A 72,089-nucleotide genomic window follows, 5' to 3' on the forward strand; every position below is an offset into this window, starting at 1 on the left:
GTCACCATATCTAAACCTTGTGAGCGCGATATCTTGAAAAGTAAATGTCTGAACCTTGTGAGCGAAATATCTTGAGAAATAAACGAACTACTAACTTCTAATCTGGTGTGTATATGTATCTACGCATAAGGAAGAAAGCTATTGAAAATTGGGTCGCCACGTCAAAATCTAAGATGGCCGCCGCCATGTATTTCTGAACCTTGTGAGTGGAATATCTTGAAAAATAAGCGAAGTACCAACTTCTAATCAGGTGTGTGGGTGTATCTAGGCATACGGAAGAAGGCTATTGAAAATTGGTTCGCCACGTCAAAATCCAAGATGGCCGCCACCATATATATGTCTGAACCTTGTGAGAGAAATATCTTGAAAAATAGACGAACTACTAACTTCTAATCTGGTGTGTGGGTGTATCTACGCATAAGGGAGAACGCTATTGCAAATTGGGTCGCCACCTGAAACTCCAAGATGGCCGCCTTGCGTCTTCCACTTTGTCAACTCACATCACTTCACCGACGGGGGACCTAGGCGTAACGCTTGTCTTAATTGGTGAGTAGGAAAATCCCGTTGGCTGCGACAGAAGAAACCTTATTCGTTTGGTCAGTGCCACAAGTTACAGACTCGCTCAGCCTAATTGGTTGCAAGACAGTGGTGCTAATTGGCGTAATGCTCGACCGATTCCGTGACCCCAGTCTGCACGGTAGCATGGCATTTGGGCGTGAGATTCAGCAAGGGGGAGTGTGGTATTCGAAGCGGTTGACCATTAATCGTATAGTGATGACTCACCAGATTCAAACTGGAGGAACCGGATGATCACAACGTATTTTATCGAGTGGAAGAGTTTTAATAATCCAAGCTTGCTTGTGTGATCATTCCATTAACTGTACATTGATGTCGATTTTTGTAAATAAGTATAGCAAGGAAGTAAGTAAGTATATTAAGGAGGCAGCAGTAAAAGAAGGAAGTTAATTTTTGTAAATATGCTGTTTTGTTTTATTTCTTTGATACACATCCATGGTAAAGAACCTGGTGTTGGTTTAGCAGTTAGGGTGTTGGCTTGGGATCCTAGGATCTTGAGGTCGAATCCCAGTTGATTGTTGAATTAACGCCAGGGGGATTGACTCAGCCTGTCATCCTTCCGAGGTTGGCATATTGAGTACCAGCTTGTTGGGCTGAACGTGCCGGTGTGTGCCCCGGTTTAGAATAGGTACACCGTATCCCTGCATGTCGTTAGAGGTGACTAAAGGGTTGGTGTCAGGAAAGGCATCCGGCCATAAAAACATTGCCTCAAAAAGCGAACCATGATGATTGTCATGGGGCCCGCAAGGCTAACCCTGCTCTAGCAGGGAAAATGGCCTTAAAAAGGGGGAATTTCATGGTGTGTTTTATACACATCCATGGTAAAAGGATTGAGCTTTTGTAAAATTGAGTAAACTAGGGCGTGCCCGTACGTGGGTGCAAAAAAACATGCGTGCAAACAACAACAACAAAAAAAAACTTTGAAACCACGTGGCAGTAACGACCACAGAACCCCCCCTCTATTTACATGAAATGGTTTGGTCCATTCGCAAAGCCAAAGCGAACGGCTTGCGAGTACGGTAGAACCCCCCCCCCCTCTATTTACATGAAATGGTTTGGTCCATTCGCAAAGCCAAAGCGAACGGCGAACGGCTAAATCGCCATAGCTCGGTAACTACTTCTCCGATTAATATGAAACCTTGAAAAGGCACATCCTCAGGTCCCCAGCAATATACCTGGCAAGTTTCAAGTATATCGGACCGGTAGTTTTTTTTTTTTTTTTTTTTTTTTTTTTGTATACAAGATCGAGGCTCATGTAAGAGCTAACATTAATCACAAAAAAAAAAACACACACAAAACATACAATAAAGGGAGTGGGAGACAAGATGGGGAGAGAGAGGGAAGCATACAAGTACAACAGTAGAGAACAGAGACATCGGGAGATCTGTGGGAGGGAGAGGGCTAGGGGAGAGGAGGCATGGGAAGGTGGGGGGGGGGGGGGGGGGGATGGAAAGTGTAAAACATATGGACACTGCTAGAACTTCCAGGAAAAAATTCTGAATTTCAAAAAAGTGGATCTGGGGTGAATTAACGGGGGTAGAAAAGATCAAGGTTTTGGATGGGGAAAGAGTAGAGATGGTGGTGAACAGCTGTTTTAAAGACGTAGAGGGAGGAGAGGGATTGAAGAGAATGAGGGAGTTTGTTCCAGAGGTGGGGAAAAGAGGAGTGAAGGTGAGCAGAGAGTCTTGATTTTGGCAGTTTCACCAGAAGAGGGTTGCTGGCAGATCTTGTGCGACCTGCAGGAATATTTGGGGGACAGCACAGATAGAGTTGGGGGAGCAAGGCCGGAGAGGAGTCGGTAGAACACAGCCGTCATAACTAAAACCGTCATAAAAAATATGACTGAAATGTGAAACAACGATATGATTTGATGCACATGAAAGAACATTTCTCGAAGTTATATTGTCAAGATTACATAGCATTTATCATCACTAGGTGAACCAGGCTTGTGCTTTTTCTTGTGGGGATGCCATTTGCAGGAAGTGTGATGCCACATGTCACAGGCAACACTGGATGGAGTGCTGGAGACAGCCATCGACCGGATGCGGAAGTTTGCATCAAACAGTTTGTCGAACAGAAGTTTGTCGAGAAACAGCGGTCACAGACAAACACACACACACACACACACACACACACACACACACACACACACACACACACACACACACACACACAGACACACAGAGATTACTGGAATTATAGATAGATGACATTTTCAGTCGTAATATGGGATTTCTGAAATGATGTATGAATGCCAACGAGGCCTTTTTGAGCATGCGCCGTGTGTGTGTTTTCATTGACTCAATTTTGCTTGATGGGCACTTTTAACCCTTCTTTATTAGCACCACATCTCTAATTCAGTTAGTCTTTCAACATCATTTTAGTATTTAGATGAAAGAGTTGCAATATCAAGATGGTTAACCATAATTATTCAGTTCCGAATGCAAATCGGACTCACGGAAATCGCAATCTGAAGAAGGACATCACTTCCATAGAGAAGGATTAACTTCGAGTTACTCGCATCTTCGTAGAAGCATTGGGGATAGAGGGGTCCATGGTCATTGGCAGGACTGGTCGGTAGTTTTATGTTTTATTTTCTACATGGGCAAAGCTCATGGAGGAGCAAGGTTGAACTGACAGTGGGGGGTGTGGGGGAGCACTTTGGCACAACCAGCAAGGGAATTAATGAAGATGAAAAGTAGAGAGAGGAGGGGATGAAACACTGAAACCAGCAAGTAAGAGGTTGGGTTAGGAAGGGTTAATGCAGTTAATGCTTGCTTGAATTCCTGGAAGGAAGAGTGAGACAGAGCAGCTTCTGGAAGATGGTTCCATACATGGAAGAAGTGAGAGATAAAAGAGTTGATGTGCGCAGTCAGCCTGTATGTTGGAAATTTAACCAGGAAGGAGTTACCAGTACTGAAAGAACGTGTGCATCTTAGAATACCCAACTCTGCAGAACGCTTCCATAATGATTTTTTCGGAGATTTGAGAATGGATGTTTAACTGTTTTGAATTCCCAAATCATGAATTTTGTCGTCCGTTGTGCTTGCTGTCGATTATACTTCCAGTCTGAAATTACTTTATTTTCCCCAAAGATTAAGATATAATTTTGACGGTGCTGGGTTTCCAAAACGCTCCTCGAAGTCGTTTTCTTCTTGTTTTTTTTTGTATACTGAATCGAGGCTCGTGAAAGAGCTAACATTTATTTCACAAACAAATCAACCAGACAAACAAAATATATAAAAAGAGGGAGCGGAAGACAAGATGGGGAGAGAAGGGGAAGCACACAAACACAACATTTGAGAGCAGGGAGAAGTGTAGGAGGGAGAGGGCTTGGGGGGAGGAGGCGTGGGAAGGGGGGGGGGGGTGGAAGAAGTATAAATACCAGTACCAAAATACCAAATACCAATACCAAATACCAGTTGCACCTGTTTCATCATCTTGTTTGTGTTTCTCCTCTCTTGGTACCACCCCACTACTACCAGCCTCTCTTCCACTGTAAGTAGACTGGTATCTGCCATCTTGGCTTAATGCATTATTTGTATTTTCTGGAAAAAAAAGAAAACAGTATAAATACATGGTAAAAACAAACCTTGTATAAGCAGCTAAAACCTGGCTCTGGGTAACCTGTAGGGCTCTGGGCTCTGGGTAACCCTGTAGGTAACTATTTAATTTCAGTTTAAACTTAACTACTGTTTCTACTGCCACTACATTTCCAGGGAGACTATTCTCTGAGTGAAAGCCCCTTGCCTTACTCCCGTTTTAACTCGCCTCGTATTTACTCTGAGGCTGTGGCTCCTGTATTCATGCATGGACAAACAGAATACAGATCATCATTATAGCAAATGAGAAATCTATTGGCAGGAATGTTTGTGGAGCATCATAAACTCGATGGCAGCTGTAAAGTCATTGGCAGAAAAATAAAATTCCAATTGCTTTATTTTTTAACCCTATATAGGCGTACCCCTGGACATACCACCATATGTACATGGGGATACCCAGGAGTACACCTATCTAGGGTTAAGAAGCCTTTGACTATAAGTTCATAAACAATGTTTAATTTTTTTGGATGCAGTAGCCTTCAATTTCCTCCTGAAGATAGATAAGATAATGGGTATGAACTGTATGATGTCATAGTGGTTTTTGCACTGGATCATAATGCATTTAGGTTATATGGTTGGTTATACTACTGTATAACACAACTCAAATAAGTCTTTGCTTTTAAGTCATTCCTGATGAAACAAGTTTGGAAATTGAAAATTAACTAAATAAATGTAACAAAAGTCGAATTTTCTTTCATCTTCTATGTTCCTTCAATATTTATCCCAAGGAGCCATCTATAAATTACGTGCACATGGTGTTGGGGAGGAGTGGGGGGCCAGTACTGGCCAGTTTGTACATGTGGCCAACAGGGAAAAACTTCTGCCACATTTGCATACATAATAAATAGATAGTACCTGCAAATGATTCTCATTTACGTATTTCCCCAGTTGTTGTTTTTTTACCCACTTGTTTACTTCAATATTAGTTTGGCCTCTCGGGCACACCGACGGTGTCGTTGCGCTTTACTATGAATGCTCTTGTTTTGTGGACGTCCATGAATCACTGAATCAGGTGTATTTTCAGTTTTCCATATTGAGCTGTATTCATTCGACAGTTGTCATAATAAAACGTTTCATTCTTTAGACACAGTCACAATAAAAAGTTGCAATTGTTAGGTACTCTGCCCGTACGGAGAGGGGCAGAGCTTTGTTTTGGTTTTGCCACTTACTCGTGGTAACTTACGCACCACGTTTGGAAATGTCATTTCCGAAATGAATGAAAGAATGAGGGAAAAGAATGATGAACGGCATCGTAGAATTGCACGGGATGCAGCAATAAATAGAATGAGAGAAGAAAAAAAATATTCCCACGCTCTTCCCACCCGCGGGGAAAGGAGGTGGTGGGGGTAGGGGGGAGAGGAGGGAGAGAGGGGTTGAATGAGTGGGATGGGGGTGGGAGGAGGGAAAGGAGAGAGGGGGAAGAGGAGATAGGGAGTGAGAGGAGGTAGGGGAGAGTTACATTCTAACTACATTGAAAGCTGTTGAAATACTATATAGGTCCCCTTTGAAAGTTCTTCCCTGCAGGAGATGGAGAGGAGGGGGAGGGACAAGGGAAGGGGAGGTGAGAGAGAGGGGGGGGGGGCAGGAAAGAGTGTGGTGAGGGTTGGGGGAAGAGTTATTTTAGAATACGTGGAATTTCCTAATATTCTCCAGTATAATTTTTAATATTCCAGTGAGGTTCTGTTTTCTTTCTCCCATTGCTCCATGTAGGAGGAGAGGCAGTGCAATTAGTGTACATGATGTGTACAGAAATTAGTCCATTGCAGATGTGCATTTATCACTCCAATTAGCGTAATTTAAAAAATTGCCTTTTTAGTCACAAAAAAAAAACATCTATTAATTTTTCACAAAGAAGAATTTAAGCATTTTTTTTTCTCCCCATCAGATCTGTAATTACCTCGTTTTAAGTAGAAGTTTAACAAATATTCTATTTAATTTCAGCTCCAGTCGTTGCATCATTCATCAGAGCGAACGATAAGTTTCGGTACAATGATGACCAATGATCGATAACGATTTATTTACCATGACTTGGATTCACAAGAAAGTAGGATTCCCTGGAAGTGTTTTGTCTGATACGACACTAACTGGAAAAGCAAAAGGCCACAGACTTTGTACAGTTGACGTCATAAGAGCACATGACTTTGTAGTAATGTCGCCACGTTGGTGATCAAGCTGCCTTGTCTTTCGTTGTGTATCTGGGTGAAACTATTAAATATTGTCAGTTGTTGAGGCCTGCTGTTTGGCAGCATCATGCTCAAATATATCTGGAAACTCAGGCATATCATCGGAAAGGCCTCCCCCAAATTCGGAAAGGACAGTCAAGTGGATCACCAGGTGAGAAAAAGGTGAGAAAACTGGACTCTGAATGAGCACTCGTAAATGTGCGGCCAGTACTTTTTTTTTGTATACAAAGTCGAGGCTCGTGTAAGAGCTGACACATTAAACACAAAAAACATAAACGGACATAAAACATATAATAAAGGGAGCGGGAGACAAGATGGGGAGAGAGAGAGAAGCACACAAGCACAACAACAGTGGAGAACAGGGACATCGGGAGATCTGTGGAAGGGAGATGGCCGGGGTAGGGGAGGGAGGGTGTGGGTGGGAGGGGAAGGGGTGCACGGTATAAAACAAGTGGACACCACGAGGAATGTTATGACTGAAGTCAGAGATTGCAAAAGGTGGATTTTGGGTTACTTCAATTCAGGTAGGCCTAAGCATGTAAATAATACATAACAACTAGTCTTGTGTATCTTCACCTGTACACTCATTACTTCAATTTGGTATCCATGTGGATGAGGAAATTCCTCCTGAGGAAATGCCCTGCTAAACGTGGTGAGAAAGGTGGTATCATTGTTGTGACGTCACTGGTACCCAGAGTATTCCAGGAAGTGACGGCACTTCCTCCAAGCTCAGTGGCTGTTAAGTGTTTGTCTCGTCAGTATGTCCACATGTGTGTGAGTGTGTATAAGTCCATGTATGTGTGAGAGTGACAGCTCCATTACAAGCTTTAGACCTTGAATAAGAATAAATAAATAAAGGAATTAAATATATGTTTACCAAATATTTATTCCTTTACCTCATGCCAAATGATTATTTATTTACCGAAATAACCAGCAGCGTCTCATCCCGTTCATCACAAGATGATAAGCTGCTGGTTCGTGGACTTTATCTCCATCATTTAGTATGAAAAGCAAGGCTCTTAATTGTCCATCAGCATGAAAGTATAAAATATTAAATGGCTTACAAAATGAGGATGAGACTTGCCCTAAAGGCCTAATGCCATTTGGGGCAGCGGGCTTCACACGGTGACTGTTGTCGGAGAGAATTGCCGAAAGTGGTCAAATTTGCCCCAAGTGCTGCTTTATTCCGTGTGCTACTGGACAAAATCAAATGTTTTCCCTTTCATTGTTGAAGTCATGGTAACAAATCATGCGTTTCGACAAAAAAACAAACGAGTATCGACTCTCCGCAAAAACTGAAAAAAGTGGATCTACTCTTTCCAAAAACTGAAAATAATTATGAGGATGTATTCTCCCTAAACTGGTTGAGAAGAGTGATGGAAATGAATGTAGAAGGAAGTAGAGCACGGGGAAGACCGAGAAAGACTTGGCTAAAGATGGTGAAAAAAGAAATGCGGGCAAAGGGGGTTAACAAGGAGAGATGCAGAAAATAGGGCAAAATGGAGAAGATTGTCATGGGGACCGCAAGGCTAACCCCCGCTCTAGCAGGGAAAATGGCCTTAAAATGCATGTTGTTTGTTGTTGTTGTATTCTTCCTAAAACCTGAAAAAGTGAGGATGTACTCGCCCCCAAAACTCAAAATAATGAGTATCTACTCTCCCCAAAACTTGAAAAATTGAGGATGTACTCTCTCCAAAACTCAAAATAATGAGGCTGTACTCTCCCCAAAAACTGAAAAATTGAGGATGTACTCTCTCCAAAACTCAAAATAATGAGTATCTACTCTCCCCAAAAACGGAAAAAATGAGGATCTACTCTCCCCAAAACCTGAAAAATTGAGGATGTACTCTCCCCAAAAACTCAAAATAATGAGTATCTACTCTCCCCAAAAACGGAAAAAATGAGGATGTACTCTCCCCAAAAACTGAAAAATTGAGGATGTACTCTCCCCAAAAACTCAAAATAATGAGTATCTACTCTCCCCAAAAACGGAAAAAATGAGGATGTACTCTCCCCAAAAACTGAAAAATTGAGGATGTACTCTCCCCAAAAACTCAAAATAATGAGTATCTACTCTCCCCAAAAACGGAAAAAATGAGGATCTACTCTCCCCAAAACCTGAAAAATTGAGGATGTACTCTCCCCAAAAACTCAAAATAATGAGTATCTACTCTCCCCAAAAACGGAAAAAATGAGGATCTACTCTCCCCAAAACCTGAAAAATTGAGGATGTACTCTCCCCAAAAACTGAAAAATTGAGGATGTACTCTCCCCAAAAACTCAAAATAATGAGTATCTACTCTCCCCAAAAACGGAAAAAATGAGGATCTACTCTCCCCAAAACCTGAAAAATTGAGGATGTACTCTCCCCAAAAACTGAAAAATTGAGGATGTACTCTCCCCAAAAACTCAAAATAATGAGTATCTACTCTCCCCAAAAACGGAAAAAATGAGGATCTACTCTCCCCAAAACCTGAAAAATTGAGGATGTACTCTCCCCAAAACTCAAAATAATGAGGATGTACTCTCCCCAAAAACTGAAAAAATGAGGATCTACTCCCCAAAACCTGAAAAATTGAGGATGTACTCTCCCCAAAACTCAAAATAATGAGGATGTACTCTCCCAAAAACTGAAAAAATGAGGATCCACTCTCCCCAAAACCTGAAAAATTTAGGATGTGCTCTCCCCAAAACTCAAAATAATGAGGATATACTCTCCCCAAAAACTGAAAAAATGAGGAACTACTTTCCCCAAAACCTGAAAAATTGAGTAGGCTATGAGCCAAGGGGGTTGGTCGGTACCATACAGATGGAGTAAGGCTCATTGTGATTTTTAGCAAGATATATGTGCCGAGATATGAAAAAAAAGTGATAGCAGTGTATAACTCTCGGCCATCTCTGTGTTATCACCCGAAATATTATTATACGCCCGCTTCGCTTCGCCAAAAAATGTGATATTTGCTAAAATTGGAATAAATATGTTTTTAAGGGCCACAGAGTGCCAATAATTTGCAAACTGGATGCCAACTAATATAGTAATAGAAATATAGAACATTTGTGGGGGTTATTTATCAAAGTTTTGATATAATGACAAAAAATATGTTAAATTTAGTGAAAAAGTGGTCGAAATCGCTTCGAGTTCAGAATTCACATTGTACATTTTTGTCAATATTTCAAAAATGAAAACTCCCAGAGTAACATTTGACCCCTCAAAATCTTCGCAAGGAACCACTGCATTGGAATATATCATTACTTTGTAATATCGTGGTTGTTTGGGGCACATATTTTGGCAAAGTTCAAAATATATTCAACCATACCCCCTAACCGTTCAACCAACCGTTCAACCATCTTGACTGAAGGTTCCTTGCGAAGATTTTGAGGGGTCAAATGTTACTCTGGGAGTTTTCATTTTTGAAATATTGACAAAAATGTACAATGTGAATTCTGAAATCGAAGCGATTTCGACCACTTTTTCACTAAATTTAACATATTTTTTGTCATTATATCAAAAATTTGATAAATAACCCCCACAAATGTTCTATATTTCTATTACTATATTAGTTGGCATCCAGTATGCAAATTATTGGCACTCTGTGGTCCTTAAAAACATATTTATTCCAATTTTAGCAAATATCACATTTTTTGGCGAAGCGAAGCGGGCGTATAATAATATTTCGGGTGATAACACAGAGATGGCCGAGAGTTATACACTGCTATCACTTTTTTTTCATATCTAGGGACATATATCTTGCTAAAAATCACAACGAGCCTTACTCCATCTGTATGGTACCGACCGGTCAATTTGGGGGGTCTGGCTCATAGCCTAGAGGATGTACTCTCCCCAAAACTCAAAATAATGAGGATGTATTCTCCCCAAAAACTGAAAAAATGCGGATCTACTCTCCCCAAAACCTGAAAAATTGAGGATGTACTCTCCCCAAAACTCAAAATAATGAGGATGTACTCTCCCCAAAAACTGAAAAAATGGGGAACTACTTTCCCCAAAACCTGAAAAATTGAGGATGTACTCTCCCCAAAACTCAAAATAATGAGGATGTACTCTCCCCCAAAAACTGAAAAAATGAGGATCTACTCTTCCCAAAACCTGAAAAATTTAGGATGTACTCTCCCCAAAACTCAAAATAATGAGGATGTACTCTCCCCCAAAAACTGAAAAAATGAGGATCTACTCTCCCCAAAACCTGAAAAATGGAGGATGTACTCTCCCCAAAACTCAAAATAATGAGGATGTAGGGGAGAGTGGGGTAAGATGAGCCATTTTTCAGTAATGCCCTTCTGGACATCAAATATAAAGTGCTGTGCATCAGAGCCATCGTGATTATGATGGTGTAAATACTTGCTTCTCCCCTCACACGCATGTTACCATTTCATTTTCATGTAATTAATTAGCAGAGGCCTTCAAAAAAAAGTTGTCTAATGGCTCATTTTGCCCCAATGATGGGGCAAGTTGATCATGGGTTCGGGGTAACTTGAGCCAGTGGGTAAGTTGAGCCACAAGAAAAAACAGCATGAAACATTTTGTGTCCCATCAAATTCACCGCCTCAATACAGGACAGAACAGCAATAAAAAAAAGTTTGAGACAAAAAGTTTAAGTCCAGATCCACTGGAAAAGCTTATTATTGATAAAACACTGAGAAAACCCATTGAAACTGGGAATGCATGAAGTATTAATGAATACACATTTTTTTAACAATCACGCAAAAGCTGTTGCTTATAGCTTTAACAATGCAAAACAAGACAAAGTAGTTTCCTGTAAATGTTCACGTTTTTCAGATCAGATTTTTCAGTTCAATAATTGAAACTTGATAAATGCTCCTTTCCCTTGTGTGAAATTTACGCACATGTAAGAAGCACCTCGTGTCTATTACAAAGTAACATGATGTAATTGATCTAATGAAATTTAACAGTTTGAACTGAAATAATTATACATGTATTGTGTTCTGATTATTAGTAAGACACATGAATTATCAGTAAACTTTGGCTGAATGTTCATACATATGTAATCGTCAAGATTTATCAGTCAGATATGCTGATGAACTGGTTTGTATTTCAAATAATTATGAAGAACAACCACGCGCTGTCTTCCTTTTATATGCCAACCCAAGGCATTTTTCCATTTACCTGTGATTAATGCAAAAATATTTACATAAATCATTCTTAGGAATAGGATTTAGATCTATACACAAGTATCAGTGTTACAAGAACTACAGTTTTCAACTCCAACTTGCGTATAAAGCAGTAACTTTATCTTGCACACATGTTCATGGGGTAAGATGAGCCATGGCTCAACTTGACCCGACCCAATTGATCATCTTACCCCACGGGCGCCACTTTGAATATAAACATGCTCATTTCACGTATTGATTCAATTTACAATTCACACTCTCAGGTAAATAATCTACACCATTCATGTTCACATTACTACATAAACAATTCATTAAGCTTCCATTAATTCTATTGTTATCACCCTCAAAACACCATAACTCAAAGTTTGGGAAATTCTGAAAAAAATACAAATTTCATTAGATCTTACTTACCCCTGCTTCATATTCCTCTGCATGTGTACTCAGGAAGAAAGACTGTTGCTATGAAAGTATAGATGGCGCTCTCACACCTTCAAATATTTCACTTTCTAAGAAACATGGGGTGGCTCAACTTACCCTTAGACTCAACTTACCCCACTCTCCCCTACTCTCCCCAAAAACTGAAAAAATGAGGATCTACTCTCCCCAAAACCTGAAAAATTGAGGATGTACTCTCCCCAAAACTCAAAATAATGAGGATGTACTGTCCCAAAAACCTGAAAAATTGAGGATCTACGTAAACGATCTTGTTGCAGACAATTTCTCAAAAATACTCCTCAAGCTTTATCATCTATCTATAATTCCATTAATCTCTGTGTGTATGTGTGTTTGTATGTGTGTATGTGTGTATGTGTGTATGTGTGTATGTGTGTATGTTTGTCTGTGACCGCTGTTTCTCGACAACCACGGGTCCGATATACTTTAAACTTGCCAGGTATATTGCTGGGGACCCGAGGATGTGCCTTTTCAAGGTTTCATATTAATCGGACAAGTACTTACCGAGCTATGGCGATTTCTTTACCAAACACTGCAAGCCGTTCGCTTTGGACCAAACCATTGCATGTAAATAGAGGGGGGGTTTCTGTGGTCGTTGCGAATGGACCAAACCATTCATGTAAATAGAGGGGGGGGGGTTCTGTGGTCGTTACTGCCACGTGGTTTCAAAGTTTTTTTTTGTTGTTGTTGTTTGCACGCATGTTTTTTTGCACCCACGTACGGGCACGCCCTAGGATGTTTACACACACACACCCCTACACAAATTTTTTTTTTTTTTTTTTTTTTGGCAAGGAACGGGCACCCACGTACGGGCACGTCCTAGCTTATATATAGTACGGGCATGCCCTAGTTAATATAATTCAGTTAATATAAGACTTTCCAAACAATTTACATCCATTACTAAAATAACCAGAACACCACTCAGTAGAGCGCATATTCCCGCCGTGGGTGGCCGCTGCTGAGCCCTATTTTCCAATGGTAAAAAAAATCCTTCAAAAAATTCCTGGATCCGGAATAATATCCTGAGCTTCACCAAAAACTAATCAATTCTTCCTTATCCCAAGGGCAATCATCCCACCAACTTTCATCCAAATCCGTTCAGAACTTTTCCAAATATCTTGTTCACAAACACATGAACACACACACGGACAGACACGATCGAATGCATTACTCCCTGGCGGGAGTAAAAATTCTTCCCTTCCGAAGCAGACAGAAAGACGAAATTCATAAACGATTTACTTCCAGAGATAGGAGTATGATATTTTTATTTGCTGTTGTGCAGAAAAATCATTCCAGGTTGAGGGAGAAGGAGCCAATTTTATCCACATCCATTACCAATGTACACACCTTACTGTCCTATACCTATGCTGTTGCATGCACTGTGGAACACATACATACCAACCATATTCTACACATACCAGCATGGTCATTGTGACATATACTTCCTGTCCTTTTACATTACATAAGTTATTTATTTATTTGGAGAGGAAATCTCAAGAAATCTACAGCTACTTGCAGTCATCTGGATCATCTACTACATTGGCCAAAGTAAACCATTGTTATTTTTTAACACATTATTGCCCTCGCCAGAGGAGAGGGTATTGCATCTGAGTCCATTTGTCTGTTTGTTTGTCTGTTTATCTGTTTGTCTGTTTGTTTGTCTGTTTGTTTGTCTGTTTGTTTGTCTGTTTGTTTGTCCGCACAGAATAAATATGATTTTCTCTACAACCGTTGGACCGATTGACAGGAAATTTTCACCATAGGTGCAACTCCACCTGTACAATTTTTTGTGGAAATTATGACGTCATAAGTAACGTGGTTCGGCCGCCATCTTGGAAAAATCGAAAAACTTTGCACCTCTATATCTCCGAAAGCGCTGAATAAAAAAATTGAGACATGACTCATTGTAAAGAACTCGCCATGGGGAATAAAATATGTTAATGATGATGTCATAGGTGCCTCCATTATGACGTCATAATTCGACAAGTACAAAACTTCATCTGATCAAGATTAAATTTCTTGAGCATAATCTAGGAATAAATTTGTTTAGAAAAAAAATAATGATGACGTCATCGGTCACGTGGTTCGGCCGCCATATTTGTTTTAACACAAAAGCCTTAAAAACACTGAACATACATCCTGGCGAGGGTTTGCAATATCTGATTGCTCTTTCTTGTTAAGAGCTTGATTTATAACATTTTCAGGCATTTTGAGAAGGGATGGGTGGGAGCGCTGAAGGACTTTATCTTCATCATTTAGTTGTAAAATAATGGCAATAAAGTACATGACATCCATAAAGACCTCTCTGGTCGTAGTCAACATGTGGCCCTGAATGGATTTCTCTCATCTCCCCCTTCCTTTTCAGGCTGGAGTTCCCCAAGGCAGTGTTCTGGGCCCTGTGCTTTTTCTGGTCTTCATCAATGATCTCTCCGACTCTCTGGAAAATCCTCTCTATCTCTTTGCTGATGACTCCACTCTCTGCCACTCCATTCCTTATCCCTCAGATCGGCAGTCTGCTGCCAACTCACTCTCTGAAGACCTGCACAAAATCACAGACTGGTCAAACAAGTGGAACATGTCTTTCAATCCTGACAAATCTCACACTCTTACTTTGTCTCTCCGAAAAGACCGACTGGACAACCCTCCCATCTACTTTCTCAACAATCCTCTCCAAGAAGTTCTAACGCTCAAGCTTTTGGGTCTCACTATCTGCCATGATCTTTCGTGGGAAAACCACATTTCCAAGCTGGCCTCCAAAACCAGTCGCCGACTGGGCATACTCTGTCGTGCGAAGTCCTTCCTTGGCACACCTGAGCTCCTCACCACATACAAGGCTTTCATCCGCAGCTCAATGGAATACTGTTTCCCCCTCTGGGCTGGTGCTCCTGCCTCACACTGGGCTCAGCTTCACGCTGTTGAAACCAAAGCTTTCAGAATCATTGGAATCTCCCGCGATGAAGCTAACTCCGAGGACCTTTCACTCACTCACCGCAGTCAGGTAGGTGGTCTTTCTGTCTTCTACCGACTCCTCCCCGGCCTTGCTCCCCCAGCTCTCTCTTGGCTCTGTCCCCCAAATATTCCTACAGGTCGCACAAGATCTGCCAGCAACCCTCTTCTGGTGAAACTGCCAAAATCTAGGCTCTCTGCTGACCTTCAGTCTTTAAATCCTCTTTTCTCCCGCCTCTGGAACAAACTCCCCCACTCCCTTCAATCCCACTCCTCCCTCCAGGTCTTTAAAACAGCTGTTCACCACCATCTCTTATCTTCCCCCATCAAAAACCTTGATCTTTTCCACCCCCGCTAATTCACCCCAGATCCACTTTTTTGAAATTCCGACTTCTTTCCTGGAAGTCCTTGCAGTGTCCATATATATGTTTTATACCTCTCCCACCCCCCCCCCCCCCCTTCCCATGCCTCCCCCCCTAAGCCCTCTCTCTCCCACAGATCTCTCGATGTCCCTGCTCTCAAATGTTGTGGTTGTGGCCTTCCCCCTCTCTCCCCCTCTTGTCTTCCACTCCCCTTATTATATGTTTCATGTGTCGGTTTGACTTTTTGTGTGATTAATGTTTCCTCTTTCACGAGCCTCGATCTTGTATACAAAAAAAAAGAAAAAAGAAGTAGTCAACTTTGAAGGATGTTATGAAGGCTGAATTTGGTATGACGATACAACTTTCCTGGTAAAGACAAAAAAAATGTCACGTTTGTGGAAGATGACACCAGTTCATTATTCTGCCCTATGATCAACCTGAAGGCAAAATTATGGAAGCTCTAAAATATGCCTGTCGGCTATCACTTAAGTTGCATCAAGTTTAAGGTTTATTTTCTCAATTTTATTTCCTTCATATTAGTGTTTCTTCCCATCCTTCCTGAACGATTATGCTATTTGTTTATTCCCTTGATGTTTGTCCCACTGTCAGATCGATCTTGCTTTTCAATGAACCTCGCTCTTGAAAAGGGAATACAGTATGTTGGCCTACAGTGCCTTCAGACAGTATTCACATGAACCCCTTGACTTTTTTCACATTTTGTTGTTACAGCCCTAATCTAAAATGGATTGAACTGACATTTTTTGTTACTGATCAACACGTACCTCATAATGGCAAAGTGGCATTCTATTTTTAGAAATATTTACAAAGTAATAAAAAATGAAATACAGAAATATATAATAAAAAAAACTATTCAGTGCTCCTGAGTCAATATTTCATCGAAGCGCCTTTTGCAGGGATCAAAGCTTTTAGGCTTCTTGGGTATGTCTATATCAGTTTTGCACATCTGGATTTGGGGAATTTCTCCCATTCTTCCTTACAGACTTCCTCAAGCTCACTCAAGTTCGATGGGGAGCATTGCTAAACAGCAATCTTCATGTCTTTCCACAGATTCTCAATGGGATTCAAGTCTGGGCTTTGGCTGGGCCACTCAAGGACTTTCACGTTCTTGTTCTGAAACCATTCCATTGTTGCTTTGGCTGTATGCTTGGGGTCATTGACCTGTTGGAATGAAAATCTTTGCAGCAGTTTAAGGTCATTTGCGCTCTGCAGCAGGTTCTCCTGAAGGATTTGCATGTATTTGGCTCCACTTCCGTTTTCCGGTCCGGTCGTGAGAGGACGCTGGCGTCGTTTGCTCGCCGCTTCTCTGACTGGACCATTGTCCGTGTCTTGCTTTCCTGGTGGTCGTGGCGGATTTATGGCCATTGAGTCTTCCTCTGCGCGGTCCCGGCTCTGCTCTGCTGCTCCGGGCTTCACCTGCTCGTCTCCATCGCTGTTTCCTCGGGCCCACTCCCGTTGGTTGTGTCGATTGTTTCGCCTCCTCACCCTTGGCCGCGTGCTCGCTTTGCCTTCGCTCCTGCCTGGCATGGCTCTGCGGTACTCTGCCGCAAGGCTTCTCCTGCTTAAAACCCGCTCCACCCCATCATGCATCTCTGCAATCAGATCGAATGGACTCCTGCGTCGACCCAGGTACATTCACCGTGGCTCCGGTCGTAAGTTTGTTTATTTACAATCAGGTCACTCCATCCCCATCCTCTGGTCGGCTCAGCGCACTCCCACTCATCGTCCCAACACACCTGGTCACAACAACGCACAAAATCGCACCTCCTGTCTGCGAACCCTGGCCAAATCACCTGGATTCATACCCGCCGTACAAAACAACATCAAGCTCACCCTGTTCAATACCCGGTCCCTCAACAACAAATGCCTCATCCTGAACGACTACATCCTGGAAAATAAACTGGACTTTCTCTGTCTCACTGAGACCTGGCAACAACCACTGGACTACTACACGCTCAACCTCACCACACCCAATGGATATTCTTACATCAATAAACCACGCTCGGAGGGCCGAGGTGGTGGAATTGCCGTTATTCACCGACAAGACATCAAGACCAACCTCATCTCCATCTCATCTGCTCCATCATTTGAACACCTGGCTTTTAAACTCTCTGGTCACACACAGTCAGTCATGGCTGTTGTCTACCGCCCTCCCAAACCACACCCATCATTCCTGTCTGACTTCTCCTACTTTCTGACCCAGCTATGTTCCCTCTCCCCCTCAATCCTCCTCCTTGGTGATTTCAATATCCACATGGACTCCACTGACTCCACGCTAACCACTGACTTCACTGATTTACTCACCTGCTTTAACCTCACTCAACATGTCAACTTTCCTACCCATAACCGTGGTCACATTTTGGACCTTGTCTGCTCTACTGGACTAATTTTGCACCATCTCTCTGGCTCCGACCTCACTCTCTCTGACCACCTAGCCATCACTCTGACCATCAACATCCCCACCCCAGCACCAAGGCATTATCGCACTATCAACTTCCGTAAGCTAAACGCTTTTTCACCTGCCTCATTCTCATCGACCCTCTCTGAAAAAATGTCCACTTCTCCCTTCGTTGACCTCCACACCCCTTCTGACCTCACTGACTACTACAACCACACTCTCTCTTCCTGCCTTGACCAAATTGCGCCTATAAAAACCAAAACAGTTTCTTTCACCCATTCTGCTCCCTGGTTTACCCCTGAGCTCCGCCTAATGAAAACTCGTGCTCGCCAACTTGAAAGACTCCGCAATAAAACAGGTCTCACAGTTCACTCCCAGGCCTACAAGGACCACATACAACACTATAAAGATGCCCTCTCCCGCGCCCGCTCCGCCTACTACTCTCAAATTATCCACTCTGGCTCCGGAAACCCAAAAGCACTCTTCTCTACAATAAACAAACTCCTCAGCCCCCTGAACACCACCACCCAGTCATTCACAATAGACAACTGCATCTCCTTCCTTTCATTCTTCCAACGCAAAATTGAAAACATCTACAACAGCTTGACCACCGCCGCACCCGCTCCCCCTCAAACCACCTGCCCCCCCTTATCCTGCCATCCCCTGTCTCAATTCTCCCCAGTCTCCCCTACTGACCTCTCTGAACTCCTCATCGGAATGAAAACTGCCACCTGCACTCTTGACCCCATCCCCTCCAGCTTTGTCAAGGCCTCCCTTCCTGCTCTTTCTCCACTTATCATTGCAACAATAAACTCCTCCCTGTCTACAGGCATCGTCCCACCATCCCTCAAAATTGCTACTGTTACCCCCATTCTGAAAAAACCTGGACTAAACCCTGACACCCTAAATAACTTCAGACCCATCTCCAACCTACCCTTTCTGTCAAAGGTTTTGGAACGCGCTGTAGCCACTCAACTCAAGCATCACCTCTCTGCCAATAACCTGTATGAAACATTCCAATCCGGATTCCGGTCCAACCACAGTACTGAAACTGCTCTCCTCAAAATCACCAACGACCTTCTCCTCTCCTCTGATGCTGGCAACCTCAACATTCTCATCCTCCTCGACCTCAGCGCTGCCTTTGACACCATCGATCACACCATCCTCCTCACCCGACTTGAAACCACCTTTAACATTACCGGCACTGCCCTCTCTTGGATTAAATCATACCTCTCCGACAGACGTCAGTTCATCTCCATCAATAACTGCAAATCCCCCACTGCTCCCCTCCCCCAAGGTGTCCCCCAAGGTTCAGTTCTTGGCCCCCTCCTCTTTATCCTTTACCTGTCCCCCCTCGGTCACTTAATCCGCCGTCATGGTCTCCAATTCCACTGCTTCGCCGATGACATCCAGCTTTTCATCTCCACCAAGTCCATCTCCACCGCCACCCACTCTATCCTGACAAACTGCATCACTGAAATAAAATCCTGGCTTCAAATCAACTTCCTCAAACTTAACTGTGATAAATCTGAAATAATCATCATTGGCCCAAAAACGCTCACCAAGTCCACCCATAACTTTGCCCTCAACATCGACGGTTTCCCAGTGTCCACCTCCCCTCACATCCGGAATCTTGGCATCATCTTTGACCAAACCCTCTCCTTCGACAAATACACTAAACAGATCACAAAGACAGCCTTCTTCCACCTGAAAAACATCGCCCGTCTCCGTCCATCCCTCTCCTCTGTGGCTGCAGAAACCCTCATCCACGCCTTCATCACTTCCCGTCTGGACTACTGCAATAGCCTCCTTTATGGTTCACCCTCAACAATCACCAATAAACTCCAATACATTCAGAACTCCGCTGCCCGTCTACTCACCCATTCCCGGACCCGTGACCACATCACCCCCGTCCTTTACAAGCTTCACTGGCTCCCCATCTCCCAGAGAATCCAGTACAAAATCCTCCTCTTGACCTACAAAGCCCTCCATAACCTGGCCCCATCCTACCTGGCTGACCTCCTCTCCAGACACACTCCCACCCGCAACCTCCGCTCTGCTGGTACCAACCTCCTGACCCCCCCCATCCGGACCAAATTTAGATCCTGGGGGGACAGGGCCTTCTCCATCGCTGCTCCCACCCTCTGGAACTCGCTACCTCACACCATCAGAGACTCCTCCTCACTCACCACATTCAAAACATCACTCAAGACCCACCTGTTCAACACTGCATTCAACATTTAACCCACAGCATCTAACCCCTGACTATCTCCTCTCCTTCTCCCTCCTTTGTGCTTTGAATATTTCCCTATTGATTCTTCTTTTTTTGCAATTGTCTTTATGTTTTGCTATGCGTTATGTTTTGCACTCTGTCAAAGCGTCTTTGGGCTTCCTGAAAAGCGCTATATAAAATAAATGCATTATTATTATTATTATTATTATTCATTGTTCCCTTCATCCTTACAAGTCTCCCAGTCCCTGCTGCTGAAAAGCATCCCCATAGCATGATGCTGCCACCACCATGCTTCACGGAAGGGATGGTGTTAGATGGATGATGATCTGTGCTCGTTTTCCGCCAGATATAGCGCTTTGCATTCAGGCCAAAGAGTTCAATTTTCGTCTCATCAGACCACAGAATCCTCAATTTTGCCTCATGCTCTCAATCTTTCAATTTCCTTTTTGCAGACTCCAGGCGTGCTGTCATGTGCTTTTTTCTCAAGAGTGGCTTCCGCCTGCTCAGTCTTCCATAAAGCCTATATTTGTGAAGGGCTGCTGAGACTGTTGACCTTCCGGCAGGTTCTCCCATCTCAGCCAGGGAACTCTGTAGTTCTGTCTGAGTGGTCACTGGGTTCTTGGTCACCTCCCTGACCTTCTTGCCTGATTGCTCTGTTTGGTTGGAGGACAAGCTCTAAGATGAGTCTGGGTACTGGTAGTTCAATTTCCTTTTATATTCCTGATGATGGAGCTCACTGTGTTCTTGGGAACTTTCAACACTCTAGAAATTGTTTTATACTCTTACCAAAGCTATACCTCCTCACAATTATATATCAGAGCTCTACGGACAGTTCCTTGGACTTAATAGTTGAGTTTCTGCTCTGAAATGCACTGTCAACTGTGGAACCTTATATGGAAAGGTTTGTTTCTTTCTAAATGATGTCCAATCAATTGAATTGGCCACAGGTGGACTCCATTGAAGTTGTATAGACATCTCAAGGATGATAAAAGGAAAGTGGATGCTCCTGAGCTCAATTTGGAGTGTCATAGCAAAGGAGTTAAATACTTATTGACTCAATATATTTCAGCTTTTCATTTTTAATTAATTTGCAAAAATGGCAAAAAAAAAAAAAACCCACTTTGACATTATGGGATATTATGAGTAGATCAGTGACAAAAAAAAATACAATTTAACCCATTTAAAAATTCAGGCTTTAACACCACAAAATGTGAAAAAGGCAAGGGGTGTGAATACTTTCTGAATGCACTGTACGGATGTTCCAAAAAGATCCGGACAAATTTGGTTGTTCATATATTTATAACCACAAATGATACAACGATACGTTTTGGTTTATATATTGCACAAGTTCCTACAACTGTTCCCACAAATAAGGGGAACAGCGTATTGTGGTGTATGCCGGGGAAAGATTTTGCGTGAAGTCTTTCATGAACTGGCTCGCCAGTCCTGACCTTCAAAAGTGGCAGGGATTTGGCAAGGGTACCGGCAATAATTCTACCTTTCCATATTAAATTACCAACACAAATTAGCTGGTAATTGGAGTAACTCCTGAGTCCTGAGGTTTTTTTCTTTTGGTTATTTTTTTGGACTCTTCCCAAAGCAGGATGGGTGGAAATACATGATAACAGCGACCAATCAAGTGAGGATTCAGCACAAACATTTAATCCACAGTTGAGGTTAGAGGTGAGTGGGTTCGCTTATGCTTTTTTAATATTTTAATGTTCTCTTCTATTATTCTTGGTAGCAAAAGGAATTGTTACGATTGTAAATCGTAAAGGAATTGCAACCATTGTTTCAGATTTTTGTAAACAAATGAATCTGACCTTCGGCTTAGCCTCGAGGCTTGCTGGGAAGGAACCTCTCACATCTGTCAAAGTGAACATCACTGTATGTCTATTCACTCAATTTGAATAGACTATATCAATGCGGTCTGGAAAAGAAGCAGGATTGGCTTGGTTTTGTTGTTAATCCATGTTCATGAAAATTAGGTACATGTCTTATTAAAATATTTCATCATAACCATCATCCATTTGATTAATATTGAAAAGTATACCTATGAAAGGCAAAAATCTCTATCTCTTTCTCTTTGTTTGTATGATTTGCATGCACATCTACATACACTGCATGGCCAAAAGTATGTGGACACCCCTTCTAATTAGTGGATTCGGCTGTTTCAGCCACACTCATTGCTGACAGGTATATATTATAATCAAGCACACAGCCATGCAATCTCCATAGGCAAACATTGGCAGTAGAATGGGCCATACTGAAGAGCTCAGGGACTTTCAATGTGGCACCGTCATGGGATGCCACCTTTCCAACAGGTCAGTTAGTCAAATTTCTGCCCTGCTAGAGCTGCCCTGGTCAACTGTAAGTGCTGTTATTGTGAAGTGGAAATGTCTAGGAGCAACAACAGCTCAGCCGCGAAGTGGTAGGCCACACAAGCTCACAGAACGGGACTGCCAAGTGCTGAAGCACATAGTGTGTAAAAATCGTTTATCCTCAGTTTCAACACTCACTATCGAGTTCCAAACTGCCTCTGGAAGCAACGTCAGCACAACAACTATTTGTCAGGAGCTTCATGAAATGGGTTTAATGGCCGAGCAGCTGCACACAAGCCTACGATCACCATACGCAATGCCAAGCATCGGCTGGAGTGGTGTAAAGCTCGCCGCCATTGGACACTGGAGCAGATGAAACACGTTCTCTGGAGTGATGAATCGCGCTTCACCATCTGGCAGTCCGACGGACGAACCTAGGTTTGGCAGATGCCAGGAGAATGCTACCTGCCCAAATGCATAGTGCCAACTGTAAAGTTTGGTGGAGGAGGAATAATGGCCTGGGGCTGTTTTTCATGGTTCAGGCTCAGCCCCTTAGTTCTAATGAAGGGAAATCTTAACGCTGCAGCATACAATGACATTCTAGAATCTAGATGATTGTGTGCTTCCAACTTTGTGGCAACAGTTTGGGGGAAGGCCCTTTCCTGTTTCAGCATGACAATGCCCCCATGCACAAAGCGAAGTCCATACAGAAATGGTTTGTCGAGGCCGATGTGGAAAAACTTGACTGGCATGCACAGAGCCCTGACCTCAACCCCATCGAACACCTTTGGGATGAATTGGAACGCCGACTGTGAGCCAGGCCGATTCACCCAACATCAGTGTCCGACCTCACTAATGCTGTTGTGGCTGAATGGAAGGAAATCGCTGCAGCAATGTTCCAACATCTCGTGGAAAGCCTTCCCAGAAGAGTGGAGGCTGTCATAGTAGCAAAGGTGGACCAACTCCATATTATTGCCCATGATTTTGGAATGAGATGTTCGACGAGCACATATGGGTGTGATGTTCGGGTGTCCACATACTTTTAGCCACGTTGTGTCATTTAACTTACAAACTCCAGACTCTGGGTACAAATACAACTTTGTGTGTTTGTTGAGGGATAGGGAGGCGGGGGGTGTGGGGGGGGGGGGGGGTATATGTAAAAGTATAAATAATTATGTATAAATTATAAACTCTATTTGTAAATGTGCACCATGTAGCGCCACCTAGTGGTGATGGCAGAGGGTATTACAATTCTTTTCTCCACTTGGGCAACGCTGAGGTTAAAGGACTCTTCTCATGGGTAAATTTCATTTGGCAAACAGGCCGACTAATTTGTCGATCAGCGAAGCGATGGTCGGGTAAGATCCACTGATGTATATATTTTTATAATATATATAAATTAAATATATAATTTCAAAACACACCTGGTCACAAGTGTGCCTCACTGACCAGGTCCTCAGTTGAGGTCCTCAGCATCATCCTGTTTCGGCCCTTCAACCTCGATATGGTCAGCTAAGATGGGCCAGCAGGGGCACATGTGCCTCCACATGCTGCAACTACACCTGGATGTGTACATAACCCCACCCCCAGCCAGTGAAAACACAGACTACAACAACAAAACCACTCCCACTCCCAGAATCCACAGCACCAAACAAGAAACATGGTGGAGCACTCAAACACCCACCTTCATAACCTTCAACACTCACCAACTAGGCTGAAATGAACCACCATCCACAACCTCAACCGTCACCATTCGATGTGCCTCCATAAACTTCCTCCAAATCCAAAGTGAGCCTGTATATGATCGAATATATATATATATATTATTCTGCTAAGGTGAGGCTGTTTGTGTGAGTCTGAGTGTGCCCGTCCGTGTGTTTAGCTTCCTCCATTGAGGGAGTGGCTACACCTGTTCAGGAAGGGGCTTCAAAAACAAATCTCCACCATTTTGTTTGCTCTGCATAGCTTTGAGGCCTCTTTTGTTAGGCTCACGATTTATCACTCTCCCACAGTTTTTTTAAAATTCGAATTCGATATCCGATTTCATTTTTCACAGTCGCTAAGATGGTTTTAGACTCGGTTGCAAAAAACGGGAATAAAATTGGATGAAAGTTACCGTTTATAGAACAAAATGTATTTTAAATGAAATGAAGGCCTGTAACATAAAGTCTGTTGAGACTCCCTCACGGCTTTATCTCGACTCTAATTCACCATCTGATTTAATTTCTCATCATTGTTAGGATGGTTTAAGTCTTAATTTCAGCTTAAGTTGAGAAAATCGGCGAAATTTCTTCCAACTGCCATTTTGAATGTCTGGTCGGACGAGATGTGGGGATGGGGAAGGAGAGGAGAGAACATTCCCTACTAGGACTTAGTTATTTATATTATTACTTTGTAAAAGTACAGCGACTGAACACTGAAGTTTGGGATCGAACCGTAGTCCAATTATATTTTTTCCATATTCCTGGGGTGGAAACCAAAGGTTGTTTAAGGCAAGTCAACTCTTTTCCAACTTTGAAATTCAACAATACAGTTCTTCAAAAATGTATATAATAATGGAGACAAACTATGGAATACAATATAAATTAATAACGTTTGGTTTCAATCTATTTTTACTTTATAAAGCGAAGTGTTTTAGATACTTTAACGTTTATTATGAAGAAGAGTCAAGGCAGGTTCTCCACCCTCCATCATCCTCTCAAGTCAAGTGAAGGTAGAAGGTTCACTTTTCACCAAATGCTCCTTCCTCTCCCCCCATATGTGACATTTTACCCCTCTTCTCTGTGTGCAATGCTCTCCCCTGTGCAGTGTGTGCAGTGAGGGATTGGACAGGAGTGAGGGATTGTATAGGAACGACGGATTGGACAGGAGCGAGGGGTTGGCCAGGAGCGAGGGGTTGGACAGGAGCGAGGAGTTCACAGGAGCGAGTGGTTGGACAGGAGCTAGGGGTTGGACAGGGGCTAGGGGTTGGACAGGAGCTAGGGCTTGGACAGGAGCTAGGGATTGGAAAGGAGCAAGGGATTGGAGAGGAGCGAGGGATTGGACAGGAGTGAGGGATTGGAGAGGAACGGAGGATTGGAGAGGAACGGAGGATTGGAGAGGAACGGAGGATTGGAGAGGAGCGAGAGATTGGAGAGGAGCGAGAGATTGGAGGGGAGCGAGAGATTGGAGAGGAGCAAGGGATTGGAAAGGAGCAAGGGATTGGAAAGGAGCGAGGGATTGGAAAGGAGCGAGGGATTGGAAAGGAGTGAGGGATTGGAAAGGAGAGATGGGGTGGAGATAGAGACGGGACAGAGGGAGGAGTGCGGATGGAGAGAGGAGAGTGTGGGGTGCAGCGGAGTTATCAGAAGTAAATAAATAATTGTGTAGATGACATTATTTCTGGATCTGTTAAATTGCCACAACCATTTTGTAAAACTGAAAGTGCAGCATCGCATCAAAATCAAGATGACCAAGAGTCTCACAGGTCCATGCCCGTGGAATTCCCACAGGTGCCCCACTGGTACACACATACATATACAGTCACGTGAAAAAGTAAGTACACTCAATGAAAAGTTTTGACTTTTTCAACATATTTCAACATACAGCTATTTGATCTTCATTTCAACAATATTGATAGATAAAGGTGATATAATATAACAAATATCATGAAACATTTACATTTTGTAGTCCATTGTATAATTTAAATAAACATAAATGCAAATTTCGCATGTGGAAAAAGTAGGTACACCCCTACATTTATCACTACTTCAAATACCTAAAATTAGAATCAGGTGCACCAGCTCAGGTGCAAATGATTAGAACATCGTTAGAGAGGATCTTGGAGGAACCTGTCTTATTTAAACCTCAGACATTTAGTTTGGTTTGCTTTTTGTTGTTGAAGTGTGCGGCGTCACCAAGCCTAGGTCAAAAGAGCTCTCTGAGGCCTTCAGAAAGAAGGTTATAGATGCGTACGAGTCTGGGAAGGGATTTAAAAAGATCTCCAAACAATTTGAAATCAATCATTCGACTGTCCGGAAGATCATCTACAAGTGGAGAAGATTCCAAACAACTGCCAACTTGTTCAGGCCAGGCCGCAACAGCATGTTCAGCCCAAGAGCACACCGCAAGATGCTAAAAGAAGTCTCTAAGAACCCCAGAATGTCATCACGGGACCTTCAGGTAGCTCTTGCCACTGTTGATGTCAAAGTGCACGAGTCTACCATTAGAAAGAGGCTGCACAAATTTGATCTACATGGGAGGTGTGCCAGGAGGAAACCTTTGCTTTCCAGAAAGAACATCAGGGCAAGACTAAAGTTTGCCAATGAACACCTGGGCAAAGACCAGCACTTCTGGAACAATGTGCTCTGGACAGATGAGTCAAAGGTAGAGCTATTTGGCCACAGTACCAGAAGACAATTTTTGCGAAAATCAAAGACAGCATTTGACCACAAGAACCTGATACCAACTGTAAAGCATGGTGGTGGAAATATTATTGTTTGGGGCAGCTTTGCTGCATCAGGGCCTGGGCAGATCACAATCATAGAATCCACTATGAATTCTTCATTGTACCAGAGGGTGCTGGATGATAATGTGAGGCCATCTGTCGGAAAGTTGAAGCTCAACCGAGGGTGGACCTTGCAACATGACAATGACCCTAAACATACCAGTAAATCCACCAAGGAATGGCTGAAAATAAAGAAATAGAGGGTTCTGGAATGGCCAAGTCAAAGCCCGGATCTAAATCCCATCGAGATGTTGTGGGGGGATTTGAAACGAGCTGTGCATGCAAGAAACCCCTCAAACATCGCACAGCTGAAAGAATTCTGCATGGAGGAGTGGGGAAAAATTTCTCCCAGTCGATGTCAGAGACTGGTAGACAGTTATAAGAAACGCCTACTTGAGGTTGTTTCTGCCAAAGGGGTCAATACCACCGATTAGAGCCAAGGGTGTACTTACTTTTTCCACATGCGAAATTTGCATTTATGTTTATTTATATTATACAATGGACTACAAATTGTAAATGTTTCATGATATTTGTTATATTATATCACCTTTATCTATCAATATTGTTGAAATGAAGATCAAATAGCTGTATGATGAAATATGTTGTAAAATTCAAAACTTTACATGGGGTGTACTTACTTCTTCACGTGACTGTATATATATATATATATATATATATATATATATATATATATATATATATATATAATCGGGAGGTTAAATTAGACGCGGTCGTAGCTTCAGGACGTCGATCTTTAATTTGACAAGTTTCGACCAACAAAGGTCCTCTTCTTAGTCGTCCCCAAGTTCAACGGAAGACATTATATATATATATATATATATATATATATATATATATATATATATATATATATATATATACTGTATATATATTGCTCCGGTTTTGAGATGTGTACAGTGAGTTTAATAAAGGTTAAATGTTTGCCCCCCATAGATAGTCACACGTGCAACATGTCGCCTCGTTTGTAGTATAGTTATGTCTTAGTATATGTGAGAGTGGGCCCCTTCCAGTGTTAGTCCTGCGTTGTGTAAAGACAGGAGGATAGGCCCTACTTCTACAGACCATTCCACGTCAATAGGCTCGATCCATTGCGGCTAAAAAGCCCTGGTTGTGTTGGGTGCGAGTTAACACGAGGTAGGCCTCGGAAGGTGGAGGAGGGTTGAGGTCGGCACAGCAGCGAGGCGATGACGGTAAGCATGAGTCACCAATCAGGGCTCACAGCATGTGGCTGCAGCACTGCGTCACAGGGCGTGGTTGGCACATTGTTCGGGCTAAGAGGGTTGGCAATAAAACCGATTGTGTGAAGCCCCCACCTCAGTTATGAGAAGGGAGAGGTGCTTGAACAGTTATGAGAAGGGAGTTCTAAGTTATGAGAAGGGAGAGGCACTTGAACAGTTGTGAGAAGGGAGTTCTGAGTTATGAGAAGGGAGAGGCGCTTGAACAGTTATGAGAAGGGAGAGGCGCTTGAATGAGTTATGAGGAGGGAGAGGCGCTTGAACAGAGTTTTGAGGGGAGAGGCGCTTGAACAAGTTATCCGCCCATAAGAGCAATTTGAGCCACCAAGGACTGGCAGAGGAGAGAGAGGACGCGCTTGAAGAGGATCTGCATCACTCACGCTGCATGAATTTGGTAACAAAAGATACGTGGGCGCAGCCAGGGTGGTTATAACTTGAGCGGTTCAGCCAAAGCGAGGGAACGCGGCTGAATAACCGCCAGCCGTGCTAAGTCCGCCCTCTACCGTTCGTCCCGAGATTACCCGTTTGTTCGAGCGACATGATAAGAGTTCTTGCCTTCGCCTACCTCCATCTTCGCGGGACGTGTCGGGGACCGTGGAGAGCCGGACGGGGCCGTTCCTGGACGACCAAGCCGGCGCGTTTGGCCTGAACATCATCCTGCCCATCTTCAATCCCCGTGTGAGTGTGTCAGTCGGGCCCGTTGTCCTGGGGTATTAAGCATAAGACTGTCTAAGCTGCTCTGTGTCTCTCCGTCCTGACTGTAAATACGTGCAATACTCATTAAATCTATTTGTTCTTCCTTTTCTTCTGAATTCGATTGTTCCCGTGATTTCTCCATTGACTAAGCGTGGCACGAATAAGGTCGCTCCAATCGGGTTCCATTAGTTTATAACGGTGCGGATCACATGTATGCAAACCGCTCGGTGTATTACCATCACACGTGGTTTGTGTGAGGCTTATTTCTTCGCTTTCAGGGCAGCGCGAGTACTTAGGTACGAGCGAATTTGGTCCCAAAACCCTATTTGGCGCTGTCCGGAAGGGACGTAATAGGTCTCGGGTCGCACCAGGTCAGTAAAGGCAAGGGGATTCATCCCCCCTTGATAAAGGGAGAAGGCCGGCGACAGATCCGCAACAATATATATATATATATATATGTATATATATATATATATATAATATATATATATATATATTGTGGCGGATCTCCCAAAGCCCGTCCACGTTACAAAGGGGGGATTAAACACCTTTTTCCCCTTGGGTCTTCATGTCCACGAGGCCGAATCGCCACTTCCGCAGCAAGTGTGAAAAAGGGTATCGGGTCGACGCCGCACGTACCTTTGACCCACACTGCCACGAAAACGGGGACCGGACCTCTCACAAGCCATGCTAATCGATTACGCCGAGCGGTGTGCATATCACGTGACTCGTGCCGTTACTTTTATGGAACCCAATTCGAGCGGTTTTATTCGTACTATGCTAGGCCAATTAATGGAAGGGATGGGAATGGTCAAATCAGAGGAAGAACACAATTTATTATCATGTACAGTGAACAGGATAAAGGAAAGGGGACACAGAGCAGATGCTTAAACAATGTTAACTTATTTCCAAGACACAGGCCCTCTCACTCACGCGGGGAAAAAGAAGGAAGGAAGTTCGCGCGCCAAACGCGCCTTGCCATCGGTCGCTCCGGGACAGCTCGCCCGGTGTGGCCCTCTGGTGGTCACGGCACGTACAGGGAAAACGCAGGCAGGAGGAGATCGCGCGTCTGTGGCCCGGAACGGGTCGTCTTCATGAGCGCGATTAATACAGTGCAGCAGAGCGCAGGGCACAGTGCATGGGGAAAGTTCGTGTACAACGACGATAATAGGCAATTCAATGCAAGTACTTCGACTTGTTCAGGTGCTGGGCGATTCTCTCTCTCTCGTTCTGACTCATCTCCTGCGCATTCTCCAGCTCAAATCGCACTCCAGCTCCACTGACCTGAACTCAACTCACTCAACTCAACTCAGCTCGCGCTCTGATTCTCTCTCCGACTCTGACTGAGGTGGGAGGGTTCGGAGCAGGGTTTTATGGCCCCGCCCCAGAGTCTCACCCGAATGTTCCATGCTCCGCCTTCTGTTGCCATGGTTAGCCACTCCCCTCGAGCTCTGATTGGCGGCTCGTTGCTTACCGGCCACTCCCTCCTGCAGCTCGTCCTTTCGGCCTTGCCAGACTTGTTCAGGCCGAGCACATGGCATTCCAGCACTAAATAACATCTAAGCTCACTGGCCTACTCAACGCAATACTAACACAGGAAAGGAGACTACCTTACATTTACGAAGAAATAACTATACTATCGCGAGGCTACATGTTGTGGTGCATCTACCTACGAGGGGGGTTATCCTTTATTCCAAAACTGCAACAATATACAGACTTGGCATTTAAAATGGAATATTTTTTTTGTGGGGGTGAACTTACTTTTCAAGATGACTTAGAACCAAAAGTTCATTGGAATTATGTTGAAATTATTCTAGATTTGTTAATGTGACCTTTAAAAGAAACAAAAACCACATTTGACATTTCGAAGCAAATAAATTGATCCTTGAAAGTGATGTAAACTGATATCGAACCCAATTCACGGACAGTACTGTGTTACGTGGTCCCCTCGGTGAATACCTGGTCTCGGTGACCCCCGGACCGTGAGAGGAACTTCGCCAGAAAGCTGTATTATATATGCGCTTTCGCCACGCAATCCATATGAATTTCACCCAAGAGACAACTGATGTTCAAGGATATATTTCAATGGTAATGATACCATACAATTTCAAGGATACAACCACGGAGATTTTCCCCGAGCAATCAACAATACACAACCATCAACAATTCCAAACCCACAATTAATTCCCTATGATTAAGATGGCCATCTTATATACGTGTGTCCCGGTGAGTACTCACGACCCCCGTTTGGTCTCGGTCCCGCACAATGTCTCTGGGCCCCTCCTGACCAAGATGATGGTCGGCGTCGCCGCACTCGGGCGGTTGAACGAACCCCGGGTGGACGTGTTTCCACCGGGCAGGTATCGTACCAGGCACCCCGGCTACCGCCCCTCGTGGCCACGCGAAGCGGGGACGGGAAAGCAAGCCAAAAGCCCCACGCCGCTTGCCAGGCGTGTTAGGCCCCAACGGGCGACCCGTACGCGTCTTTTTAGACGGTGTCGCGAACGGCGCCCAAACGCTGGGTCGGTGCACGGCCACACGACAGGTTGACGCCCACCGGGCAGGTATCCGTCCCGGTAACTCCTCTCGCCAGACAGGCTCGGGAACGCCGCTTTTCCACACGGCTCAATCAATCCCACCTTTCGTCGGAGCGGCCAATTCTGTTACGTGGTCCCCTCGGTGAATACCTGGTCTCGGTGACCCCCGGACCGTGAGAGGAACTTCGCCAGAAAGCTGTATTATATATGCGCTTTCGCCACGCAATCCATATGAATTTCACCCAAGAGACAACTGATGTTCAAGGATATATTTCAATGGTAATGATACCATACAATTTCAAGGATACAACCACGGAGATTTTCCCCGAGCAATCAACAATACACAACCATCAACAATTCCAAACCCACAATTAATTCCCTATGATTAAGATGGCCATCTTATATACGTGTGTCCCGGTGAGTACTCATGACCCCCATTTGGTCTCGGTCCCGCACAATGTCTCTGGGCCCCTCCTGACCAAGATGATGGTCGGCGTCGCCGCACTCGGGCGGTTGAACGAACCCCGGGTGGACGTGTTTCCACCGGGCAGGTATCGTACCAGGCACCCCGGCTACCGCCCCTCGTGGCCACGCGAAGCGGGGACGGGAAAGCAAGCCAAAAGCCCCACGCCGCTTGCCAGGCGTGTTAGGCCCCAACGGGCGACCCGTACGCGTCTTTTTAGACGGTGTCGCGAACGGCGCCCAAACGCTGGGTCGGTGCACGGCCACACGACAGGTTGACGCCCACCGGGCAGGTATCCGTCCCGGTAACTCCTCTCGCCAGACAGGCTCGGGAACGCCGCTTTTCCACACGGCTCAATCAATCCCACCTTTCGTCGGAGCGGGGCGAGGAAGAAGATCCCTCGTGTATGTGAATTACCATTCAGGTCTTTGCTTATCCGTGTGTAGTATATTAAGTTGTTGTGTAGTTGTTGTGGTTGGAGGGTCAGGAGCCCTTCTGAAAAAGTGGCCGGAAACGGAAGTGACCGGAAACGGAAGGGGAAAGACACGAGGAAAAAAGGACGAGGATTCTTCTTCCTCGCCCCGCACCGACGAAAGGTGGGATTGATTGAGCCGTGTGGAGAAGCGGCGTTCCCGAGCCTGGCTGGCGAGAGGAGTTACCGGGACGGATACCTGCCCGGTGGACGTCAAACTGTCGTGTGGCCGTGCACCGACCCAGCGTTTGGGCGCCGTTCGCGACACCGTCGAAAAAGACGCGTACGGGTCGCCCGTTGGGGCCTAACACGCCTGGCAAGCGGCGTGGGGCTTTTGGCTTGCTTTCCCGTCCCCGCTTCGCGTGGCCGCGAGGGGCTGTAGCCGGGGTGCCGGGTACGATACCTGCCCGGTGGAAACACGTCCACCCGGGGTTCGTTCAACCGCCCGAGTGCGGCGACGCCGACCATCATCTTGGTCAGGAGGGGCCCAGAGACATTGTGCGGAACCGAGACCAAAAGGGGGTCGTGAGTACTCACCGGGACACACGTATATAAGATGGCCATCTTAATCATAGGGAATTGATTGTGGGTTGGGAATTGTTGATGGTTGTGTATTGTTGATTGCTCGGGGAAAATCTCCGTGGTTGTGTCATTGAAATTGTATGGTATCATTACCATTGGAAATATATCCTTGAACATCAGTTGTCTCTTGGGTGAAATTCATATGGATTGCGTGGCGAAAGCGCATATATAATACAGCTTTCTGGCGAAGTTCCTCTCACGGTCCAGGGGTCACCGAGACCAGGTATTCACCGTGGGGACCACGTAACAGAATTGCGGTCACCTCCGTTTCCGGCCACTTTTTCAGAAGGGCTCCTGACCCTCCAACCACAACAACTACACAACAACTACAACCACAACAACTTAATATACTACACGCGGATAAGCAAAGACCTGAATGGTAATTCACATACATTCACATAAATATGTAACACTCCCCCCCCTTCAAGAAATAAAGTTTGAACCCAGCGAAAACTTTCTTTGCCGGCCAATTTGGAGAAACAAACCAGATAACTCAACCCCCCCACATTATCAGTTCCCCCCGGGCACAGTTATCACTTAAAAATAAAGCAACCAAAATTTCACCACAACCCCTCCAGATTACTCACTCTGGACTAAGCACCAGCAACGACATTGTCCCTGCCAAATCAAACTCCATCTCATGACCCTCTGACTTTGACCGTCAGTTTCTTGTGAATGAAGGTTAAGGGGTTGATCAAAGATCCAAAGTTAAGCCACTCGATAGCACTTTTTCCGGGAGGCCAAGCCGAGTATTCACTACATGGATGCCTTTAGGAACGTGGAGTTCACGGTTAGTCCGTGCAGGAAAGTTCTCTACATGGGCGCCTTGAGGAACGTGGAGTTCATGGTTAGTCCGTGCATGAAAGTTCACTACATAGACGCCTTTAGGAACGGCGTTCACGGTTAATCCGTGTAGGAATCTTGGCTCGGCGGCTCCGCCGCATTCAGTGCTTCAACTTCTCTGAACTTCCCTAATACTTAGGGTGGGACCACTTGTCCCTGTAGTCCCATGAATAGCGGTCTCCTTCTCGGCCACTACTTTGCCAATCCTTCCTTCGGGAGCGGCCGTAACTCAGGGAGCCTCCATAATAATATTGATTGCGGCCACCACCAAAACTACCGCCCAGTTGTCCTCTCCTGTAGACCTCTCGACGTCTACGAAATGCCTTCCCTACTGTTATGGTCCGACCCTCCAAATCCTTGCCATTCCAATTCTTCTCTGCCTCTCTGGCGTCTTTTGTGCTGGCAAACGTGACAAAGCCGAACCCTCTTGACTGTTGCGTTTCCCAGTCTCTTACCAACCGCACTTCCACCAGCGGCCCATATCTGTTGAAGACAGAGGTCAGAACTTCTTCCTCTGTTTTGAAGTTCAGTCCCCCTACAAATAACTTGGCACTTTTGTCGCCATCCCGAGCTGGTGTGGCGTTATTTTCCCTGCTGGGCTCTTTACCAACCCTCAGGTTACCATAAACTTGACCCCCGGTCAAATCATTCCTGATAACCACAGATACACCCTCTACAGGAAGCGTGGCTTGTAAACCGACGGTGACCGGTCCTGACACCAAATCGGACTCCAAATGGATGACATGAAGGGGAGCACTAACACCGCCCCCGATCCCCTGTAAACGAACACTATCCCCCGTTGCCGTCTCCTCGGACCATGGCAAAATGCCTTCAAGCATTAAAGATTGATGTGCCCCTGTGTCCCTCAATATCCTAACCGGTTTCCGGTTAGTCGAGGCTCCATCCCGTGACACAAACCCCTCTGAAATAAATGGTTGGTAACCCTTTTGATGGCGATTTCTCACAATGGCCATTGCGTTTGGAGTCGTAGTAGTCGGACTCCGCTCTGGGTCTTCGCTTTTCATGCGGTAACAACTGGACATCAAGTGTCCAGGTTTCTTGCAAAAAGCGCAAGTAGGCCCGGAGGAAAAACTCGTGGTCTGCCTCGGGCCCCCCGAACTATAAGTTTGTCTTGGGCCTGCATCCCTCTGATTTCGAACAGGTGGGGTATCATAGTTGTCCCCATAATCATCTCGCGGCCGCCGCCATGTATGGTCGTTCTCCGCACCTGCTGTTCCCCACCTCCCCTGCGGAGATCTAGGCGAGGAGTTAGGTTCGTGGACCCCTATTCGGTGGGTTAAGGCATAATCATCTGCCATGGTGGCTGCGTCCCACAACTTTGGTACTTTCTTTTCCTGCAGGTACACTTTGATGTCCTCGTGGACACACTGCTGGAATTCCTCCACCAGGATCAAGTCCCGCAATGTCTCGAAGTCTTTCCCGACTCCTTTTGACTCACACCACCGATCAAACATGTTTTCTTTCACTCTGGCAAACTCCACATGGGTCTCACTCTCCCTCTTCCTGGCATTCCTGAATTTTTGCCTGTTAGCTTCCGGAACCAACTCATACGCTTTGAGGATGTGCGTCTTCAGTACCTCATAATCTGCACATTGATCCATTGGTAGCGCCGAATAAATTTCCTGAGCTTTCCCCACCAGCACACTTTGCACGAGTATGGTCCAGGCCTCCTCCGGCCAGTTTAATTGTCGAGCCACTTTCTCAAAGTGTGGAAAAAATTTCGCGACTTCTTTTCACTGAACGGTGGAACCAGCCTCACATGTCTGCCCACATCCCAGGTTTTCTGGTTAGGTGTCGACCCCGTCAGCAAGGGTGGTGCCTCTCCCCGTTCTCTCATTAACTCCAGCTCCTTGAATTTGATTTCTTGCTGAAGCTCCATGTCACGTTCCTTTAATTCCCTTTCCGCTTTTCTCTCCTCTGCTTCGAGGTCCCTTGCAGCTCTCCTCTCCTCCGCTTTTCTCCCTTCTAACCTTTCCTGGAGTTCTCTTTCCACTCTCCTTTCCTCTGCTTGTTTCTCTTCTCTCCTCTCTTCTGCTTTCCTTTCTGCTTCTGCTCTTTCCTTTTCTGCTTTCCTTTCTTCTTCTGCTAACCTTTCCTGGAGTTCTCGTTCCACTCTCCTTTCCTCTGCTTGTTTCTCTTCCCTCCTCTCTTCTGCTTTCCTTTCTTCTTCTGCTCTTTCCTTTTCTGCTTTCCTTTCTTCTTCTGCTCTTTCCTTTTCTGCTTTCCTTTCTTCTTCTGCTCTTTCCTTTTCTGCTTTCCTTTCTTCTTCTGCTCTTTCCTTTTCTGCTTTCCTTTCTTCTTCTTTAATCCGTTTCTGGCTCCGTAATTGCAACTCCAGTTTCCGGAGCTCAACGTCTTCTGGTTCTTCGGGTAGCCACTCCCAGGCTAACTCGTCCCATGTTCCTAATCCCACCATAGATTGTATCACCGTGGCCTGCAACTCTGCCTTCCTGAAATTAGTTCGGACCTCCAAGTTAAAATGTTTGGCCAATTTCAAGAGGTCCGACTTTAGCAACGCTCGGAACTGTGCCTCACTCGGGGTTACCACAAAGTTCTGTGCCACAAACGCCATGGTGCCTATCGTTAACACCTGTTAACCTTCACCCAAGACTTTACCCCAATTTTTCAAAAAAAAAATTACCAATTAATAATTAATTAATAAATTTTAATTAATAAAAAATTATTATTTTATTATGTTATACAATTTTAAATCCCGGACGAGCCCCCAATTCTGTTACGTGGTCCCCTCGGTGAATACCTGGTCTCGGTGACCCCCGGACCGTGAGAGGAACTTCGCCAGAAAGCTGTATTATATATGCGCTTTCGCCACGCAATCCATATGAATTTCACCCAAGAGACAACTGATGTTCAAGGATATATTTCAATGGTAATGATACCATACAATTTCAAGGATACAACCACGGAGATTTTCCCCGAGCAATCAACAATACACAACCATCAACAATTCCAAACCCACAATTAATTCCCTATGATTAAGATGGCCATCTTATATACGTGTGTCCCGGTGAGTACTCACGACCCCCGTTTGGTCTCGGTCCCGCACAATGTCTCTGGGCCCCTCCTGACCAAGATGATGGTCGGCGTCGCCGCACTCGGGCGGTTGAACGAACCCCGGGTGGACGTGTTTCCACCGGGCAGGTATCGTACCAGGCACCCCGGCTACCGCCCCTCGTGGCCACGCGAAGCGGGGACGGGAAAGCAAGCCAAAAGCCCCACGCCGCTTGCCAGGCATGTTAGGCCCCAACGGGCGACCCGTACGCGTCTTTTTAGATGGTGTCGCGAACGGCGCCCAAACGCTGGGTTGGTGCACGGCCACACGACAGGTTGACGCCCACCGGGCAGGTATCCGTCCCGGTAACTCCTCTCGCCAGACAGGCTCGGGAACGCCGCTTTTCCACACGGCTCAATCAATCCCACCTTTCGTCGGAGCGGGGCGAGGAAGAAGATCCCTCGTCCTTTTTTCCTCGTGTCTTTTCCTCTTCCGTTTCCGGTCACTTCCGTTTCCGGCCACTTTTTCAGAAGGGCTCCTGACCCTCCAACCACAACAACTACACAACAACTACAACCACAACAACTTAATATACTACACGCGGATAAGCAAAGACCTGAATGGTAATTCACATACATTCACATAAATATGTAACAACTGTTAAACTTCTGTGCGTTTTCCAGAAGTATCTCTTTATTTTGCACATTAGGCAAAAAAATTTTTTAACAAAAAACAAAAGTTAAATTATGACTTGTGGGCAGAAAATTACAGTTCAGTACTTCGTGTAACTCACACGAGTGTTCAGGAGAGCACGTACACGTTGAGGCATGCTGTTCACGAGATTTGCCAAGGTTTGGACAGGAATCGCTTGCCATGCAGTTACAATAGCCTGCTGCAATTCACGCACAGAGGCAGGCTGCTGGTCCAAGTTGTCGATTTGACGCGTTAATTATGCCCACAAGTTTTCTATCGGATTCATATCCGGGGACATGGCAGGCCACTCCATATGCTCTACACCACGGTCAGCAAGAAAGTGTTGGATCATGCGAGCACGATGAGGCTGTGCATTGTCATCTTGGAAGACAAAGTTTCCTTGAAAGGCTGCACGAGCAAATGGAAGCAATGTTTCTTCCAGAATGGCCCTGTGCTTGAACTGGTTCAGGTTTCCATTCAGAACAACCAGGTCAGTTTTGCCCCCTGCATGAAAAGCAGCCCAAACGGTCACCCCACCACCTTCAGCTTGGACTCTTGGCACTATACAATCTTCGTTGTGGGCTTCCTGCACTTGTCTGCACACTCGGACGCGGCCATATTGACGATAGACCAGAAATCTAGACTTGTCACTGAAGATCATGTGATTCCAATGTCCTGGCTGCCATTGACGGTGCTCTCTGTCCCACTGCAATTGGCGCTGGCAGTGTTGGCTGGTCAGACGTGGCTTTCTCAGATGACGCCTGGCACGATAGCCTGCTTGAACGAGTCGTTGGTTGACTAGCCTTCTGGATACAGGCACATTTGTCAGTTGCTGCCACTCAGCCCTAAGCCGATTAGCTGACTTGGTACGGCCAATGCAGACTAACCGGTGCAGCTGGTGATCATCCTTCCTTGTGGTTCTGCGGGGACGTCCTGACCTCGGTATTGGAGTAGGGACACCCCTCTGAGCATTTCGTTTCAGGATCTTTGACACCTGACATTGAGTGATGCCATACTGCCGAGCAATAGCACGCTGTTTCATGCCGGAATTTCGTAAAGCTACCACTAAATGACAAACAGCATTGTCGAGTTGACGGACCATCTCCAGGGGAAGCGGCAATAACTTTTGTTGATGTGCAGCAGTAGTTTTCCACTAATACAGAACGCAACAAGCCTTACATACCCGATTGTGAAGCCAATCGTCAAATGTACCTGTCCGTACATTTTGTCACGCCACCTGTGATATAATCCTGTTATTGACTTCTTGCTGTGACAGACAATCAGTGACATGGTTCTTTTAACAAAGAAATCACCGAAGCATAAAATAAACTCACCAGATTGATATACCGAGTTCAGAAAGTAAACCCAAGTAAAGAAAAAAAAAATATTCCATATTAAATGCCAAGTCTGTATATATGGAGCTCAATCTCGGCATGCCTGTGTCCATTTGTGTGTGCATCTGTGCATGACGTGTCTTATATTCTAGTATGTATGGTATAAGGAAAGTGCCCTATAGTATACTGTAAAGGGAGATCATTCTTTGTACAAGGAAATGTTGGATTCACTGATGGTTTGGGTTCATAAGAGGGTCATCTTTCTTGTATGCAAATCTGATCTGATTTAAAAGTGTGCTAGTTTAGTTGAAAAAGGAACAGCTGTACATTCATTCCTGATTGGGAAAAGTAACAAATCCCCCAAAAATTGAATAACGGTGAGGACTTCTCTATGTATATGTATCACATGGTATAACATTGCTCTCCATTCGTCGGTGAATGTGGGAAGGCAACAGCAAAACAACCAGCACAACCATTGGCAACAGACTGCTTCTGCTGCACCGACACTCTGTTAGAGTATGGTACATTGATGATGATGAGTGTGTCATAAGATGCAATTAACTTAATGAGTGTTAAGATGGGTCCTTAAAACGTTGACGTTCATATGTGAATATTAAAAATTGCACAATTAACTGTTCATGTCATACAACTAATTGCTGAATAAACTACTATATATATATATATATAATTTTTACAAACATATGTGCAAGTGACCCAAAGTGTTTGCTAGCATGCCAAAAAATATTTACTAGCAGCCATCAAGATAACTCATTTGTGTAGATAATTCCTTTACTCAGTACTGTGGCATGAATATTGATTGTTCTAATACTCACTACAAGGTGGCCTTGTATTTTGTTGTATTAAGTGGCCTACTTATTGGTGTGATTTTCATGCAAAACATGATTTATTCTACAGTTACTGGGTGCTACTTTCGTAAAAATATTGATAAATTATTTTTGTATCGTATGAAAATACAAATTCAATTATTCATACATTAAGTGTGATGTATTGGCTGTTGTACCGACATAGAAACCACAGCACTTTAAAACACTTAACTTGACTTGACTTGTACATTAACATGGTTTTCCCAAAGTGTTGTAACCTATCAGGCCCAATACTCTTAAAAGGTAAGTCGTGATGCACAGGCAAGTATGATATTGTTACGGACACGGCTTCAGATGTTATGATGGGCCGAGCGGAATGGCCGCCGTGTTCGCACAGTTTACCTGATTACCCCCAACTTACCCGATTCCACCCGACGTTGACAATAATCGCGCTATGCTAAATCAATGAAGGAAAGGACACAACGACTGGGATAAATGAAACGACGCAAGGGGTACAGTTCTCAAGACCTCCAGAGGAGGATATAATTAGTGGGGGAGAAAAGGGGTAGATTACAAGGTAATGAGGTAAAGACACAGGAGAGATAGGCACTTAGACACAATCTTATCTATCCCAGACAGACCACAGACAAACGGAACAAGACTGACTTACACAGGGATTGATGGCAGGGAAGGACAGACAGTCGATAGCACAAGGTGCACCTTGGCTCAGGGACAGAATCAAGCACGTTCCAAAAGATGCAGGGAGGTGCCACAGCGCTCGGTTGGTGGCGTCCTTCTCTCTCCAAGCTCAGCGCGCATCTGACGTCACCTCCCTCTTCCTGCGCATGCTCAGCGGGGAGTGACACGCCCTCGGCTCGTTGGCTCCGCCCCAGATGGGATCGGTCCGCCGCTTCTATTGGGTGCGGGGGTTACCCGGCTCCGCCCTTGACGAGGAGCTGACAGCGAGCCCCTACTTGGTAACCCCGTCGAGCACATGGTCGATGGCGGCTCGCTGGAAAGGCTTGGTGCCCTCCCAACACCCCCTACCAACCAAGCCGGAGTGAGGATGCGCACACCCCGCGCCGCCGCCGCTGTTGTTGTTGTTGCTGTTGCTGTTGTTGTTGCTGTTGCTGAACCGTGAGGAAGAGCTGCGGGGAGGTATTGGGAGGTCCTAAACTTCCTAACGGTGCCATACAATCACATTCTGGTGCAACAAAGAGTCAGAATTAATGGAAACGAGTCCTTAACTGACATAAACTAAGAATAACTAGCAAGATGTCCTATAGTTGTCTACGTGAGATGCGGTGGACCTGGATGCGACATGTAATGGGGGAAATAGGGGGAGGTCGGGTCTACAGAGTGTTGTTTACAGGAAATGGGACTAGGGAATGGGGGATTGGGGATAGTTGGGAAGTATTGGGGAAATAGGGGAATATTTACAAGCGGATATGGATGGATCCAAATCCCATAATCGCAACATTGCACCCTTCTCTACCTCGGGGCGTCCTGACCCGATAAATTTTTACCTACGTTAGTGTGGCACTCAGATGTAGTTCCCTCTACTATTAACTCAACCCTGAGTGCGACAGTTTTACAGATGTTCACAAATGAGTAAATATGTCCCCCTGCGACGTTGCACCCTTCTCCTAACAGAAACACACCCACAGGATAACCGAATCGCGGAAAGCATTCTCAAACTAAACATACAGCCGGTAGGGAGCATTATTTACACAAGACTGATATTTACACTACGATCCAGGACCTGTTCTTTGAGGAACACATGCAGATGTTATGCATAGAGAGAGAGCACGCATGCCAGCATCGATACACCAACCCACGAGTGCCCTGTGGCCCTACGGCCTTTAATAATGTGCAGAGCACCCCATCCAAGCACCAAAAGCACCACCCCATACACACAGTCAGCACCATCCGGTGCACCAATAAAGTGTTCATAAAAATGCACAATTAAGCGTCCATGGTCACCGGTTGTGTCGCAGCCGGCTGATGTTCTGCCGCTGGTCTTGCCTTCATGGAGTGCACTTGGCCTTCTGGCTTCTATAGAAATAAAGAAAGTCGCCAACCGCGTCCATTTCTGAATTGTGGCCGTCAGGGGGGCCAACTAAAAGTGGTTCACCTGTATGGCATAGGTGCCACGTTGACCCAGAGGTCCATCAATGGGTGGTGCTTGCCCGCAAAAGAACTGCGGTCCATGGTGGGCGGCCACAAAAATTGCGGTCCATATGGTGTATCGATCCAGGCAGCAAGCAGCGAAAGTACAGGCCCACAACTGCGGAGCCAGCACCTCTCTCTCCACTCTCTCCGCCCCAAAGCCAGATCCTCGGAGGTGGGAGACAAAAGAAAACAAGTGAGTAAGGTGGTAAGGGCGCAAAAGTGCACGCAATACAAGGTAATGCACACTGGGGGCACATGGGAACCAGGTGAGACAGGTACGTTCCTACTGTACACCCCCCCCCCCACCAGGTAACCTACATTGCCCCTCCCTTACCCCTTACTGTATCCACAAAACACAACACTACCCATAAACATCTACTTTACACATCAACAAACGTCCCTACTGTCTTCCCCGTTCCTCCCATAAACCAAATTCGTCTTCTCTCCCTCCTAACCAATCAAATTTGCCATTTCCAACTCTCATCAAAATTTGCCATCACCAATTCATCATCAGTCCCTCCTAAGGAGGGAGAGATGGAATCACCCCAATGTCTCATCCACGTCGTGATGCGTCTCACAAATCCACACAGCAATTCTCCTTTCCTGCAACACAAAACAAAGAAAACACAGGTGTGGAGTCATCATCATCACCTCAGGTAAGTGGCTGCGTATGGTGCGACAGGTTCATCAATCCTAACTATCTCCTAAATGACTTTAACAACTTTACATTACCCGGGGTCTTTCCCTGCCAATCCATTGGCCAACTTACACTATGGGTTCTAAAAACCAATTCCCATTGACCAAACTGTGTGCTTCTCAATTTGGGGTCTCACTCCCCCGATTCATCTCCCGGTGCCCTTGCACAATTTCTGGGCTGTGACGTGTAGCTCTCCCAGCAGGTCTACCCACCTGCACACCTCCACCACTGTAGTTGCCACCCGAGCTTACCTGCTCCTCACCCTAACCTAACTAACTGGGGAAGGCCCTCTCGCACTCTCACCCCTCAGTGCCCTCTCTGGCACGGGCTGCCCGATCCACACCCGGGATCCTCAGGCACCCACTGACACTAACGGCTCCCAGAGCCCACCTGCGGCCTCACCTGGCCGACATCCTCACAGTGGTGGAGTGCCCAAACCAACTACACACACTAACAGGCTACACGCCCAGCCATTTCCACAACACTAATGCACCCATCCACAATACCATTCTGCAACCGCACCACAAATGCCAATATCCAACCACAATTTACCTATACCCTCTACCTAACACTTACACTACCTGCCCCGGGTACTCGTGAAAGGGGTCCACTCTTCCCCCATCCACACCTTCGCACCATGCACACCACTCCGTACCACTTACTCCAACTCTCTCCACACCACTCATTCCAATACTCCATGTATTCCACACACCTGCACTTGCACACCTGTGCTCTCATACTTGGTGCCGCCTGCACCCTTCTCTCCCCCAAGCGCATTCGCGCTGATCCACTACACTCACTACTCATACACTGCTCCACAAACCTGTCCAGTTCTCACACAGCATCATCTCATCTAACTACTCCCCTCTGAAACTTGCGCTTCCCAGTCGTCCCTTTAAACTATTGCGCTCCCTCGTCATTATCACCCACTCTAATCTACCTGCGTCCCCTCTACAGGTATCCTTGTCACTAACTAACCTTAACGTTACCTAATGTCATCTTCGCTAGATCCCTACACACAATATCCTAACCCACCCGGGCTAGTTTTCACTGCCATACACCCCATAAGCTATAGCGCATTTGCCCCCAGTTTGTGAGGGATGACAGAGTTGCCATCCCACCACATCGGGCATCTCCCACTACCAATTTTGCACATCAAATTTCAACAAATCAAAAATTTGCCAATCACTACCCATCATCTGCCAATCATTACTGCCAATCCTTTGCCAATCATCAAATTTGTTTTTTTTTTCTAATTTCGGGGCCAAAACACTATCCTCGTCATTGCAGTCTACTTACTAGATCCTCTCGGTGCGCCAATTCACTTCTAAAGCTCGGCTTCGTACAGCCAAGCCATGAATGCGGGTTGTTTGGTGCCAGCGGCTGGATACGTCCCGCACTCGGGGCAGGGACGGGGGCTTACCCGGGCCGAGATCCCACGCACCACCCCGGCGTGGAGCCATCCAATGTCCCGATCTCGACCTGCCGGCACGTCTCAACAAAAAGTGGTCGCCATGACGACCCTTCCTATCGGGCTGCCCGCTCCGCCTAGTGGAGCACGGACGCGGCCATTCAAAGCGAGGCCCAGCGTGGATCGCGTACGGCGGTCCTTCCGAACCCGCCATGGCTCGGATCCCCGCTGGTTCTCGCGGCACGCGAAGCCCGGCACGCACCGGGGGCCCGATTCGGCTAACTGTCGTTCTAACCGCTAACCCGGTTACCGTCGATGCCTCACCTGCATGCTTACATGCATACGCTACCCCTTTCTTGCTCATACATCCAGCCGTTTCCATGCTCCTCGTCGTACCTTCTCTAACACACCCAGGTACACTCATTCCATTCACAGCCTTGGTCACACACCTGACCACCGAACACTTTGGCACACATTCGTTGGTCGCACACCTCACCAACACACCTCTTCGCGCCCCTTCCTCAGTCACCTCCTCTGTGACAATCACAGGTGTGCTTTCACTCGCACACCCAACCACGTGCCTCATGACCAACTCAAGTGTGCATTCCCACACACGCTCTACCATTCCAGGTGTGCATCCTTCCATTCCAGGTGTACATCCTCGCTCACCTGTCACAACCAACTCACGCTCCGTGTCACTCTTACTACTCTCTCCTCCACTCTTGACAGCTCACTCACCCTTACTCTCGACAGCGCACTCTTTCCTCATGCAGCTGTCCGTTACACACCTTTCTCGCGCACACTCTCCCGTTACACCCTCTGTAACACTCACCACAGGTGTACACTCTTCCTTACTTTTGACAGCGCACTCTTTCCCCATGCACCTGTCCGTCACACATCTTTCTCGCACACCCTCTCCCGTTACATCCTCTGTAACACTCCCCACAGGCGTGGATTCTCCCTTTACACCCTCCGTAACACTCCTCACTACGCGCTTCCATGTGCTCCCTCGCACACGCGCTACGACCGACTCACTCTCGACAGCACCCTCACTCCTTGGCACGCACTTTTTCCTCACACACCCCAGAGTCGGACTTTCTCGCACACCTCCTTTTTCGCACACCAGACCTGTCGCACACTTCACCAACGGCCTCTCACGAACACCCGGGTCCATCTCGACCCCCAAGCTTCTTAAGTCACCTGGCGCATCATACGCACGACCATATTGGTCACCACTTACACCGGGTCCTCTTTCTCTTCGCTTCTCCTCCATCACCTGCGAATCCCTCATCCGGTTAATGAGCACATCATCACGATCCGAACACAGACTTTGGACCAATTCTTTTACCTCCTCTTTTATCTCTTTCTTATCCCCTCTCCGTCGCTTCTTAATTTCACTCACCCCTTCTTCCACTTCTTCTAATTTCTGCTTCACCTCTTTTATTTCCCGGTGCGTCTCCTCAAGTTCGTCCTCTAAGGCTACCTTGACCGTTTCCATGTGCGTCCTCACCTGCCGGTCCTTCGTCTCCATTACCTCTGTCACCTCATCCAACCTCGTTGTCAGTCCCTCACGTACCATCTGACATTGCCTCTGTGTCGCTATCAAGTCATTTTTTATGTCGTTTTGTGTCGCTCTTAACCCTCCTAGTACCGCAGTGTTCCTTTGAACCTGCTCCGTTAGTTCTTTTTGTCCCTCCGTCAGCTGTTCCACTTCCAGCGTCAACTCCTCTGTACCACCTTGCAATTTTACAGTCCCCTTTCTCACCTCCTTCTCCATGCGCTCCTTACAGTGCCTCACCTCCTCGCGCACTCCTCCGACCTCCTCACTCACACCTCTTCTGATCTCCTCTCCCATCACTTGCATCTCCTGCCCAGATGCCACCCTCATCTGCTCCATTTCCTCCCTGTGAGCATCCAATTTAGTTTCTACCCCCATTCTGACCCCCTCTATCTGCTGCCCCATTTTTTAAACTTCCCTTTCTGCTTGGTCCCTCATGTCCCTCAATTTGCCTTCCATACTGTTTTCTAACCCCTCTAACCCCTTTTGCATCCCTTCCATTTGATTCTCTTGAGCGGCCATTCTGTTTTCTACCCCCGTTAACCCATGTTTCACCCCTTCTATTTGATTTTCTTGAGCGGCCATTCTGTTTTCTACCCCCATTAACCCATGTTTCACCCCTTCTATCCCATTGTCTAACCCCTCTAATTTCTTGTCTAATCCCTCACCGGTACCCCTCGCTTCGTCCCTCATTACCCCCAATTGCTCACTCTGAGCCCTCATTTGCTCACTCTGAGCATCCATCCGGTTCCCCATTCCTAAAATTTGGTTTCTCATCCCCCTGTTCTCTTCCCTCTCCTCATCCGCCTTGACCATGAAGGCCTGCATCTGCTGCATGAATAGGCCCCAGTTCATTGGTGCTGCGGCCGCTGCTACGGTCACGGGCGCGGCAAAATTTGGTGCCGCTACCCCCACGTGCGCGAGGACGCCACTTTGCGCGCCTGAAGCCTCGTGCGCGAGGACGCCATTTTGCGAACCTGCCGCCCTCACTGCTTCGCTCTCCTCTTGTCCCTCACTTTGGTCCTGGATCGACCCTGCCTCACTCTCCTCTACCGGAACCCAGCCGTCTTGATCTGCCATAGCGCGACTTTCAAAATTCGGGTTTTTATTTTAAAACAAAACAAATTTCACCGTTAATAATTTCGAGCGCGTGAAGCGTGCTTCGGGTCCAATCTCACCTCCTGACACCAATTGTTACGGACACGGCTTCAGATGTTATGATGGGCCGAGCGGAATGGCCGCCGTGTTCGCACAGTTTACCCGATTACCCCCAACTTACCCGATTCCACCCGACGTTGACCAAATCGCGCTATGCTAAATCAATGAAGGAAAGGACACAACGACTGGGATAAATGAAATGACGCAAGGGGTACAGTTCTCAAGACCTCCGGAGGAGGATATAATTAGTGGGGGAGAAAAGGGGTAGATTACAAGGTAATGAGGTAAAGACACAGGAGAGATAGGCACTTAGACACAATCTTATCTATCCCAGACAGACCACAGACAAACGGAACAAGACTGACTTACACAGGGATTGATGGCAGGGAAGGACAGGCAGTCGATAGCACAAGGTGCACCTTGGCTCAGGGACAGAATCAAGCACGGTCCAAAAGATGCAGGGAGGTGTCACAGCGCTCGGTTGGTGGCGTCCTTCTCTCTCCAAGCTCAGCGCGCATCTGACGTCACCTCCCTCTTCCTGCGCATGCTCAGCGGGGAGTGACACGCCCTCGGCTCGTTGGCTCCGCCCCAGATGGGATCGGTCCGCCGCTTCTATTGGGTGCGGGGGTTACCCGGCTCCGCCCTTGACGAGGAGCTGACAGCGAGCCCCTACTTGGTAACCCCGTCGAGCACATGGTCGATGGCGGCTCGCTGGAAAGGCTTGGTGCCCTCCCAACACCCCCTACCAACCAAGCCGGAGTGAGGACGCGCACTCCCCGCGCCGCCGCCGCTGTTGTTGTTGTTGCTGTTGCTGTTGTTGTTGCTGTTGCTGAACCGTGAGGAAGAGCTGCGGGGAGGTATTGGGAGGTCCTAAACTTCCTAACGGTGCCATACAATCACATTCTGGTGCAACGAAGAGTCAGAATTAATGGAAACGAGTCCTTAACTGACATAAACTAAGAATAACTAGCAAGATGTCCTATAGTTGTCTACGTGAGATGCGGTGGACCTGGATGCGACATTTAATGGGGGAAATAGGGGGAGGTTGGGTCTACAGAGTGTTGTTTACAGGAAATGGGACTAGGGAATGGGGGATTGGGGATAGTTGGGAAGTATTGGGGAAATAGGGGAATATTTACAAGCGGATATGGATGGATCCAAATCCCATATCCGCAACAATATGCTTAAAACGCGTGCAACAATCTTTCGCATTGGCGTGTTTCACGTTTTCTAGTTTTCAACTGAATACCGAGCGCATGGAGTCGTTGACCCCAAGTTCAAATCTCCTCTAGCTACATAAGGTGTTGATGCATTTGTGGTTTATGAATGACTATAATTCTTGAGTGCACTGACTAATGCCACTGATTTATGTACATGCTCGGCCATGAGCTACTCGGCCAATGTATAAAACTAACAATGATTTTCACATGAACCCCAGCTCCCTAAAGTGGGTGACTTCATTTTCAAAATAAGGTAGGTTTCGGGCACGTCAGTGTGTCTGGGACTGCCACTGGTGACATGTAACTCAGTGCTACCTGCCGATGGTCGGATTGTCGGTGACCAACCCGACACGCCTCACTGGCTTTCCTAGTGGGGAGGATGACTGTGAAACCCTGCCAGGATCAAAAACAACACCTGGCAAAGGGAGCCAACGGCCACCGTCTCCTAAAAAACACCAATTAGTGGTAGAAAATTTTATGTTTTCACCTGGCCTAGTTACCCCCTTCTGCCCAGTGGTCCTCTGGAGAGGTTTCCTTGTTTCAGGATTAGGTGAAGGTTTTGCCAGTTTTTCCTCTTCTTCGTATTTGTGGCCCTTTACAAATTTGTGGATTTCGGCCTTGTTTTGGGTGAACTTCAATTAAAAAAGAAACAAAAACAAACAAAAAGAATCGCATTCCATACTCTTCCATTCACAACTATCACGGTATCACGCTGGTGTCTGCCGACGAGCACGGTGCGACAACCGCGCATTCACAGTCCAATCGCCTCGTTATACGGTATTTGTCACATCCTTTGGCAACTTTGCGACATCATGGTATCACTGCTTCACACCAACGTCATTCCCACTTCATTTAATATTTTTAACTTTCTCGCAGTCTGGAAGCAAACGTTCGCTAGAGGCGTTGGTTGGCCTGTGTTTTAATTGTTTATATATAGGGCTTACATCAGCCTGGTGTTGGCTTAGCGGTTAGGGTGCCGGCTTGGGATCCTGGGTTTGAATCCCGGTCGATCGCTAGATTAACGGCAGGGGGGTTGACCCAGCCTGTCATACCTTCCAAGGTCGGCAAATTGAGTACCAGTTCACTGGTAATTCCCTGTGTGTCGCAAGAGGCGACTAGCAGGGTTGGCGGCAGTAAGGGCATCCGGCCATAAAACCTTTCTTCAAAAAGGGGACCAAAGTGCCCGAAAAAGGCCAACCCCCGCCCTGTGGGGAAAAATGGCCTCCAAAGGTGGTTCTATATATGGCTTACATCAAATGCCCTTTTTGAAGATATTCATTACTTTTCCTGTAGAGCATATGATCGAACATACCAACATGCATTTGTGAGATGCCAACATGCATTTGTCAGATGCCAACATACATTAGTAATGCCCTACTTACATATCTTGCTTGCAGAAATAAACAAACAAGAACATTTTTTCTTCAAGATAATGCATCATTTGCACTTTTTGATAAAAAACTAAATATCAGATTTTTTTTTTCTTTAAGATAATGTGAGATAATTGAAATGAGTCCAGGTCACATGATTCCCAAATTCCCAGGATTGTAATCAAAGCATCTGGCTCGTCCTGCTTACGTCCATGAAGGAGGAAACAGGAGAGATCATCACCTCCCAAGTTCAATAAAACTGCGAAGAGAGAGAGAGAGAGAGACACATGGAGGCAATAACTTTGTTGACAAATAATTTACAGCTTTCGGACAGTAATGCAGAAAAACAATGAGGATATATCGGGACAGATAAATTGGACCTTTATGTTGGCTATCTGATTCTTCATTCAGCGAAAGGACAGGATGAGATGTACTTGTGTTTGTTTGAAGGGGAAAATAATGGTTTCGGGGTGGTGTGGTCAAGGTGAAAAATATTCATTATCTGAGGGCAGACAAGGAGGAAAGGTGAACATGTATTTTTTTTCAAATTTTTTTTCTTCAAAATTTCAAAATTCATCTACACTGATTCATCTCTCTGCTCCTCGTGATTACAAACGCTAAGTCATGTGAGGCACCTGGCAAGCTTTTCCTTTCCATACTACTGCTTTTTGTGATGCAGAAGCATGCTGCTTTGGCTACCCTTTCTTCGTTCATCTGGGACGCCATTTAGGCCTTGACCCAAAGCCTAGCGTCCCATTCATTTCCCGGCCCACGGTTCCAGCACCAGGCCCCCATTTAGCACCGGCGCAATGAGTTACGGGCCTTGGCATGTGTGCGGTCATGCCATTCCATCCTCCATCTTCTCACTTCCTTTCCTTTTCCTCCGCCATTCTTTGGTACTTTATCAGGCTGGGGCCCGCACATTTTAGCCAATTCGTCGCAACCTTCCTTCCGCGTCAGTATATTTCTTTCGAGGCTTTCGTTCGTTAAACACCACGTCTTGACAAGTTTGTGGAATAAATTCAGCGCGAAAAATGCTATGCAAGCCACGTTACCCTATTGGGAAGACTGTCAAGGTTGAGGTTGAAGTCGAGAGCATTTCTTCACCGACCTTCCATCCAATTCCTTCCTCGGATGTCTCTAAGCATTTTTCAAACAGAGGTCCAGTGTGCTTTTCTCAGTCTATTAAACAAGACCTTTGGGGTAATACTGGGTCACTTGAGAAAAGACGGAACCCGGCAGGCACTTTCCCCGTGCCTCCTTGGACCTTGACCTTCTTCTCACCCTCATTAGGCTGGAAAGTGACACCAACTGCGAGAGGAATTTCCTCGAGATTCAGGACATCAATGTCAACGCCCTCAAGGCAGCAGAGTGCCTTCAAACATGGCGGCCTACAGGCTTCTTCACTTATGGACATGTCACTCGCAGCTGTGCAATTCGCCGCATGCTTACGCCAACGTTTTACTCTATTTCGAATGTTGTCGATGTTCTAATCCATCGTATCCATAAACACCGCAAATGCGCATTGGCTTTTTATACCAGAGAAAAGAATCAAAGTAACATTAAAATGATTTAACCATAATTATATTAAAGTGCAGTATACAGAAGAAAGACAAAAACTGTGTTCAGCAGCTTTAATGAGCTGCATACAAATGGCACATTAAAGCTAAAAACAGTCAAAAAAAAGATGGATGAAACAATCGCATTCGGACAACAGGGGGGAAAAGGAATCTGTTGCCACAGGGGAAACTCAGGTTATACAGATGGTGTGTATTTGAAATGTCTCAATTTACAGAGCAGAAAGTCGATGAGTGGAAAATAAAAATAAAAATATATAAAACATTTCAAATATATATACAAGATGTTTCAAAATCTTTATAGTTCTGGTAGTTTAACAATCCACAACACTCATTCGTTCGAAACCTGGTGTTGGCTTATCGGTTAAGGTGGCTGGCTTGAGATCTTAGGGTCTTAAGTTTGAGCTCCTGTCGTGTCGTTGAATTAACAGCACGTGGGTGGACTCAGCCTGTCATCCTTCCGAGACCGGGAAAATGAGCACCAGCTCACTGGTAATGGGTGCACTACATCTGCGGCACAGCTGTACTCACAGGAAATGATGCAGCTAAGCATCCGCCGGCTACAGACGAAACAACAACAACTCATTCGCCTTAAATACCTTTTGCAATGTTTGTGCAAAATTATTTTTAGAGTTCTATGAAGATGAATATGATTCTTGGAAGACTCGTTTAACAAACTTGTTAAAACATTTTTGCCTCCACCATGTTTTCTCCCTGTCTGTTTGTCTGTTTGTCTCTTTGTCTGTTTGTCTGTTTGTTTGGTTGTTTTTGAACAGGATATCTCAAAAGGTTATGGACGGATTTGGACGAAGCTTGGTGGACAGGTTGGGTCTGTGACAAGGACGAAATGTTAAGATCTTGGTGAAGATCCGAAACTGGATTCGGATGAGAGAGTTTTTCATAACCTCCACCACTGAAGGTAGATGGAGGTTATGTTTTCACCCCGGTCTGTTTGTTTGTCTGTCTGTTTGTGAACAAGATATCTCAAGAAGTTGTGGACGTATTTGGCTGAAACTTGGTGGGGAGGTTGTGTATGTGACAAGAACGAATATATTTTATTTTGGTGAAGATCTGAATAGTAATTTGGAAACGATTAAAAAAAAATTTAAAGTGATTCTTCACCATTGAGAGATAGGGCCAAAACGATACATAGCAGGATATCTCAAAAAGTTGCAGACAGATTTGCACGAAACGTGGTGGACCGGTTGGGTGCCTGACAACGACGAATCGATTCGATTTTGGTGAAGATCTGAATTTGGATTCGGATATGAGAATTATTTAATTTTTAAGTGATTCTTCACCATTGAGAGATCGGGCGAAAAGCGACCACAGTTGGATACAACAAGCGAGGGAGTGACCTAACAACAAAAGAGGAGAGGAGGAAACAGTACTGTAATCTGAAGGTAAGACTAGGTTTGATTGAGGTAGGGTTAATGGGAGAAGAAAGATCGTGAGGAGGAAACTGCATTAACAAGAGATGGTGGTGCGCCAGGTGCTTGAAGTTCTGCAGGGAAAACTACAATTGTTCCACAAATCGGAGTGAAGTTCCACAAATTAGACTGAAGAGGAACAAAGGAGTGGAGGTGGATGGAAAACCTGGATTTTGCGAGGGGTGGGGGCGTTACTGGAAGATTATGTACATATTGGAGGAACTGGAAATGGTTGGAGAGCTGGGGGAGTTGAGGGAGTGAGACCGGAGGAAAGGGGGGTAAGGAACAGAAAGGCCAACAACCTGTGCGCGATGTGAGATTGAATTAACTTGAACCTTACAACTAATTCCTCACCAGAGATAGTGTTTTACCGAGTGTGTGTGTGTGTGTGTGTGTGTGTGTGTGTGTGTGTGTGTGTGTGTGTGTGTGTGTGTGTGTGTGTGTGTGTGTGTGTATATACAGACTTGGCATTTAATATGGAATATTTTTTTGTGGGGGTGAACTTACTTTTCAAGATGACTTAGAACCAAAAGTTCATTGGAATTATGTTGAAATTATTCTAGATTTTGTTAATGTGACCTTTAAAAGAAACAAAAACCACATTTGACATTTCGAAGCAAATAAATTGATCCTTGAAAGTGATGAAAACTGATATTGAACTCAATTCACGGACAGTACTGTGTTAAACTTCTGTACGTTTTCCAGAATTATTTCTTTATTTTGCACATTAGCCAAAACATTTTTAAACAAAAACAAAAGTTAAATTACGACTGGGATTACAGACAGCAAAATTACAGTTCAGTACTTCGTGTAACCCCCACGAGCATTCAGGAGAGCACCTACACGTTGAGGCATGCTGTTCACGAGATTTGCCAAGGTTTGGACAGGAATCGCTTGCCATGCAGTTACAATAGCCTGCTGCAATTCACGCACAGAGGCAGGCTGCTGGTCCAAGTTGTCGATTTGACGCATTAATTCTGCCAACAAGTTCTCTATCGGATTCATATCTGGGGACATGGCAGGCCACTCCATATCCTGTACACCACGGTCAGCAAGAAAGTGTTGGATCACGTGAGCACGATGAGGCCGTGCATTGTCATCTTGGAAGACAAAGTTTCCTCGAAAGGCTGCACGAACAAATGGAAGCAATGTTTCTTCCAGAATGGCCCTGTGCTTGAACTGGTTCATGTTTCCATTCAGAACAACCAGGTCATTTTTGCCCCCTGCATGAAAAGCAGCCCAAACGGTCACCCCACCACCTCCAGCTTGGACTCTTGGCACTATACAATCTTCATTGTAGGCTTCATGCACTTGTCTGCGCACTTGGACGTGACCACCTTGACGATAGACCAGAAATCTAGACTCGTCACTGAAGTTCACGTGATTCCAGTGTCATGGCTGCCATTGACGGTGCTCTCTGGCCCACTGCAATCGGCGCTGGCGGTGTTGTCTGGTCAGACGTGGCTTTCTCAGGGGACGCCTGGCACAATAGCCTGCTTGAACCAGTCGTTGGTCGACTACCCTTCTGGATACAGGCACATTTGTCAGTTGCTGCCACTCAGCCCTAAGCCGATTAGCTGACTTGGTATGGCCATTGCGGAATAACCGGTGCAGCTGGCGATCATCCCTCCTTGTGGTTCTGCGGGGACGTCCTGGCCTCGGTATTGGAGTAGGGACACCCCTCTGAGAATTTCGTTTCAGGATCTTTGACACCTGACCTTGAGTGATGCCATACTGCCGAGCAATAGCACGCTGTTTCATGCCGGAATTTCGTAAAGCCACCACTAAATGGCAAACAGCATTGTCGAGTTGACGGACCATCTCCAGGGGAAGCGGCAATAACTTTTGTATACGTGCAGCAGTTGTTTTCCACCAATACAGAATGCAACAACCCTTATATATCCGATTGTGAAGCCATTCGTCAAATGTACCTGTCCGTACATTTTGTCATGCCACCTGTGATATAATCCTGTTATTGACTTCTTGCTGCGACAGACAATCAGTGACATGGTTCTTTTAACAAAGAAATCACCGAAGCGTAAAAGAAACTCACCAGATTGATATACCGAGTTCAGAAATTAAACCCAAGTCAAGAAAAAAAAAATATTCCATATTAAATGCCAAGTCTGTATATATACACACACACACATATATATTTGTCGTCATCATCAGGGCAACATAGCAGCTTCCCTACACTTGTGACTCAGAAACCTTTCAGTTATATTCCAGATGTTATATGTCTCCAAAGAGTGAGTGGTGAAAGCGCCGGCATCGAGTCCCATACAGCCCTTGCTACGCAGAACTGGGAGTGATAAGTGCCATCTGTCATGCAGAACATTATCTCCAGCTTCAGAAAACCCAATCCGGAGTCATTACTGGATGCGTTTGGGCGTAAATGATACTAATTAAGCCATTCTGTGCCCTGGAATGAACGCCGTGACGTCACCGCTGTGACGTCTGCTCTAATAAGAGAGAAACCGGTCGGTAGCTGCAGCTTTCTTGCACTTGTGACAGTATCTGAATTTACATATTGATAACTATAGTGCTGCGAGATAGCTCTTTCGGGGGCCACAGACAACAACATGTGTCGTGGCGGAGACATCACGGTGTTTGTCTCAGGTCGAAGAACGACATAAGTGGTATCATTTCTGCCCGACCACATGCAGTAATGACTCCAGATTGTGTTTGGTAAAGCACACCAATCACCATAACAAATATATATTTATATATATATATATATATATATATATATATATATATATATATATATATATATATATATATAAACTCATCACCCAGGGTTCGGGTCTACTACGGGCGGGTTAGCATCCATTCCCTCCCGAACCTACCGGACCTGTGGCTGCCATGCACGAATAACTTCGTACTTCGGCAGGTTGCAAACCAGCAACTATGAATGTCAATTGGTCTATGCAACTATGAAATGCAATAGAGCAGGTGTACGATGGGCTCCTGTTGCCGGGATGTGGAGCAATTGACTCCGAATGGGACTGTACTGTGCCAAGTGGGTCGAAGCAAGTATTTTCAGTCCTGTCACTTCTTCTGGTCTTTCTTCTGTGGTGCGCCCTTTATGACTTATTTCGTTAAATACCTCCCACTTGTATAAAACCTGGGGCACGCATTTCACCACAGCAAATATTATTGTATAAAATGTTTTTGTGTTAGAACTGTTCTCCCTTCCCCTTTTCTTAAATGCACACTTAATTGAACTGGGTTTCTGTTGAGTATTTTGAGTCAGCAATATCATAAACCCCTTCGGTTTTATAAGTCCTATTAAGGACAGATTTGACGGGGATGTTTAGCGTTCAAGTTTAAACCCCTCCTCCATTTTGCCAACAAACCGCTTCATTTTGAGTGGCTTGGTGAGGAGGAGGAATCTGACGTGTCACTCGATCGACCTCGGACAAACCAAATTGAGCTAGGTAAAGGAGTGATTAGGCCCTCGATCCGCCTTGGTGTATCTTGGCCACTTGGCCGACATGACTGCCGTACTAATATAATGCTTGTATTCACTTTCGGTATTTAGGGCACTTGGAGGAGCTTGTAGGATAATGAGTCATACTGTATTTTTATAGGAATTAGAAGAATATTCGTTGATAATGGACAAATGATAAATGGAATTTGAATGTGAGATCCCTTATATTTAATTATGTGTTCAGATAGGTTTGCCAAACAGACCACCCCATATACTTTTATTATCACTGGTAGATACATCATTGGGGGGTAGTAGAGAGGGTGGTTATGGAGGAAGGGACGAAGGGATAGGGGAAATGGGGTTGGGGGTGGGGGAATTGGAAGGGGAGGGGAGAGAGGTATGTGGGTGGGTGAGGGTCTTCCAGCAAATATAAAAATTGAACTGTTGGGACTGTATCATTAAGTTAACCCACAACCATGAGTTCTATCATGAAAGAGCTTGCTACTATTTGGTTCCACCATTAAGTTTACCCATCACCGTGCAATGGTCTAATGGCTATTTGTCATCACCGGGGAGCCAGCATGGTGAGAAAGGTTTCCTTGCAGTTTTGTTGCTGTTGTGGTTAGTTGGTGCGGATTAAAGTGTGTGGTGGTGGGACGGCTAATTTTAGGACACCAAGCGCAATGGTGTGTTGTTTGCAAACAGCACGGTGGGAGGCTAATGTGTGCGAGCATATGGTCCAGGGAATAAAACTTCATTCCAGGCTGACATGTGAAGGTGCTTCGGTTCTCTATGACTATGGGTTCCTTTAATGGAGGAAATTTTGCAATTCACACCTTCACTTGTCCTTGTCAATATATGCATAATCCCAAGTGTGATTACATTTATGCATATGCTGTTCGTGATTTCTTCAAGGAAATTGGGATGATTGGCTGTGCTTGCCTCGGCAACATCATCTACATTTAAGTCTGAGATTATTTTTGTGACATTTGCTCTCAAAGAATATTTACAAATCACTGCGATAGACATTTAAAATGTTCTACGGACGAGATATACGATAATCCAAGATGTACCAACTGTTATTTATTTCTCCAATATACAAGTTTATTCAACTAGTAAGACAATATTTAAATATATTTTTGTAGCTTCGTTGCCGAAGGCTACTATTTCCCAAACGGACATACAAGACAGATTACAAAGGAAGGAATGTTGCGACATTGGGGGATTTGTGGGTGGCAGATTCGACCACGTGACCACCCAGCGTTCCATATAGGCATTATCTTTTCAGGTTGTCTGTCCGTCCGTCCATCCGTCTGAAATGGTTTTGTTTCCGTGAAAACTTTTGAACTGTTGTAGTTATTTATTTTAACCAAACTTGATACAAAGGTGGATTATAAAGCAAATAATTTAAGGATTAGATTTTGGGGTCAAAGGTCCACGGTCATGTGACCTTTAGCTGCAAAGTAACATTTGCGTTACCACGATAACTTGTGACCTGCCAAAGTGATTTTGACCAAATTTGGCATAACTCTAATACGAAGAAGAACTGATTAAAGTTTGGGTTCAAAAGGTCAAAGGCCAAAGGTCAAGTGCCCTTTAATTTAATAATAATAATAATAATAATAATAATGCATTTATTTTATATAGCGCTTTTCAGGAAGCCCAAAGACGCTTTGACAGAGTGCAAAACATAATGCATAGCAAAACATAAAAACAATTGCAAAAAAAGAAGAATCAATAGGGAAATATTCAAAGCACAAAGGAGGGAGAAGGAGAGGAGATAGTCAGGGGTTAGATGCTGTGGGTTAAATGTTGAATGCAGTGTTGAACAGGTGGGTCTTGAGTGATGTTTTGAATGTGGTGAGTGAGGAGGAGTCTCTGATGGTGTGAGGTAGCGAGTTCCAGAGGGTGGGAGCAGCTTGTAACACATTAAAACATGTGTTACTGCAATAACTTGTGAACCACTCAAAGAGATTTCAACAATACTTGACAGATGTATGGACTGCAATAAAAAGATGAACTGATTCCATTTTGGATTGAACAGGTCAAAGGTCATATGCCCTTTGAAAATCATTTTGCAGACCATACCTCGAGTTAGAGGCATCTGATGTTGTTGCTCCTCTACGTATCTGCCTTTTCTCTTTCTCACTCTGAATGAATGAATGATCGTTTTAGGGCCATATTCCCCGCTGGAGCGGGGGTTCGCCTTGCGGGACCCATGACAATCATGGTTCCCTGTTTGAGGCAATGTTTTTATGGCCAGATGCCCTTCCTGACGCCAACCCTTGGTCGCCTCTTACGATGTGCAGGGATACGGTGTACCTATTCTAAATCGGGGTACACACCGGGATCATTCATCCCAGCAAGCTGGTACTCAATTTGCCGACCTCAGAGGGATGACAGGCTGATTCAGCCCCCCTGGCGTTAATTCAGCGATCGACTGGGATTCGAACCCAGGATCCTAGTATCCCAAGCCGGCACCCTAACCGCTAAGCCAACACCAGGCTCCGCTTTCTCACTCTATCACTACTATTTTCTCTGTCATGATTTATCTCAATGGAGCTTTAATTTTTAATGTGGCCTTTAATTGAGATGAAATGTAACAGTAGGTTGCCATCTAACGTGGGCCAGGCATATCCATTTACACATTGATGTCCCATTCTACTTTATATATATACAGTAGCATCCTCCTTTTTTGGTGTTTACATCAAATTATCGAATTACATTATTATTAAATTTAAATACATTAAATATCCAACGGTGCTTTTCAAAAGAGTAGGTTATTGTGAGCTGGTACCCCAGCTAAAACCAAAATTTCATGTTTTACCTGCACCTTGAATAAGAAATGGACACAATTTGGTTGCTATGTTCACAGAGACGTCACAGCAGACACCATATGGATCTGAGTGTAGGGATAGACAAGTATTTCTGCAAGGTTTCCCTGCAAATCACTTCATATAAAAGAGAATGTGCAATGCTGCTATAGATTTTTGAAAGCTCAGATCAACACCAGTCCTGGACAGCTCCCTTTCTGCTCTAATAGTTTTATTGGAAGGGAGGAAGGGGAAGGATGAGAAGGGGGAAGGGAAAGGAGGTGCAATGAAGGGAAGGGGTGGAATTTGGTTCATGAGAAACTTTATGATCCCTTAAAAATCCAAATGACAGCATGATAGCAAGGTGCTAAAAGCACAAAAAGCCCTTTCCTGGCAAATATTGAAAGATGTAAAAGCTGAAATAAAAATGCAAGTGCTGTATAAAGTAAAGGTTTCAAAGAAAGACAGATAACAAAATAGAATACAGAGCAGAGAGATGAAAGGCCATCAAATACATGATTTATAACCCTGTAGTGGATTAACCACTCATAAGGAAGGCCTCGCCACAGGAAAGGAGGAGGATGAACACAGTACATAGGGCACGAGGGAAGGTTGCATGATTGATTCCAGACTCAGGTTGTACTATTCATAGAGTGGGATTTTATACGAGCTGGTGGTTATAAAAGCAGGATTACATGACGGAGACATGGAAGTATGCATTGCAGTGATGGGGTAGGTACAAGGACCTGAAGACAGACAATTGGTGAGCGATGTATCTAGGGAAATGAATGCTATAGCCAGGTAATAAAAAAATTATAGTTTTTAGCGTGTTTCTGTTTTATTCTACATGCTATTCTGGCACAACCGTTTCAAATAATTTATTAGATTTCTATCAGATATCATTAGAAATGATATACAGAGGTTTTAGTACCCAGAATGCAGTGTGTGTGCGCCATATCCGTTGCCTCGCTAAAGCCGCTGTCACACCTTGACGTTTTAGCCAGCGTATGCCGACGTATGAAAAATTTGGCTACGTTAAGAGCACGCTGGCATACGTCGTAGTACGCCGAGCTCGTCGACAAATTTCGTGCATGCACAACATTTGTCGACGTATGCCAGCGTATGACTCACACCAGCACTCAATTTTGATACGTCGGCATACGCTGGCTAAATCGTCAAGGTGTGACAGGGGCTTTAACAAGCGAGAAAAGGTAAACATGACCCCTTTTCTGGCAAAGGACAAGGCCAAATAATTAGGGTAACCTTCCATTGCAGTATGTAAGAATAATGATACAGGTGTGCGATATGGTAGAGCTACTGATACTATCATTGCCAAGGAAGCGAATACTGCCAAAATGGCGGGTGCACGGCATGATGGGATAACTCTGAAAACCCTGTAACAGAACGGAGGAAATTGTCATTTGGCCTGAGATACCTGAGGGACACACTCTTCACAACACGAAAAGCGCAATATATTCTGAGAGCAGTTAGCCCGACTCGCCTTGGGGGCAGAAGAAAACGAAAATCCAGATGTAGTGGCTGGGAATGACATGGGCCTTGCACATACTTTTCGCACTACATCTCTGAAGGGTAGCCTACCTTTAAACTACATCGACCGCAATGAAGATAATGGTGCAACGAAATAACAATGGCTGAAGGATGCATGTTGTCATTCCTTCTGGAGCTTGCGCATGTTCAAATAAGGAAAGAGTTAATGAAACGGGGCCAAGGCGACTTGATTTTCTGACAGTGTGCAGCCATTACGTGAAGAGCTTGATTGAGAAAAATGGATCAGGGAAGCAAAATGAAAAGGGTGCGTATGGAGCGCCTTGTGTAGTCGGCTCATGTATGAATTATGATCTGTAACGCGCACGCGTAATGTATGGCCCTAATACACGTTTGCTCATTTACACCAGGCCTCAAATTCAATAGCACATGAGACTCGAGGCATCGAATGCTTTCACTTGCTCTGTTTTCCATCGCTTGGTTCTCTTGTACAAATCCTCACTCAAAAAACGGAATATTAATGTTCATTATAAAATCTTTATTTCCGTTTATTTCTGCTCTCCTTACCGGCAACACGAGGCCTATACCTAAAAAGCCTCACTTAGGCCTAAATGGAAAAATGGCTTCAAATAGCAACCTTCTCTGAAGGAGAAATGCGCAGATGATATCTGAACTATTATTAGATCATTGAACCGACGACAAGAACTGAAGTAATTGCATATAAATCCGCTATTAGGGTCAATCTATTAATGAAGCGTTTCACCATTAATAAGCCTATCGCTATTATTAATGAGCCTTTTAAAATTTTAATTATCTAAATTTATCCCATGCCTTCTGCATATTTGGAGGGGAAAGTATGTTGTGGGGTAGTTTGGCGTTCTCTCTCGATGTACCAAACTCTTCACAGAACGTCGGTACCATCTAAGCGGCTTCTACAGCAAGGGTTATAGTGTGGTTTGCCATTGCCTTCCCAGTTAGGGTTCGGGCTAAACTTGTGTCGTACTTGCATGCGTAATAAATAGATGACCCTTTATCATATACAATCATGGCCAAAAATATTGGCACCCTTGCACTTTTTCCAAATAACTCACAATTTTCTCTAAAAATAAGTTGAAATTGACGAAAGTATTTGGTCTCCACAATTCTTTATTTCCCTGTTTCAGAACCTTTGTTTTTGATTCAGAACTTAATATTTCATTATAAATCAGAAAATAAAAAGAAATGGCATTGACAAAATTATGAACACCCTGGACTTAATATTTGGTAGCACAGACTTTGGACAAAATAACTGCTGTCAAGTGCTTCATATAGCCATGAATGGGCTTCCTACACCTCTCTACTGGCAGTTTGACCCACTCTTCTTGTGTAAACTGCTCCAATTCTCTGCCAGATTTGAAGAGTGCCTTCTCCCAAATGCTGTTTTCAGATCTCCCCACAGGTGTTCAATGGGATTTAGATCTGGACTCATTGCTGCCATCTTCAGAACAGTCCAGCGTTTTGTCTTGAACCATTCCTGGGTGCTTTTTGAAGTGTGTTTGGGGTCATTGTCCTGCTGCAAGACCCATCACCTTCGATGGAGACCCAGCTTTCTGACACTGGCACCTTATAATATATTGTTGCGGGTCTTGGCGCTGGCCTTCTCCCCTTACCAAGGGGGGATTAGTCCCCTTGTCTTTGACTGGCCTGGCGGGACCCGGGACCTATGACGCCCTTCCTGGACAGCGCGAAATAGGGTATTAGGACTAGAGTTCGCTATTACCTAATTCGCGCTGCCCTGAAACGGGGAAATAAGCCCCGAACGAACCACGCGTGTTGAGACACCGAGCGGTGCGTACACGCGATCCGTGCCGTTTAGATGGTGACCCCGGTTCTAGCGATCTTATTCGTGCCACGCTTAGTCAATGGATAAATCAGAAAAGCGGTCGAATTGGAAAAAGGAATAACAGGTTTTATTTACACTATTCACAATGGTGCAGAGAAAAAGGGGACACAGTGCAGCCTTAAAACAGTCTTAACTTAATACCCAGGACAAACGGGCCCGTCACACACACACTCACACGGGGCTTGCAGCTGCAGGATGATGGTCCGCGCCCAAGGATGGCTCCCGTGCAGCTCCCTCCGGTCTCAAGTTCGTCCCGTGCAGATGTTAAGTAGAGAAGGCAGGAGCTCTCCGCGTGTCGTTTGGACGCACAAGGTTATTACGGGGCGATTTGGTAGGGTGTGGGCTCTGGCGGTTAATCACTCGCAGGTTATTACCGTGTTTACTCGCGTGGCTGAAGTAGGCGCTATTCGCCACTGGCACGTCTGGCTGCAGCCGTGTACTCAACGCCTCTTCTTCCTCTCCTCTGGCGCGTACGTTATATGCGAGATACAGTTCAAAGCCTCAAAGCGAGTGATGCGAGTCATGTTCTTTCTCTCTCTCCACTTGCGAGTCAGTCCTCTCGATCAAGCCCTCTCCCAACAAGTCCTCCAAGTCCTCCAGTGCTAGTCCTCTATCTGCGAGTCCTTTGGGTTCTCCAGCACTAGTCCTCGTGAGTCCTTTGGGTTCTCCAGCGCTAGTCCTCGCGAGTCCTTTGGGTTCTCCAGCGCTAGTCCTCGCAAGTCCTTTGGGTTCTCCAGCGCTAGTCCTCGTGAGTCCTCCTCTGCGAGTCCTTTTCATAAGTCCTCGCGAGTCCTGTTCAAGCGTTTTGTGCATCGACTTATAAAGACATGCCCCACGAACCTTCTAGAACTCACCAGACGCGCCTCTCCACGCCCTCTCATGCCATGCCGCTAGAGCCCTGGTTGGCTGGTGGCTCTTACCATCATCACCTCTGACGCTCCGCCTTGACGCCGCCCCCACCCTGACCTCGCGCTCCTCCTTCTTAGGCCTACCTCGTGTTACTCGACTAGTGAGCGAGCAAAGAGCAGCAACTGCTGCGGGCAGCCAAAGCATAATAAACTGAGCGGGCAGCCAAATGGGGCGCGGGATCAATTACGCCCATAGAGGTGGATTTGGAGGGTGGATGCAAAAATGAGCGGGACCTAATCTCATGTCTTTACACAACGCAGGTATCAATAGGGGAAATGGCCTATACTTACACATACTATGACATAACTAATACTACAAGGGGGCCTACGTGTTGCTCATGGAACTAACTATGGGGAGCAACCCTTTAGCCTTTAATGATCAATATGTGCAAATCTCATAACCGTAGCACTGCCCCCCTCCCTTGCCAGACTCGTCCCCGAGTCGAACCCACACAGGTGAGAACGACCGGTTTTGAGAAAGGTTCGGGACTAGTTTTAAAAATTATGTGTGACACGTAGATGTGGTTTCCCTCTACATTTAATCTAACACCCTGTATGTGACAGTTTTACAACACAAGATATGTCCCACCTACTGCGTTGTTTAACTAACTCTAGCAGACTCACACCCACAGCTAACCGAATTGCGGAATTGATTCTCAAACTAAACATAAAGCCAGTGGGGAGCATGTTATTTACAACACTAAACTAATTATTTACATCTCGATAACCCAGGACCTGTTCTTTTGTGGAAAGAAATTTGGAGGGGAGAAAAAAACGATGCACCAATGCACCAACACACCAATACACAAAAATGCATCGTTCACCATTTCAAATGTCATATTTAAATGTTACATTTGCTGCTTGGCTGCTGCTTGGCTGCATCTTCTTGCTTCCTGCTTTGTCTTCGGTGTGCCATAATAAAAAAAACTTACAGGTCTTCTTTCCTGACACACCAGAATACAAGGTACAAACCGTGTTCGTTTTTATCTGCCAGCAGGGCCAATCTTATGTCCATCTGCGTGACATTGACGCCACTTAAAGCCAGTGGTCCGCAGGTGCAAGGTAACGTTTGCAGCAAATGACCACTCAGCAAAGAAGCCAGGCCACAGAACGTGTGGTCCATAAGGTGTATTGGTGCAGCAAAAGGTAGCAGTGGCGCCGCACAGGTGTAGCAACATGCCGCAGCACAATTCAGGATTCCTGCACACTCCCCTCCAAAATGGGTCCATGGGTGGGGAGGGGAACAAAGCACAGTTTAGCAAAGGAAAGGACGCAATGGTACACACAATACAAGGCAATGAAACATGAGGGGCACGGGAGAGCGAGAGGAGCAAGCTCGTCCCTAGCTGTTCGTAACCCCCCATGTCAGCCTACACTACCCTTGCCCTTCCCTGTATTTACAATTTACAAATTCGTCTCTATGTCTTGTCTCCCATATCCCCCTCTACTCCAAATTTGTCTTCCAATCCCTCCCAAGAAGGAAGAGATGGAATACACACAATGTCACACTCACGTCATGATGCGTCTTTACCATCCAAATAGTTCACAAGAGCCAGTGTGGAGTTCCGTCTCCCTTGGTGAGTGGATGTGGATGGTGCGAAGCGATTCCTCATCCTAACTATACCCTAATGACATTAACTCAGTTACACTTCCCGGAGTCTTGCCCTGCCAATTCAATTGGCCATCATTACACTATGTGGTTCTAAAAACCAATTCCCATTGACCTACCCTGTGGTGCCTTCCAAATTTGGGTCTCACTCCCCAATTTTTCACTACTGTGCCTTTGCACAATTTCGGGGCTGGGTCGTGTGGCTCCACTAGCAGGTCCAACTACCTGCGCACCTCCACCACTGAAGTCACCACACGAGCTTACCTTGCTCCCTGCGACTACCCTAAACCAGGGAAGGCCCCTCCTGGCTCTCTCACCCCTCTGATGCCCTCTCTGGCATTGGGCTACCCGGGTCCTTCTCTTGGATCCTCGGGCCCCACTGAACACTACTCTGACTGGCTCCCAGAGCCTACCTGCGGCCTCACCTGGCCGACAAACTACCAGTGGCGGAGAGCCCCAATAACCATACGCACAACAAAGCCCACACGCCCAGCCATTCACTGACTCATGCACATATCCAAGCACTTCCTGCTACTTCCTGCACCACAGGTGTCAATATCCAACAATTTACCTAAACCCTCTACCTAACTTTAAACTACCCTCCCCGGGTATCCGTGAAGGGGTCCATCTTCCCCCATTCATTCGTTCGCACCATGCATTCCACACCACTTAATTCCACACACCAATCCCTCTTGCACACCTCTTGTGCTCACATTCCTATTTCCATACACTCCAACACAATTCCACTTGTCCTCAATACACAACTTATACACTTCTACATACACACAGCATCATCAACCTAACTACTTCCCTCTAAAACTCGTGCTATCCCGTCTTCCCTTACACTAAGCACACCCTCGTCATTATCATCCAACTAATCTCTCTACGTCACCTCCACCTGTACAAAAGTCACTACTTAAATCTCATGTCTCCTATTGTCATCTCTAAATCCCTAACAATTATCCTAGCCTGCCCTCGGCTAGCTTTCACTGCCATCCCGATAATCTAGAGCTCATGTGCCCCACTGAATGGTAAAGCTACCATTCGCTAACACTATGGCTATTCGTCCACTAACTATGAGCCTCTCTGTGCGGCAATACATTTTCGTCACAGCTCGGCTTTGAAAAGCCGAGCAATGCATGCAGGTGGGTGGTCTCCTGTTGGTTGGGTCCGTCCGGCATTTTCGATTCAGGGGAGGAGGTTTTGTTGGACCAAGGTTCCAGGCGCCATCCCTACGCGGAGCGTTTCGGTCCCCGGCACGATGGCCCAGCCTCCCCCGGTCGGAGCACCTCGCCCGCCAGGGGGCGAAGTTCCGACCTCTCCTACCCCCCCTCGAACCGTGCTGATCGCCTTTCCCGCCAAGGTGCGGCACCGACCATACAGGGCGGGGCCCGGCACGAATCGTGCACGCCACTGCGGCAACGATCCCCGCCGGTCCCCGCAGCACACAAAGCACCCAACTCACCGAGGGCTCGCATCGGCTATCCGTCGCACTACGCGCTAACCCCCCAGTCTCGGTCAATGCGTGAGCCGCATTCTCACACCCACACGCGACCCGTTCCGCACTCGTACACCGCGGCGCACCAGCGCCTCTCATACACTCCCTGCATTCTATTACTGTACTCTCCCATGCATTCTCTTTTCTTGCACACTCAGATGCACACCACACTGGCACACTCATGCTGCTCGCATACTCCATTATCATACACCATCGCGCACATACTGGTGCTCTCATACCACTCGCACACTCCGTTACACAATTGGTCATTGCACACCCTCACGCACACTCTCTTGTTACATCCTCAGTAACAACTACGGGGTTGCACTCTCCAGGTACACACCCACTCAGTGCACACTTCCCACGGGAGTGCACTCTCTTGCTGCACACCCAATCACGTGCTCTGGTGTGCACTCCCGCACACTCCTCAACACGCTCTGGTGTGCATTCTCACACACTCTCCTCGACACGCTCTGGGACTCTCGGCCATCGCACACTCTGTGTCACATTCTTCACACATACACTCCGTTGTGCATTCGCTCTCACTCTCTGTAACACACTCTCCCATTACACACTCACGCTCTGGTGCACACTTTTTCCTCACCCACGCCATTCGCTTTCACACATCGCACCACGGACCTTCCACGAGCGCCCGGGTTACGTCTGGATCCCAAGCGCGTGAAAAATCTTTTCACGCCAAACATTTTCGCGCCATACACGCTCCTACTCACCTTCGGGACCCTTTTCCACAGCAACACCTGCAAACTTTCATTTTCATTAGGAAGCACACCATCACGATGTGAACACAAAATTTGGGTGCATTCCATTTCCTTCTCCCGTGATAATTCCTCTGTACCTGCCGTCTCTTCGGCCCCAATTTCAACTATTATTTATTTTTATTTTTCGAGCCCAACGATGGCCGGCGCGCTTAAAATTTTCTCTTCTAATTCGGCGGCTGTCGGCTTTTCCATACCCGGAGTCGCGATTTCTGTAGCCCCGGTCAACTTCACTGCGCTCTGCCCAAGCTCGCTTTCCACGTGTTCCTCGCACCGCGTTACCTCGTCGCGTACCAATGCGACTTCCTCGCACAGTTTGCGCCCAATATCCTTCCCAAATTTTTTTTATTTCTTGGGTGGATTTGTCACTTTGGGTGTCCAATTTGTCTTCCAACCGCAATAACCCATCTTTCATCTCCTGGGTGGATTTATTACCCATTTCCCTCATTTCATTATTTAGTTATTTCGTGTCTTCACCCGACCTGACCATGAAGGCCCTCATTTGTGCCATAAAGAGGTTCATATCCATTGGCGCTGCGGGCGCGGCTCTCGCCGCCATGTGTGAGGCACCGCCATTTTCTTCCCCTACCCCCTCTACTGCTGTACCCTCTTCAATGTCCTCCTCTTCCCCCACTTCATCCCGGGGGTCCTGGGTTATCGATTCTAACTCCTCATCTATCTTCTCCTCTATCCTCACCGGCATCCGACCGTTTTGGCTAGCCATGGCACGAATTTAATTTAGATGTTAATACTAAATTTTGGTCGCTCGTAATTTTCGAGTGCGTTAAGCGCACTTCGGGTCCCAATCCAAACTCCTGACACCAAATGTTGCGGATCTCGACGCCGGCCTTCTCCCCTTACCAAGGGGGGATTAGTCCCCTTGTCTTTGACGGGCCTGGTGGGACCCGGGACCTATGACGCGCTTCCCGGACAGTGCGAAATAGGGTATTAGGACTAGAGTTCGGTATTACATAATTACTCGCGCTGCCCTGAAATGAGGAAATAAGCCCCGCATGAACCACGCATGTTAAGACGCCGAGCGGTGCGTACAAGCGATCCGTGCCATTTAGATGGTGACCCCGGTTCTAGTGATCTTATTCGTGCCACGCTTAGTCAATGGATAAATCACAAAAGCGGTCGAATTGGAAAAAGGAATAACAGGTTTTATTTACACTACTCACAATGGTGCAGAGAAAAAGGGGACACAGTGCAGCCTTAAAACAGTCTTAAATGAATACCCAGGACAAACGGGCCCGTCACACACACACTCACATGGGGCTTGCAGCTGCAGGATGATGGTCCACGCCCAAGGATGGCTCCAGTGCAGCTCCGTCCGGTCTCCGGTTCGTCCCGTGCAGATGGTAAGTAGAGAAGGCAGGAGCTCTCCGCATGTCGTTTGGACGCACAAGGTTATTACGGGGCGATTTGGAAGGGTGTGGGCTCTGGCGGTTAATCACTGGCAGGTTATTACCGTGTTTACTCGCGTGGCTGAAGTAGGCGCTATTCGCCACAGGCGCGTCTGGCTGCAGCCGTGTTCTCAACGCCTCTTCTTCCTCTCCTCTGGCACATACGTTTTATGCGAGATACAGTTCAAAGCCTCAAAGCGAGTGATGCGAGTCAGTTCTTTCTCTCTCTCCACTTGCGAGTCAGTCTTCTCGATCAAGCCCTCTCCCAACAAGTCCTCCAGCACTAATCCTCTCTCTGCGAGTCCTTTGGGTTCTCCAGCGCTAGTCCTCGCGAGTCCTTTGGGTTCTCCAGCGCTAGTCCTCGCGAGTCCTCCTCTGCGAGCCCTTTTCATAAGTCCTCGCAAGTCCTGTTCAAGGGCTTTGTGCATCGACTTATAAAGGCACGCCCCGCGAACCTTCTAGAACTCACCAGACGCACCTCTCCACGCCCTCTCATGCCATGCCGCTAGAGCCCTGGTTGGCTGGTGGCTCTTACCGTCATCGCCTCTGACCCTCCGCCTTGACGCCGCCCCCACCCCGAGCTCGCGCTCCTCCTTCTTAGGCCTACCTCGTGTTACTCGACTAGTGAGCGAGCAAAGGGCAGCAAATGCTGCGAGCAGCCAAAGCGTAATAAACTGAGCGGGCAGCCAAATGGGGCACGGGATCAATTACGCCCAGAGAGGTGGATTTGGAGGGTGGACGCAAAAATGAGCGGGACCTAATCTCATGTCTTTACACAATGCAGGTATCAATAGGGGAAATGGCCTATACTTACACATACTATGACATAACTAATACTACAAGGGGGCCTACGTGTTGCTCATGGAACTAACTATGGGGGGCAACCCTTTAGCCTTTAATGATCAATATGTGCAAATCTCAAAACCGTAGCAATATATATATATATATATATATATATATATATATATATATATATATATATATATATATATATATATATATATATATATATTGTTGCGGATATGAGGACTGTATTTTTTTTATTGTGTGTATTATTATTATTGCTTGAGTCTGGCCCCTCCTGCCTCCGGAGCTGTGTAAAGGTCAAAAGGGCGTCCCATAATTAGTCCAAAAGCATACACGTCAGCCAATCATAGAATACCCCTGTTCGATAGTTATATCTTATTCTGTGTTTTTGGGTAAGGCTGTGTCTCCCATTAATTGAAGTACTCCATTGCACCAAGTGAAAGAGATAGATTCCCTTCATTCCCATTCCCAAAACCTCCATTCCCCCTTTTCGTCGATTGGCAATTACCTCCCCTCCAATAACCGCCATTGACCACGAGGCAGGGTCGGAGAAGAAAGGCGTGTCTCCACCTCGTCATAGAGGGGAGGAGTGAGCCAGCCCCACTCGACCAACCATGAGCCAGGGGTTTGGCTAGAGAGGGCGGAGGAAGAGCGATCGGGGAGGTTCGCAGAGGTTGAGGGGCGGGGCCTATATAACCCACGGCAGGGCGTTTCCCGAGGCAGATGAGCTTTTACAGGCAGACGAGAGGGAGTCCAAGCAGTTGGGTCCGAGAGATGCGCTTTGAGTCGAGTCCGAGAGAAGTCCAGAGTTGAGCTGCAGCTCGAGCCACCGAAACTGCGTTTACAGCAGCTTGAGCCACCGAAACTGCGTTTACAGCAGCTCGAGCCACCGAAACTGCAGCCACAGCAGCGTGGGCCTGGACGGCAGTTTGGAGCAGGGCCGCAAAGGAACGGCGGCTGCCCAACGAGCCGATCGTGCGGCAGTACCCGTGGACCTTCCTCTCCCTCCAGCCATTCACCTCCTGCCAGTCCTATCATCATTCCCCGCGTGAGTCTGTCCTTGTTTGTTCTGTCCCTGGGTTAATTAAGACTGTAGGTAAGCTAGCGTTGCACTGTGTCTCTAATATCTTCTGTAAATTATTTTCTTATCCTTCCTTCTTCCTTGGTTATTTTGAGCCTGTAAATAGTAAATAAATTTAGTCGTATTTTCAACCCTTTTCTCGTCTTAATTCCTTTTCCTCTTTGCATTCGGTCGCTTTAGAGTTTTCCCGATTGAATAGCGGTGGCGCGATCCGGCCAAAGTTTGGGGTAAATCGGGTTTCAGAGTCGGGGAATAACTGTTCGGTCGCGGAGCCTCCGCTCGGCAAATATAACATCTTTAACCGCGTCCGTAACAATATATATATATATATATATATATTTTTTATATATATATATATATATATATATATATATATCCATATAATATATATAATATATACTACATTTATATATTTCCTTACTAATGAGGTATATATTTTATATGCAAAAAACCCATCAAATATCATTGACGTGTATTGTGAAATGCTGAGTACCTATTTCGTCTAGAACCTTTTAAATAAGCTACACCAGGTAAATGTGAGCACATGGTGAAACTTGAACATGATGTTTCATTTATCGACTGTCTTGGAAATGAACAGCTTCAGTAAGTGAGCCCATCGAAAGACAAAGAACCAGACAAAATGGCTGCGCATGTTTTTAGTTGTGAAGAAACAGGATCACAGGTTGATGTTCAGGTCACGTGTCGTTGTAGACACAGGGACATGGCACAGATCGAGCCCCCCTGTGTTTCACCTGCCACAAGTTGTTAATCGGGATTCCCGCCTGGCATTTCGGATGTGATGAATACCTGTGTGCCACCACGTGTAAGGTAGAGGAACCTGTCATTTTTGCGCACGTGCAAGGGACAGGTGGCAATTCGCTTGCCAGGCTGGCTCGTGACAACGTGGTTTTAAACTCGGGCTTCGGGTACTTCATGTCTCTCCGATGAGAATGCAGCAGCATGGCCGACCTCAAGGTACTGTATGTGAATTTATTTATATATGAGTGGTACCGGCGGTGCATCGTTAACTTTGATGATCTCGGCACTCTGTTTTGGGGAAGTGAAGGTGGAAACAGACACATTATGGCAACAATTTCAGGACAGAATCCGCTTTTGAAAATTTCGGTTTCTTTCCAATGAGTGAACATCAAACTTGAGATGAACAAACAAATTTGTTCTTACATTTTACCCTTAAGGAAGAAAAAGCTATTTTCAACTTTCATTCACCTTCGACCTTTCGCTGGTCCTTTTTTCCCCCTCTGCAACTTTTTGTTTTTTTGTTTGATGATAGCTCGATGAGGTTTCCCATGTTCTAGCGACTTATTCCTACATTAACTCTTCTTTGGGCTTCCATTGAAGCATTTGCAAACCTTTGTGTTGCTGATAATTTACACAGAAACATCGCGGATTTAATCCCCTCCGTTAGACCACTTTGAATTTAATAAACTAGCAAAGGTACCCGCCCCACGGGCGGGGCTTCAATTGGGAGGCCCAAATGAAAAGGCTAAATATCAGAAATTGAAGGCTTTTTTTTATTTTAAACGATTTATATAAACATCCGTTAAATCATATCACACGCAAGTCATCAAAATCTAAACAGTATTTGTAGAATTTCAATAAAAGCCACATCACTGTTCAGATCGGTAAATATTATTCCATAATGTTTGGAAAAACAATATAACCTATTTCACTCCAGGGGGTCCCAGGATTACCCACCTAAAATTTCGTTGCGATCGGTTCAGCCGTTTTTGCGGTACCTGGGAACAGACAGACAGGCAGACATTTGGTGAATTATAGTAATATGCCTGTACAGCGTGAGTTTGTTGGTTTATTCGCCCACGTTGGACTTAGTCTGAAACGGGGGGTTATGGATCGGCTTTCGTCCGCCTGTCGATTTATGTGTGTGTGCGTCCAAAACCATATCTCACCGATTTTGTTCATACTTGGTACAAAGACAACATATCGAGGTGTCCATATGCACATCATTTTGTTTCGCGATGCGTTCAAAGATGGCCGACTGGCGGCCATTTTAGTTGTAAAAAAAAAACGATATTGAACACGTCCTCAACCATTTCTCGAACATGTATTAACCGATGTTGTTCAAACATGGCACACAGATAATGGATGGTGGCTTACATACGGATGTAATTTTCTTTTGAGATGAGATCCAAGATGGCCGACTGGCGGCAATTTTGTTAAACGTGACTCCAACATTTTCTTGAACATGCAAGGTCCGATTTTGTTCAAACTTAGCAGAAGCATAGTACATCATGGCATACATGTGCACCTCACTTTATTTTGCAATCTGATGAAAGATGTC

Source organism: Myxine glutinosa, chromosome 6 (assembly GCF_964187855.1).
Source record: "Myxine glutinosa chromosome 6, kmMyxGlut1.1, whole genome shotgun sequence".
Lineage (NCBI taxonomy): Eukaryota > Metazoa > Chordata > Myxini > Myxiniformes > Myxinidae > Myxine > Myxine glutinosa.